This window comes from Dermacentor silvarum, chromosome 4, assembly GCF_013339745.2.
Source record: "Dermacentor silvarum isolate Dsil-2018 chromosome 4, BIME_Dsil_1.4, whole genome shotgun sequence".
NCBI lineage: Eukaryota > Metazoa > Arthropoda > Arachnida > Ixodida > Ixodidae > Dermacentor > Dermacentor silvarum.
Window position 1 is genome coordinate 65,665,118 of NC_051157.2, and position 72,089 is coordinate 65,737,206.

Sequence of the window (72,089 nt, forward strand, 5' to 3'; positions counted from 1 at the left end):
TCATAAGAGAAATGCAAGGAGGCTAACCAGGCTGAGCACGGTGGACCACCCCCCAATGAGGAGAAGGGAATTGAAAGATGAGAAAGAAGAGAGAAGTCCACACTTTGTATACTGGTACACACACAATCAAGGGTTCGTCGTTGAATCATTCACAAGCGGTCATAACGGACAAAGTAAGAGAGGTGCCGTACGCAGCAGTCGACAGGCTGTATTTTCTTTTTCTGAAATTTCTTTAGTTAGGTCTGCTTGAAATGTAGTGGTTATCGCAAGCACCTAACAAGCTAGAGTATCTGGGTTAGATGCATGACAACCTGTGCCAGTTGCTGCTTCACCGGCACCATATTCCTGCACAACGTTTCCAAAAGGTACCCAACTTCTCATACCACAGAGGTAGCTGCCGCAACTTTAGCGGTCGAGTTCATTCTTCTAATATTTTTGCCACGGATAAAAATTTATACTTTGAAACAGCGCTCTCGCTGAATTGTGACCTCTTCCATATTGACAGGAATGCATTGGGAATAATATGTCGCTAGTATTTCATTTAGATGTAGTATCGCTTACATGTCCCATGGTAATAATTTCCTTTCAAAGGCTATTTTCCAAAAAGCGTGGGACCATCACCAGGGTCGATCTACATAGGCTGGAAAACCAAAACCTGTAACACTTAAAAAAAAAGCTACGCGATAACGTTTTTTCGAGAATGTTTTAATCATTATACCGCCAAATAAAGTACCAATTCCGTTCGAGATTATTTTGCCCTACTAAAAGAGCAAACATTATTTTTTTTCTATTTTACAATGTTAGTTGGTCCTTGGTGACCCCAACCAACCAGTGCTCCTGGCAAAAGAGATGGCCGACCTTTACAAACATCTATGCAGCTATTATGTCGTGCGTAATGAGCGCGGCGGTACTGTCCGAGTTTGATTAATTTCTTTGCGTGTTTGTTTAAGACGTGCTGTGCGCTGCACTTCAGATTCGCCGGAGCTACCGCAATGATGTTTACTGGTAAAATATTTCAGTGCAGACTGTTCTTCATCGTGCGTGATCACGCTGCTGCATCCGGCCTCCTCTATTCTGCCGTGACGATGAATGTCGAGAGCTACGGAAAGAAACGTCGGGTTACGTTCATTCACTTTTCGTAACACAGGCTCTGAGCGCACAACAGACAGTAAAATTGATAGCATAATTCAAGTACGGCACTGCACAGTAGAGAAAGACACTACATAAACATCATCAGAGGCTATAAACCGCTTCACAGTCTGTGTTTGTGTTGTGTCTTTCTTAACTCTGAAGCGCCGTATTCAACGCAATTCCAACTATATCCCCAACGCAAGCTCTAATCAATATTGATAGTTCAAAATGCTTTCTAAATGATAATATTCTGCAACATTGCCTTGTTTGATAACTGTTGGATATGAATTCATGGTGTCTCCAGGAATTGTGAGTGCTTCAAGGATTCTGTCAAAAGGTATGGCATATACAGCTATACTGTGACGGTGTGTTGGTCATACTAATTTATTCCATCGAAACAATTTTTTTTCTTTGGTCGTGTATATCAGGTGCATAATTCCAGACGAATAAACGTAAAGTGGATTTTGAATCCTCTCTGACCGTTCTTCCCAACCCTTTCCCTCGCGTTCTTATAGGACGTACAAAAGCAATTGCGTCATTAACAGCATAACTATGTTCACTTAAGACACAGGCCACATATATAGTTAAATGCCACGCTTGCGCGCCACCTGAGAAGAGTTCGAGGCTCAGAGAAGAAAAAGTGCTGCCTGCGTTGCGCTCGAAATTGCGGACTCTAAAGAAATTCAAACATTCGCGGCAAGCAGCATACAATCTCGAAGTCACTTTCACTTCCGGGTGTGACCTCATACTTTTTTCTTCACTTTTTCTTGATAGAAGTTGCCCCCACAACACACAGATATGGTGATGGTTGCAACACACCATCACTTTGAAGACATGTGGGCTTTTATGTATGGAAGCTTCGTTACCAGTTTACATATAGCTTGCCATCAGCCTTCCAGATGAATGACCTAATGAAAATTATTATGTCATTCATCTGCAAGGCTGGTTCGGAAGCGATGGTTCAGTGGCCTGCGGAAATGCTAGTACTGGTGATTCCATCTACTGAACCATGACGTAATTTCTCACGACTGAAATATCTAGGTGGATTGAAACAATATTACTGGGCGCAGCGCGAGAGACAAAGGCTGAATTCCGCAGACATCAGTATTTAATGAACGCGCGAAAAACATGTGGACTGGCAGGAGCCTTGACTGGTGCAAAATAGAGCATCTGACATAGAAGCAAACTTACACGGCAGACGAGGTCACAGTCGCCGTCGCCAGAGGGCGAGAAAATGTCCCCAACAGTTGCACTAGAACAACTGCGCGAATATACACCGCACGAAAGGACGCACTTACGACGAACCTGAAAAATTAACTAAATTTATTGTAATTGTTGGCACCATACAAAAGCATGTATAAAGTGCAGTACGCTTGAGCCGATAAAAGTGGAATAAAGAGAGAAACACAAACATTATTGCGACGTTTCCTTCTTTTTTTTTCAGAATATACAGCACACAAGCTGAAAGATGTAATGCGAGGGCCAGTCAGCACGTACCAGTACATGCATATATACGAATGCAGCACATATACCAGTAAGTTCACGACCAGACAGCCCAGGGGTCGCACGTAGCGTTCGTATAACATCGTGCGAGCAGCTCTTTTGACAGCACTGATCTAGAACGTCGTGTTCTAATACCAAAACACTGTACATTCCATGACCGTATTGGACACCAATGGAAAGTCTAGTTGGATATGTAGTGCTATTTTATATACATATACTTCCTTTTTTTTCTCCCTGTCTTTATGCGTTATACGTTAGACATTATGGCTGATGTCCGTCCAAAAGTAAAAGTACAGTTCATGTGGCCATTGCTAAAAATTCGTTAACCAACTGCTGGAAAAAGATATGCGAGCATAACTTTTCAAACGGGTGTAATATGCCGTCAACGTTTTAAAATGCCTGGCCTAATTACAGGCAACTAACATTCTCAATTCAACCGCTCGAAAGAAAGAAAGAAACAGCTTCGCCAGAAATTGGGTTGTCATTAGGACATGTAGCACAAGGTTGCTGTCCTTATAATTGAGTTTCTGCTTCAATTTTATTGTACTGAAACATACCGTTCATTATTCGTACGATGCAGCGAACGGACAAGCATTTGTGGCATGCGGCTCTGTTTAAAATCTGACCGAAACCTTGTTATTTGCTTAAGGACATATTAACCATTGGAGGGTCGAATACGTAGCAACAAAGATAAACGATGACATGGACAGCTGTGCTTGCTTTTTTCTGTGCTTCTACGGATCTGGGGACGAATTCGCTAACGTTTTTGGTCGAAAGTGCTCTTTGCCATTGGTTGGCGACTGTCGCTAATCTTGTGTCTACAATCAGGATTGGCTGGATTTACTCTTACGAACAATGCTAGCGTAACAATGTTTTGTGATTGTGGGTGCTGGTTGCACTTGCACGGCAGAAAGAGTCCCACACTGTGAAGAAAAGCGTTCTGTTGCCTGCGCTTACATCACCGGAAGAGCTAGAGCTTGTTTCATTTATAGCTTATTAAATGACGCTCGTTCCTAAAAATAGAGATTAGCTCACGTGCTTGTGGTGCAGGGGTGATCAGACACGGCTAGCACGCGGTACGTCTCATACTCGAATCCTGACCGGCATTGAACACACGTTTCTTATATCCTGTGCCTAAGCCATCATGCACGTTTGGCTGAGCCTGCTTGAGGTAACCATGTATGTTATAGTTGCTTTTCGGTCTAGCCTTTTTGCGTACATCTCCTTAATTTTAACATTGTTCGATGCTATCTTTTCTTCTGCCTGATTTCTGCGTGTGTACCTCATGTGCTTAGAACATACGCAATGACACTAATAAAGCAAACACGAAAATGAAATCTTGAATGTCAAGCCGGTTACTGCCATATTAGTGTATGTGTGGCTGACGGGGAGAGGCGACCTACGTAAGTTCCCTACGAAGCACAGCAACGTGACTTCATTGGCGACCCTACTTCTGCTATGTGGTATTGATGTTTCGGCTCCGACTGTTTTTATAAAAACGTACACTTTGCACTGGTGTCCACAGCCCCTCCACAGGCCCTATGGGAAACTCTGGTTATATATGATAATGATTATCACTTATTGCAATCCCGTTTGCAAGTGGGGTGGGGAGAAATATTCACCTAGCCTGCTTGAGGTAAGCATGCATGCTATAGATGCTTTTTGTCCTAGCCTTTTGCGTACATCTCCTTAATTCTTAACCTTCCTTAAATCTTCTATATCTACCTTGTACCATTGTCCACGCCTGAAAAGGATTCGGTCCTATCAACAGCTTCCCTGCTTTTTCCCCAGTAATAATCTAAACGTATTTTCTTTATTTAGACTGCTGACTGGTTAATGCTTCCATCCACTTCAAATCCCAGTGCTTTTGGTAGGTGTACGTTACCTGCCAGTCTCCATTAGGAAGCGCGTAGTTGTCTCCGGATTTTTGCTGCAACAGAGACATGCCTCATCTTGCGAATATTTGCTCCGGTACTGTTTTCTCCTTAGACAACCAGCTCGAGTCTCAAATAGCAAGGCACTGGTCTTAGTGTTACTGTAAAGATTTTCCCTTGTAATTTCTTTCTTGCCTTTGTGGTAAATCTCCATGACCTTCTTGTTTCCATACTTTGGATCCGATTTACTGCTTCTGATTCGCTAAATTTCTTTTTGGTGGCTCTTGTATGTTTGCGTTTTCAATTACCATGTACAAGGTTGCCAACTTTCTTGACCACTTCCTCTAGTGTGTGTCCACGCTTCTGAAGTACACATATTTGTGCACTCTACCCACCCATTTATTGCCATGCATGTTCCTGAGTCTTTCTTCAAATGTAATCTTGTTCTGCGCTTCTCTGATTTCAGTCAAGGACAAACCCATGTCTCCTTGCACTTTCTCATTTGTGGTTTTACCGTGGGTCACCAAAGCCAACCGACCTGCCGATCTTTGGTTAAATTCCAACCTTCGACAAGGTATGAAATTTTTAAGCACAGAATGGCATTTGCAAACGTTAGCACTAGCACCACTCCCTTTCCAAACTCCACGCACCACTTCATATTTATTGTGCCCCCAAAGTGATCTACGTATCTTTCAATATTGCTCCATTCCACTTCCCCTTCATCTTTAGATTATCTTCGTGGGTGCTTCAGTAAGTCTTTTTTTTTCATTTAACTATATACCCAGGTGTGTTGCTTTACTATAGGTATGACTTGCTGTTAAATGAATACCACGTCCTTATTAATCCCTTAAAAATATCATAATTCCGGTTTGTCTTTGCTAAACTTAAAGCCTAGATTTGTCGCTGTGCTGCCACACATATTTGTAAGTCTGTAAATCTACTACATATTCCGCAAGTAGCACTATGCCATCCGCATACATCAACCCAGGGACTCTCTGTTGCACCCTTTGCCCATTAAAGACGTAGGATAAATTAAACCCTCCTTCTGTGTTTGTTTTTCAGCCGTTTTTCGGGATCTTGTTCCTTTTGGTTTATTACTAACTCTAGAGTGCACACCAACAGGTATCATTTGTAGCGAATCAAAATGACACAGTACATGTAGGTATTCTGACGCCATAGAGTAATTCGGCTTTATTTCTTCTCTCTTTCGACAACTTCTTCAACGTCAGAAGTCCGCTGGCCACAGTGAAGATCAACATTATGACGTGGTTTGAAAAACGCATAAAAATGTCAGATACAGCAGCGCTTGAATGTCATGCACAATCATTCAGATGGCATAAGAAATGCGTCATTTAGGCTGCTTTGCTGTGGATCATCGAAGAAACTCTACGGCTGATGGCCGAAATTTTATCCACTTCTTTGAAGCAACTGTTGGGCCGCCCAACGTAGATGCTCTCGCAAGGCAGGTGCTCAAATGCAAGTGTTTGCGGCATCTCAAGCAATTGAGGCTGCGTTAGGAGTCAGAACAATCTTCGAGATAGAAAATCAAATTCGCTCTAGTATTTTGACGTGTGGATGTACCATAGGCTCTGCTAGCCCAATTTCGAATGTGAAAAATCATAACACAGTGTTTTTAATAAATATTGAACCCTTAGACTAGCATGCTTGTTTCGAACGTGCTTGTCTTTGTGGAGTGCCAGTGAAGAATTCAGCAAAAGGATAGCTGGAATCTTAAAACATTTCTAAAAAAGACCGCGCAAGCTATATCAGGGACAAAGCTACTGTTGGTCACGTCAAACGTCTTGTGCCTGCTGCAGACGGTGTATCGGCGCTAGAGTGCAGAAATAGCATACCCAAATGCACAGGTTACATTTATTCACGCATTAGACAGCTTACGCTCCTAACTCATGTTAAAGTGGGCGTCTTACCCCCTCCACCTACTGGTTGCGGCCGAGGTTTCCCTGCGCTGCTTGAGCCCGCCGCCCTCGTAGATGGTTGGCGCTCCTGCGCTCGCCTGCCGAGAGCACAGCCGAGCGTAAACTTCTGCCGAGCGTAAAATTTCCCACTTCTTCTTAATATGGTGTGCACAGCTCTAAATGTGGAAGGCCTCACAAATTGCTGAACTTATTTTCGGAACTGACTATGCCAGCCAGCCTGGTTGTACTTGAGGCTACATTTCCAATTTTCATGGATGTTATCACTTTGCGACATCTAACGACAACCTGGCTATTGAAACAAGTAGAAAACAATAAATAGTTAATACCCGATGTGCCCTCTTGTTGTGACCGCAGTATTGTGAAAACAAAATGACAACATTGGCGAAATCCTAAATAGAATCGTAGCTCCCGAGAAAATGCTTCCAGTTAACGCGCGCCTTCCGGGTAGATGCCGCTAGTCTCTACATCTACTTACAGAGGGCGCCAGTCCTTCTATCGATCCAAAGTAATCCGCGGCGCAATGGCAGAAGTACGGCGAAACCAGTCGCGGAAAGTAGGCCACCGCGACCCAGCGGGCTCCATTGTGGTCTCTTTCGAAATGCCAACCGAGCAGCTGTGCTTGTGGTGTAGTGGTTATCACATCCGCCTAACACGCGGAAGGTCCCAGGTTCGATCCCTGGCAGGCACATGTTTTTTTTTTTTTTTTGCCCCACGAAAAAAAAAAAACCCTACATCAAAGTAGCAAATTACCTCAGAGGAGAAGCGAGATAGATATTACAAAAAAACTTATTGGGAAAGTTGGTGCTTAGGCTTGCTGGGCATTCTTGTTCTTTTTGTGCGTGGCTTAAACATAAAAAAGTGCGCTTCATTGTCTTTCCTTTGTCCTTTTTTCAGTTCTAAACCACGCGCCAAAGCAAGAATGAGAAGCGAGAGCTGCGCATGTGCTTCTCACCTGAGCTTGGGAATCTACCATTGACAACACTACAATGTTGTTTAAGTGCCCGGCTCCTGCGTCTATCCCATGAAACACGCAAGCAGCTGTTTGATGTCTAAAACATGTCTTGAGCGGATAACCTAAAAGTCTAGTAGCTGTCTTGAGCATGAAATATTGTAGCCTTGGACGACTAGAAATACTCCAGTAAAATTTGCAAACATTATGCTAAAAGTTGGCTAACGAACATCTTGACAAGGACAACTGAAGACTTTTCTTAGACATTCCCTCAAATTTTCGTTGTAGCGGTTGCAGTAACACCATGTGTGTCCACAGTAACAATTTATTCTAAACGAGGCACGGATCACACGAAAAAATATATATTGTCGGACAGAGCGATGCACAGGTACTTTTTGAGATGTGAATGATGTCAATGGTGTAACACAGCCTGATTGGTCGACTAGCACACTTTTCTTAGACCAATCAATTTAATGCTGCCTGTTACAATTATTTTGTTAATAAAAGAAGATCTGTATTGTGCGCCACTGTCATGGCTATGTGCTCTCATTGACTAAAACAAGGATGTCACTTCTGCGTGAAACACATCATTGTTGATAAAAGTTGCCCTGCTGGGTCTCCTGCAAACTGAACTAGTTTCCAGCAAGGAAAGTTTTGTCGGTGATGCTGTGACATCCTGGTTTCAGTTATAGGCGACAGGATATCATGACACCGGTATACAAAACAGAATGCTGTGTACAATGAATTCATAATAAATAAAGACTGAATCACATCTAGAAAAACACTCTGCGCACCACTCTATCCGCCAATATAATGCTTGCATATAGCATCACGCAGAAATAATGCCCAGTTCTTCGGCGTACCACACATTAGTGAATTCCTTGCATAAATCCGAATATGCCTTTATTTTTTGCACACATTGTACAGATGAGATATTCATGCAGTGCAGTGCATAAAGCATGATTGCAGGCTAAAATGCAGCAAGACATCTACATCACACCTCGTGACATAGTCAGATATTATTACCTAATAAATTAGAAAAGATGCAGAAAGTGACAAGAGTGACAGACAGCAGCGAAAGCAGTCATGCATGGATCTTGAAGATGATTGTTGCCGCAGCCAGAGCAGGCCAACGTTCGTACGAGTGCACTAGCCGCCGTCAAAAGCTTGCTGTAGCAGGTGGCCTGTGAAGGTTCTTGTAGACACAGGCAAGCAAAATCTGCACAGAAGAGAAAAGCAAGATTGGAAATGAGAATTTCAAACTTGGAACTTCAATTCGCAATATGTGCCAAGTAATAAGTTTGGCTCCCATTAAAAATAAATTTAAGCACTCTGTTCTCTTAAGGTACTGGGCTCTTAAGGTATGTATGTGATGAGGTTTAAATTTTCAGTATAGTTCTCGGCATACAGTTATGCCACCACCAGCTTCCAGCGCCCACTTGGAGACAAAATTCAAAGAGATGTTGTGCCAACACTAGTCAATGTGGAACGCCAAGTGCGCTTGCGCACAATTAAGCTTTTTTTTATTACTAAATGCTAAATGTAGTGAATGTAGTCACCAAACAAGGAAGCTTCGTTCTGGCCGCAGCTCCAAATTTACTTTGGGCAGGTCGATGAGGTGGAGAGGCCGGAAGCACGTACCATCTGCTACTCCATCTCACCTATATATGAGCTAAGGCACTATGAGCAATAAAAGTTACCCTAAAATAAAATGCTGCCTAAACTGTAAAAATGTGGGGGGAGGGGTAAGGGAATGGTGGATGACGGGATGTCACATTCGTGTGTTTACTGGAGATTGTCCGGTGTTCAACTGGATTGAAAAAGAAGAGTGCGTGCTAGTCTGGTTAAATACTTTAGACCAAACAGTTGTGATTTCGAAGGTCCATATACTATGCATTTGGTGCACATTAAAGAACCCCAGGTGGTCAAAGTTATTCCACAGTCCCCCACTATGACACGCCTCATAATCAGGTAGTCGTTTTGGCAGGTAAAACTCTAGAATGTCTTTTTCTGAATGTAGCATAATATGCCGTAATGTACTATCGACCGAAAAAGTTTACAGACCAAGGGAGCTGACAAAAAGCTGAATATCACCGCAGCTTCGAAACGCAGCCTGGTATTCCCATTTCCCGCCTCTACTGGTATATGCGAACAACATTGTGATGTACGGTTTTACTGACTACTTTTAAAGGCTGCTTAGATATTTAGCGTTTTCTGAGATCCCGTGGTCCGTAAACTTTTTTGGTCAATAGTACGATGTTGAGTAACAGGGACCGTTCTCACACATCAATACGGAACATTATGAGACATCTATGACCATAAGGTCCACACGTCCGAGCCTTCGTTATAGAAACATTGTAAGGGCGAAAGAAATAACATCAACAAATACAATTGGGTCGATAGCCACGGATACATATAAAAGAAAAAATGTTAAATAATATGAGCAGAGAAGGCCGCTTATGTACTAGGGGGTCACTATCGATCTTTCTCTAAGGCTCGTGTAAACGTTTTGCAGCTGATTTAAACACAGCACCACTATCGTCATAGTATTTTGGAATATAGCACGTATACATTGTACGCCATACACTTGTACCTTAAGCGCTGACAAACGCTCCTGCCATCCATCGGATCCACATGTAACTGTACCGGTTGCTCGTAAGTTGCCAACCACCTTCCTTCTCGAGCCTCTTAGACGGTCTCGGAAAACTTTCTTAGCAAGAAACATAATGCACTATGCATCTCACACGGCCGGCCATGAACCCGAGCCTGCTTGCATGCAGGTCTCTCTCTGCCTTATCCCGCCTGCAGCAAATGCACGACTATGGACTTTAGTGAGACTTTATGAGCAGGTTGAGAGCGTGGACAAGTCTGTGAATGTATGGGCCCTCTGTGTGTTTGATAACTGTGCGGAACGTATCTTTCACCCAACACCTCGAGTAGCGTGCCCGACTGCTACACGGGTCATGGTCTTCACATATTTAGCTGGACATCATTATGAGTACGACCAATGAAGGTCTGCTGCGTGCAAGGAGGAATGTATTAACTGTTTGTGCGGGCTTGCCCTCCAGCAACAAGAATGAGCCACAACATGTCTACAAAAAGATGTGAAAATGCGCTGTGGGATCCCGTTGTCTGTCAAGGAAGGATGTTATGGTGGGAGCTATGGGACTAAGCTGGGTTAAGAGAACCTCAGTACTCAACCGAAACATCTTTACACAAGGCAATTTGCATTGCGAGAGCCGAAGAACGTAGCTAGTTGTGAAACATTTTATTGCTTCAATATAAAGTAAAGGGCCAGAGAAACACATTTTGATACGAGAGAAAATATACTACACAATATAGAATGAAACTCAAGATAAAGGGAGTAAAGAAAGAAAGAAAATATTGTGGAGCATATACAAAACAATATCGAAGCCACTACCCCTGCCTATGCAACTTGGCATAATTGGCTTAAACCAAATAAATAGACGAATTTATTAACGCCAACAAGTTAGCTTTATTACAAAAAGAAAAAAAAATAGTAATGGTAAAACAAACACACACGAAGCAAGAAGTCAACAGTTGGTATGATGGCAGGGACTACCACAGCAGAAACTGCCAAGTGGCCGGAATACGAAGAGCACTGGCTGTTGTTTAGTACAACAGTAAATTGTGGTTATCATCTTGGCACGCAGCATTGGTGAAGAAAACAAGACAGAATAACACAGAAAAGCTTTGTTATTACTTCCAATTTGGTATTCTGGTATAGTTCATGTCTGGTTCATTTCAGTCCATCTTCTGAGCACCAGGTCCCGGGTTCGGTTCCGATGAGGCTGATTGCAAAAACTATCGCGTACCATGCTTTGGGTGCAGGTTAAAGAACCCCATGTGATCACAATTATTTCACAGCCCTCCCCTAAGGCGTCAATAACCCGCTGCGAATGTTCGGGACGTTAAACCCCATATTTTAACAAAATTCTAAATAGAAACTTGCAGGGGAAGCGATAACAACGTGGAAACCATCTTAACAGTGTAGACATCACATACGTAATAACGGGTCATATTATAAGCAAATAGGATTTCAAAAATCTAAAGCTATTCATTTGCATTTGCGTTTCCGCTAAAGGTGGGAATCTTATAATCTGGTTAATATTGCGTTACTGATGGGGATAATGAAATACGGTTAATTTATCCGGTGCATTTTCACACCCGCTTCCAAAGTGCATGATACGCGCCCCCTTCATTCAACAGCTAAATATGCAAAGTGCTGTTCAGGACTGCGGCCTCTCCGCTTATAGAGCATGGGCATAAGCAGCCGTTTTATCATTTTTTTTTATTCTTCTAGCCGACCGGAGCGATAATCTACTATCAGCTTCGGCACGTCCCACAGTGGCATGCTGCACGCTGGCAACTTCACAAATTGCAATCTACGTCGCGGGGGCTTAGAAGCGAGTCGAGACACTTGGTTTAAGAAACAGTGCTAATCCTCAAAATATACTTCAGCAAATTTTGCTTCTACTCTACAGCACGTTTTACAGAATGCCCTTAAAGCAGAATACCCGCAAACACTTTGGCACCACAAGGGCTTAATGGAACGCTAAAGGGGAATAACTAAGTATATAACGTGTTTTAAAGTTGCTCACTGCACATATGGCACTCACGAGAGTCACTCACTCTGATAGGATGAATGTTTTATCTGCAGTCAAGCATTTCGGACTTGTGACGCTGCGTCTCGTCATACAAAATTTTCTAAGTATTGTTAAATGTATGTGAAAAACAGCATTTCTCACCACTAACAAAATCGCTCTCTTTTATTTTCGTTTCAATAATAAAAGAATACATCAACTGGCTATCCACGATGTCACATCGCACCTCGAATAAATTACTCAGGAGAGGCCTTCCCGTTCATATTTGTCTCGTCTGCGTTCGCCCATCTCACCCCCCTCCCATTTCTGTCCGACAGTGAATCATGATTTCACCAGCACTCAATGAGTACCTGTGCAATATCTAATAGAAAACAATTTTTAAAAATTTCACCACCCATGCACCTAGCTCATACAGATGGTAAACCAGCGAAGCTGGATAATGTGTGGCCCCGGTATGAGCCACATGTGATTTCTTTCTTTCCTTCCTTCTTTCTATCTTTCTGGTCCCTGGCTCCTACCCGCCTATCCCTGGCTAATACCCGCATATCCAGTGCGGGTATGCACCACACTTGATTTTATTATCTTTAATCGTGACGTAACTGACGAGCATGTGATGTTATTGATGTCATGACCTATCAGTCATGTTAGTCACACATTCGTACCCTTCCACGCTGATTTTGGTATATACCAAGTAAACGAGACGCGAGTTTTTCATGGGTTTATTTCAGCTGGAGGGTTTTTGTGGTCGAACCACGGGTGTTTCAGCCTAGGCATTTAGAGCTTCGCTGTAAAAATTATAAGGTTTTACGTGCCAAAACCACGATCTGATTATGAGGCACGCCATAGTGCCCCGACTCCGGAGTAATTTGGACCACCCAGGTTTTTTTTACGTGCACCTGAATCTAAGTAAACGCGTGCTTTCGCATTTCGCCCCCATCAAAATGCGGCCGCCGTGGCCCGGATTTGATCCCACGAAATCATGCTTAGCAGCTCAAAAGCATAGCCTCCAAGCAACCACGGCGGGTTAGAAAACGGTAGAAAAATAAAAGGTAGTCAACGTCAAATAACATTTCGGTAAGTTCACTTTATCAGAGGTAGTGTCATTGCCAAGAACAAAACTGACCACACAAGCGGCCGGCATTTCACTGCAAAAAAAAAATGCACAATAGCTGTTAGAATCTTTCCTTTCAACTTGGAATCACCAAGTAAAAATTTCACTTTTTGACCACTCTAGCTTATCCAGCTGCGCTAGAGCGCATCGATCGATCTTCACGGAATGCGAGCGCTACAAACAATCCACCCTGCACACCCGCGTGGACAGTAATAAACGCGGCTGGAAGCGACGCGACCGGTCTGAAAAGTAGGTCGCCATCGACAGAGGGTGGATAGCGTAGCGGTCTTTATATGCACAGCGGCTCCCCAGTTGTGCTTGTGGTGTAGTGGTTATCACATCCGCCTAACACGCGGAAGGTCCCAGGTTCGATCCCTGGCAGGCACAGTTTTTTTTTCTCTTTAAAAAGTGTATGTTTTTTTAATTAAAAACAATGCGCAAGCCCTCTTCCAAGTCGTTGCAGTAACAAGGCCAACCAATAATGTGCAACAGCATTAATCTTCAAAGATTCGGTTAGCCTACCTAGTAACAGCAATTCGATAGATCATTAAAGAACAACTGCGTAAGTGGAACAGTATCCTTTATATGAGAATATATAACCTGACCGCAAATACTGACTGGCGCCATGCGGTTCAGCGTTAATGGTTCGGTTAAAATATATGTGTTCCAACAAATGTGCCTGTGGTGTAGTGAGAAGAGGATACATTCGAGGGATCGGTCTCCCGGAACTGGCTTTGCACTATCCCGTTAATATTCGCGAATGTTTGACGACGCTTCAGCTCTTGGGAGCCATTCAGGCTCTGGCATTTGAAACTGGTACACAGTTATAATTCTACTGATGCTTTCCTTGCCTTATGAGCTTCAGGTCTATGTCAGTGCTCTTATACGGTTCAATGAGACAAAAAAAAGAAGAAAAAAAGGTGATTGTTCTGCATGCATCTGTACATACCTTAAGAGAGATGTCAGCGTCGACGGCTTAATTTACCGCGAAGGTGGTGGACAGCTGTGCTTGTGGTGTAGTGGTTATCACATCCGCCTAACACGCGGAAGGTCCCAGGTTCGATCCCTGGCAGGCACATATTTGTTTTACTAATGCAGCCTTTTTTTTATTGCAGGCAAAATGACGCAAAGTATGTTTATGATTTCTCGGAGTGCCAACAACGCTCCTGTAATTTGGTTTGGGGGCACTCGCTAAAGAATCATTGGTGGTGCAAATTATATCCGAGCCATGCACTACGCATTTGTATTAGCCAATGGTATTTGTGTTGCGAATAAATCTCAGAAGTAAGGAAATAAATAATATATATATATATATATATATATATATATATATATATATATACATACATTTGCACTACCTGATTATTCCGGCGAAATGGCCCCACATATGCGTGAAGAAGCTTACCGTCTAGTGTGTTTATTTCACGACACTAAATCCCTGTACCACTATCAGAGTGCCGAAGGTGGTTACTAACTTCGTGACACTTCAGTGGTTCCGACATCAAGTAAGCTGCAAAAAAGGGTCATAAGCCACTGCTGTAGGTTTCAGTTGCTCTTGGGGCTCTTGAAGGAAACGAGTGTGTCCGTCCTTGCTTGTGGTGTAGTGGTAATCACATCCGCCTGAAACGTGGAAGGTTCCAGGTTAGATCCCCGGGATTTTCCGATTTGTTCGTCCAATTTTATTAATTAGAACCTCGAAGGCAGCTTCATTTGCTTTCTTTATGTAGAAATATCGATGATTCCCCCCCAACTGAATAATTCGAGATGTATCCCTTGCAGTCATACTACGTTTTGAGAGTTTTAATTTCAAAATGTTGCGTTATAACAGCACATAACAGCACCCGAACAGGCGGTGGAATGCAACAATGAGCTTTGAAACATCTACCAATCATAATCAGATAGCATATTGCCCTCACCAATGTTCGCAGACCTCGCGAAGCTTCAGAACTCTATTGAAATACGTGCCGCACAGCTGTGCTTGTGGTGTAGTGGTTATCACATCCGCTTTACACGCGGAAGGTCCCAGGTTCGATCCCTGGCAGGCACAAACATTCTTTTTGCATATTAATTTTTTAATCAGCTTTTTTTTTTCATCTTGCCGTACAGCATATTTGCATATGTTGTAGAAATTGTAGGAGGGCCCGTCTTCACTTACTGTCCATGAGCTAATGCATAAAACGGTTTGGTCTATTTGTAACCTTGGCCAATCTTAGAATTCTCTCTAGGATACGTAAAAAAAGCCTCGTAGTTTGGCATTTTAATTTTCAAATTCTAGCGTGTAACTACATTGAAACAGATGTTGCAATTGAACACTATCGCAATGTGATGTGTTGTCTTTCGCGGGACTATATGGCATTTAGAGAAATACTCGGAGGCCGGGGCACAACAACACCAAAGAGCATAACACGTACGGTCTATCAGTGGAATATCGAGTCATAACGGCACATCTTATCTTTCTTATCTCCATTATCCCTGTCCTGCGCTAGCTGACCTCATCCATTTTTCTTTTATTCCGGGGGTTTTACGAGCCAACACCATGATATTATGAGGCACGCCATAATGGGATTCTGCTGATTAATTTTGACCAGCTGTGTTACCTTAACGCGCACCCAATGCACTGGTACACGGGCGTTTTTGCATTTCGCCCTGATCGGAATGTTACTGTCATGGGCGGCATTTGATCCCGCGCCCTCAGGCTTAGCAGCGCTACGTCAAAGCCACTGCGCTGCCACGGCTGGTAGCTGACCTCATGCTAATGCGATCATTTAGATCATATGAAGACCACGTAACATCGCATAATGTCCCATCTAATGTAACCAGCTGGTCATCATTAGCCATGCTCAGTTCTTCAGATAGAAATGTCGAGAGAAAAGTTCTCAAGTTTCGAAAAACCTTGAGTCATAATGTAGAAACTGTCAAAGTGTGCCACAAACATAACGAGTAAATACTACTGTTACTATCGTAGGAAGAGGCCGAGAAAAGTGCGTTCATCTGAGAGTGGAAGATGGAGAACCATCTACTGAATAGAAGCGATGGAGATGAAGTCAACTATGCAAATATATCTTACATGAAAGAATAAAATCAAAAGCTCTGGAGAATAAAAAACGATACAACTAAAGTCTTATATATTTACTACAGAAATGTCATAGCCTAAATGGGCTTCACATTACCTTATACACCTTCTCACGCTGCTAACTAATTGTAATGGCAGCCATTTTCTTCAACCTCATGGCATCTATTTCTTTGGTGATATGCTGATCAATCTGGTGCAGGTCCTCAGAGTAATCTGGCAACAAGTGTAAATCATTTATGTCATATGATTTCAAGCAGCATGCTGGCGCGCACGGTGCCACAGCGGCGACCGTGTGACCGCAGCGAGCAGTCCAATAAAACGTTGCTTTATTTTAAACGCCGGTATTTGCGGCGTCAATTTTCCTTGCGGAGCGTATGAGCGAGTATGTAGCAGTGACTGTATCAGCATTCGTAAAGTGCAATTGAAGTACTCAAAATCTGCAGCGAAATGCATTACTGTTTCAGGCAATATGTTTATGCATTGTGCGAGGTGCAGTATATGGAACTTAGCTTCAACAGAAATGCATTTCACAACACATTTAGAGTCCGTATTTCCCTAAACTGTTTTTAAGCACAAAGTTTCTAACAAACGGTTGTGCATGAGAGCTGATGTTTATCCTGCATGCAGTTGCAAGAACAGTACTAATTAAAATCAATTTAGTGATAAGTTCATTATTTAATACTTGCGCAGGCACAGCAACAGATCTTTTTTGTTAATCGTGTTTGGCTAATATGAATGTGAGTGAGCTTAAAAGTTCTGCCTTTAAGAATAAACTTTAGCTGCCGTTAGTTGCTAGCCTTAGAGACTCTAGAAATTTGCGTTATTTTCGCGATACATGTATCTTGCATATTACAATACACGACACCTTATAAGAAGGTGTCGTCTATTGTAATATGGAAATACCTTATAAGAGGTATCTGAAACACAGACACTGATAGACGTCCTGCCGAATGTATCAAGATACAGGTACAAGATACCCCTATAGAGTATTTTAAGATAGTAGCTAAGGGACATGTATCTTCGATAATTTGCAGCCCTGACTGCGGTAGTATAGGTGGCTATACATATGCGTATAATTCTATTCATCATTATTGCACTTGTCTTCAGCGGCGTGACGCCGTGAGCACCGGTGTGCATGGTGATTTCAATATCCTCCTGTACCGCAGCCGCCGCAGGAAGAGAGGGTGGCGGGAGATGAGGAGCACTGTCCTTCCTGAGTGCTGTACATTGTAAAATAATGTCCACCCATAAAAGTGAATAAGGGTGCAAATCGGTCTATAACTCCAACCCTTAAACCCAAAACTATTAGAATGGTGTGAGATCATTCATAAAAGTGTGCAAATAATTTTACAGTGTACAAAAGCATATAATTAAGCCTCAAGATGCGCCGTCCTTTGGTGGACCACAAATCCACTCAGTAAGCACTTCACTTCCCAGCTCTACGTGTGCCTTGTTACCGCGTCGTGAAAGTATGGTTCAAAATTCACCTTCTTTAGTCAACCGAAAACAACTTGCGAAACTTCGATAGTACTGAAAGTAAATGTATAGATATGCGTAAGGCATTTTCACAGTAATCAGTCTGCTGACAATTCCTAGTTACGTGCAAGTGAGTTAAACTACACGTTTGACGTAGAGCAGCGTTGTAGCGCGAGGCCTGCTGAATCAGAACTTTAATCTACTAGTTTGATTGCATATTCATTGGAAAGTAACGTAGACGCCACACTCGCCACCGCCAACCGTTGCGTGAGAGCGTCGCCAGTTTTAGGGGCGAAGCTCCTTAGGGTGTGGGTCGTTCCCTCCTCTGTAGTAGTAGTAGTAGTAGTAGTAGTAGTAGTAGTAGTAGTAGTAGTAGCAGTAGTAGTAGTAGTAGTAGTATGTAGCCACCTGCAGTTTTATGAAGTGTTCACTAGATGGCGTTCCGGTTCCGGTTCCACTTCCGGTTCCACTTCCGGTTCCCGTTCCACTTTGCGCACGTTCGGTGCGAACGCGGGCAAAACGCCGACGGCGTCGACAACCGTTATGGGCGTGTGCTTGTGTCGTCGTCGTGTTTAGCACCCTTCAATCACGTATTAGAGAGATGTCGTCGGTGCTCGCAACGCCAGCAAAGGCATGTTTTCTTTTTGCTCCGTTCTTTTCTTTTCTTTTTTTTAACTGAAAGCCTTATATGTCGTTTTGAGGTGACCTTGAAAAAGTGGAGCCAAAATTCGTACAAAACATCAGCACAAAATATGTACAAAAAATTGATAACTCAATAAGATCATTACAAATAACATATCAATCCATAAGTAATTACATGTGCAATATAAATATCGGTGAATGATTATAATAGTCATTAAATTAATTATGATAATTAGCATGACAAAGCGGAATAACCGGTTGGAAACCCCGAAAAGTGGCTGAAAACCGAGAATCAATTATAGTAATGGGTAATGATGGTAATGATAATGATAAAATAGGGTAAATGGAGAGGTGAATGAGGTGAATTAAGAGTGAATTGATGGTAACTTAAAGGGGTTTAGTTGGGTGATAGGAGTCAAACGAAAGGTAATGATGACATAGATTGAGTTAAGATAATGAAGAGTACGTGAGTGAATTACGAGTGAATGAATGTGAACCAAGAGTGAAGAAAATTGGAAATTTTGAGTAATAGAGCAGTGTGATGGAAGTAAAACCGAGAGGGGGGATAGAGTGAATGAAGGTGAACCAAACAGTGATAGGGTGAATCAAGAATGAATCAAGTCTGGCTTAAGAGTGAATCAAGGGGTTATGGAGTGGGGAAGTGACTTGCAAAAATACATGAGATATTTGAGGGTCCAAGTGAGAGTGACTCAGCAAAAAAAAAAAGAGTGCTGAGTCATGGTTCGTGTGGGTGAATCATAGGAAGGAGGACTTGCAAAAAAAAAACATGATGACTTGCAAAAATGACTAAATTGTGGTTTCAGAGTGATGATGACTCAGCAAAAAAAGAAAGTGGCTGTCGTATCACTGAGTTAGCGGCGCTCGTGCTTTCGCCTTCAATTCGTCTTAGTTGTAGCATAATTAAGGTCCCCTAGTAATTTATTTCCTTTTTGTATGGTACTTCCAGCGGCATTCAGTTTTAGCTCTAGGAGCCAGCGAAACGTGCACTGGGAGGCACCACGTAGGAGAGATGTGAGATAGAGAGGAATACCGTGAGTGGAACAAAATAGCCCTGCGGAAGTAAGCTCTCGTCGAGACGTTTGGGCAGCACGCCAAAAGCATCGCACGGTGAGAGAGTACGCGTGCTCGTGCCTCTCTTGTTAAGTGGTCATGACGCTGTGGGCCGAGTCCAGGTTGAAGAGCAGCCAAAGTAAACTCAATATATTGTCGTGTTCGAGAGCTCGAGATGGTCAGAACCGCAAATAAAGAAAACAAAAAAACAAATGTGCAGATACAACTCGCATGTCGGAGTCTATCCGAAGCGAAGCTTCAGTGGAGCGGCGAAATAACTGCTTTACAACTAACGCCAATGCATACAATTTTGTTTACTTTCGTCCTATGCAACTTGTAATCTCATGCAATGGTTATGTTTATGCACCGCAAAGGTCACATCTTCTACATCTATTGTGTCATGCCGGTACTTATACATTTAAGGCTTCTACAACTCTTGTCTCACAGAGGCAGTCGTATATCCTTGAGTAGTACATACCTATTCTGGAGGATTAGGCACACACCTTATAGCACACACACACTTATAGGCACACACCTAGTGGCACATACCACATGTACATGCCAAATGGCTATATTATAGAAAGTTAAGTAAATAAAAGGAGCCGCGGAGTATAATGCGCCATTACTAAGATGTCGGCGCGCTTAAGGGGTACTGACACAACATTTTCGAGTCATCTTTTGTAGCTTTAAACGAAGATCCCAGTACGTTACCGGACCTTCAACAGCAGAGAAAATACTGTCAAGCCTCCAGAATGGCCTAAATAAATAATATCTCTTTACTTCAACTGTTTAAACTAGTCGACGTGTCTTTGATGCCTGGATGACGTTCGGCGCACACCTTGAGCGACTCTCAGCCATTCTTGGTATTTTTCGCAAGGCTGGCCTGCAACTCAACTCGAAAAAAATTTTACATTTTGGCCACCGTCAGATAACTGTGCTTGGACATCTCGTTGACGCTTCTGGAATCCGACCTGACCCGGGTAAAATTCGCGCGGTCAAGGACTTTCCTGTGCCTCACTCAGCAAAATATGTCCGCAGCTTCGAAGGCCTTTGCTCTTACTTCCGCCGCTTTGTTAAAGATTTTGCCACCATAGCACGGCATCTCACAGACCTCCTCAAAAAAAGGTCTACCTTTCGCATGGGCCTCCTTCCCAGCTGCCGCCTTCTCTCGTCTCCCTACATTACTCACCACCCCACCTATCCTTGGCCACTTAGATGCTTCAGCCCCTACACAAGTGCGCACCGATGCAAGTGGCCACGGAATTGGCGCTGTCGCGGCGCAAGTTCAACGTGGTCATGACCATGGTATTGCGTACGCTAGCCGCCTTTCGTCACCTTCTTAGCGAAACTATTCCATTACTGAAAGAGAATGTCTGCTGGCTCTTGTCTGGGCGGTTGAGAAATTCCGTCGCTACCTATATGAACGGTCATTTTGTATTGTTACCAACCATTAAGCTCTCTGCTGGCTTTCTCCCTAAAAGACCCCACAGGGAGGCTTGGCCGATGGGCTTTGCGGCTGCAGGAGCAATCCTATTCGGTGGTCAACAAATCTGGGCGCCAGCCCACCAACGCCGACTGCTTGTCCCGTTACCCCGTAGACACGCCCGATGACGACGACACGGACGTTTTCGCCTGCGTTCTCTCCATCTCCCAACTTTTGGACATGGCCAATGAGCAACGCAGTGACGCTACCTTGCAGACCCTCATTGAGCGAGTTGAATCTGCGCCTACTGACCCTTCCATATATACTGTGGTTCGTCCTTCAGGACGGCGTTTTGTACCACCGTAATTTTCACATCGGCGGTCCTTCCCTTCTCTGTGTCGTCCCTCGACATCACCGCTCAGCCGTTCTCTGTGAGTTTCATGACACACCATTTGCGGGCCGTCTTGGTGTCACTCGCACCTACGACCGTGTCCGCCGTCGCTTCTGTTGGCCCAACCTTTTCGCTCTGTACGGCGACGCGTTGCTGCGTGCGAGCCCTGTCAGCATCGGCAAAAACCAACGACGCTCCCTGCCGGGCATCTTCCACCCCTCGACATCCCAATTGAGCCCTTCTTTCGAGTGGGTTTCGATCTCGGTTCTTTCCGCAAGTCCAGGTCCGGCAACAGGTGGATCACTGTGGCTACTGATTACGCGACACGCTAGGCCATTACCGGAGCGCTTCCGACCAGCTGTGCAACTGACGTCACGGATTTCCTCCTCTGCGACATCATTTTAGTGCACGGTGCTCCACGACAGCTACTCACGGGCCGTGGTCGTACCTTCCTCTCACAAGTCATCACCGAGATCTTGCAGTCTTGCTCTACCAAGCACAAGCTCACTACCTCATACCATCCTCAGACCAATGGCCTGACTGAGTGATTGAACAGGACCATCACTGGCATGCTCTCTAGGTACCATTGGCCAGACCACAGTGAATGGGACATTGCACTAACCTACGTCGCATTTATTTTATTTATTTTTTCTTCACGCCACGAAACTACCGGTCATTCGCCGTTTTACCTGTAGTTCGGTCGTGACCATGCATTGCCTTAGGACGCTTCACTTTCCTCTGCTAGTGCCTCGAGCAGCGAGTATGCCCGCGACGCCATTGCCCATGCTGACCACGCGAGGCAACTTGACCGTACTCGTCTATTGACATCCCAAGAAAATCAAAAACGCGTTTACAGTCAGCGGCACCATGACGTACACTTTTCACCAGGTTCCCTTGTGCTACTCAGGTTCCCTTCCCGTCAAGTGGGGCTCTCGGAAAAACGCCTTCCTTGTTACAAGAGCCCTTATCGTGTCCTGCGTCAAGTGACCGATGACACCTATGAGATCGTCCCCGTCAGCTCTACCATGTCATCTGGCATAACCTCACCTGACGTCGTTCGCGTCACACGGATAAAGCCTTACGACGCTCTTCCTGACGGTCCCGTTTTACTCACCGTGACGGTGCTTTTTCCGCTGGGGTCGTGTTACGGTGAGGCGAAGAAAAGAACAAGGGTGGTTCTGAAGACGACGAAACATCGACACAGCCTGGCTGGGCTCTCTTCCGTCTCCGCGAACATTCTCTATCTGTAAATGCATCTTGTAAATATACCCGTAACAATACAATAGCTTCTCTACAGACAGTTTCGTTTTCATTTCTACTATGTAGTGACGTCATGATGCAGTAGATGACTTTCGCTCCAGCTCACTCATAATCCGATGTGCTGCTACATTGGACCTCACAACGAGTAGCATCACACGAGGTGACCGAGAGAGCCGGAGGGAGTGTCAAAACATTGCAATGTACTACTCTCATGTGATCACATACTGTGTCCTAACGTCACAACACAGCGTCCTGCTGCGAAACGAAACTGATACTGGCTGCTGAAAAGCTAATACGTTAAATTATTTATGGCACTCAACAGCTTCTGACTATATGTAAAAGATTACAGATAACATCTACGACGACGACAAGTTGAAAATGGCTAAAGAAAATTTTTGTTATTTTGTTTGTTGGTTCGTTTGCTCGTTAGTTCATTCGTTCATTCGTTTGATAAGGAACCGCGGTATTCTCGCCGAGCTCGAGTTATGACGACGAAGACGACGCGACGTGCGTTGAAGATAATTTGTGCAGTTGAGAAAATTTAGGCACGGTTGTGACATGCGTACCTATGAAAGTCACATATTGCACTGAATGTGTTTTCCGGCCGCCGGCCGCGTGTACTGCGTGAGATGCGGTAACGACAGGGCTGTGCTGCATGAGTTCAGCGCGCCATTCGCTCATGTCCCACAAGCGTGAAGTCGCGACAGCAATATATACAAATCAAAAGAACGAGAAACACGGCCTATAGAGCAAAAACGCCAAGGGGATTCCCCCACAGGCCGTTTGCAGGACTGCCTAGCGTGTCCATTTTGCGCTGGTGCCAAGTTCTGTGGGCAGAGGGCGCTGGCTTTCCAAATGATCCGCTATAAACCGCTGCGCGCTGCAAGGAACGTGGTCTGAGAGGGCACAACCGGTTGGAAAACGAGGCCACCACTTCGGAGCGCCGTCAGCAATTGTTGTCATCGAAACGACACCGACAGCTGTGCTTGTGGTGTAGTGGTTATCACATCCGCCTAACACGCGGAAGGTCCCAGGTTCGATCCCTGGCAGGCACAAGTTTTTTATTTTTTTTAACAAAGACTACTTGGTACTTTTTGTAGACCATGAAATCAGCGTATTAAGTTCATCACTGATAGTTAAGCCGAAAGAGAGAGAAGGGATAAGCAAAAGGCTTCGACTATGCTGAGCTCGGTTGGTTATCCTGCACGAAGGAAGGGGCAAAATTGCACTAAGAAACGTGCGAAAAGTTCGGTCATCACTTGCTAACTAGAGTGGTTCTCTAGAAAATTCAAAATATGCCTGAATCCGCTTCTCCGATGATTTTGCATGAACAAAGCTTGTTCTCTGCAAGCGCTACGAGCTTTAAAAGAATCATAAAGCAGTGCAGGAATCCCTGCTAAGAAGTACAGAACCTATAAAGCATTTCCTTCATTGATATCTCAAAGGAGATAATTTGTCTTGCTCAGTAACAAGAAGGCATCTCTCTTATTTTCTTGTATTCTGACTTTTACCCCTTTTAACGCGTTGTTCGAGAGCGTTGTTCCACCATGCCAAACGAAATTAAAGTATTTGATTTCGGTATAACTTTCACAACGCTGATGACAAGAGAGAGAGAAAAAAAAAAGGTAAAGGAAAGACAGGGAGGTAAACCAGAGGTTATCTCCGGTTGGCTACCCTGTACCGGGGGAGGGGTAAAGGGATGCGAAAGGAGAGAGAGAGAGAAAAAAATAAAGCTTTTCAGCTTTGTCAGCAGCTGCATCGTCAGGTCCACTATTCCTGGCACTTCGCCTGTTGGGCTGATAGTTCCGTGTCGTTAAGCCAAATGTAAAGTGCCAGTGTTGTTTACGCATATCACTAAACCGCATTTGGCTTATTTGTAACCTTTAATGCCCGCAACCGAGCTTGGCTTGGCAACCTGATTTTGAGTTCCAAAAACGAAAGAACTTACGGCACCCGTAAATGTTGTTGAACTTTGAATTAAGTTTTAATTTATATTTATATAACGACGTGCCAATGATTACGCACGCGATGTCACTGATGAAGCAACGATGTGGCCAAGTACAACCAGCGATAGGTCGAAGTAATAAATGTTGTGGCCAAATTTCAATATAGAAGAACGATATAGTTTAGGCACGTAATTAACAGAGAAGGGAAGCTATATAAGGCAAGGCGCGAGAAGTCAAGATCAATTGACCCTGGTGGGCTAAAGAACACAAACGCGCTCTGTTGGAGGCGTCGATGATAATATAATGTAAGGTTTAAGCACTAAGACCTTAAGAAGGGAGCTGTGAGAAAGATGAAGTGTAAGACCAAGATTGGAACAGCGACCCCGTAACAACATATAGGTCGTCGCTTGCATATGCAGAAAAAGAAGAGCACTTAATGTGAGCGATATTACAGGGATTACCAGTGACCGAGGATAACGGCACGGATAAAGCCGTTTGTTTGTCCTCAGCCCGTCTGCGAAAAACATCAGCAACAGGAAGGGTATCGCGTCCTCCTGAACTTCCGATCGGCTGAGGTCTATGCCGTAATACGCAATGCCGCAGCCTTCAAACTCGCGGGCAGCGCGGGCGCTCCGTTGCCAAACAGCCGCACACGGGGCGGGTGCTTTGAAGCGATGGCAGCACCAGATACTGCTTTTCGTAGCCACGCCAGATTGGCCAGCGCGTTCGGCCCGGGACTGATAAGGATCGTCGCCTTCCTGGCATCGATTTAACCCAGTGTTGGCAGTGTCTGCGTCCGCGCCACGTGAACCGTCAAGGCGATCGCGATAAGCCGCAGGTTTTTCTCTCTCTCTCTCTCTCTCTCTCTCTACCTATTTTTATTCTAGATCTCTTAAGTATTTTGGCTTCAGAAATGATGGCGTTCCGTACACACGGACGCAATTCAGAAGGATCGGCGTCACAGGTCACCGGGAACGGGCTAAGGTGAAACCGGCCGCTGCCAAGGTGTCGGCGATGACGAAGTGCTTTGCAAACATGAGCCCGCTTTGCATGTTTTGAAGGAAAGTAACCACCGGCGACGTCGCCGCCTCGCCTACACCTTGCGCAAAGTCCTTTAGCCGGAGGGCTAGCAAGACGTTCGCGTTTCAGCTGTATACACCTGCGACCACCACTGCTGACTTCGCTTTCGAGTAAAACCCGATATATTCCGATTTTCGTACCCCGAACCAGACTTATGAAAATCGAGATAAGCTCGATTTCTCCCCGAAGTTCGCCCTTTCGTGAAGGATAATAATAAATGAAGGTGTTACAAAACTTATCAACGCTGGACAGTTTTTGCGAGCAAGTGGCCACGAATATATATTATTAATAATATAAATATATAAGTATGGTTTATGCCATGTTTTTGTCTAACAGCTTAAGCGAAAATAGCTTAAGCGTTTTTAGTGGCCGCGTTTAGGTGAATACGACCGTAGCCCATTGTATCGTATTTCCCGCAGGTCGCATACATGTAAAGGTTGGTGATGCACTGAAAAGTTCATTAACTCAGCGCTGACGTTGATCTACATTGCTAACGGTAGCTGTGACGTTGAGAAGATGTTTACCCAACTACGTTACGGTTAAATAAAGGTGACTGGTTCGACTACAGTTGGTATTCCAATAATTGTGTTGCAGCAGACAAGGACTAAAGGCGCCATATGTCTAGGATGGATACAGAAATGTTTCCAACGTACATGATAATGTTCGCCAACAATTATAAGACCGCGTAATATAATGGAAAGCACCATACCTCAAGCGAAGCATGCTCGTGTGCACTTCTTTTTGTACTTTGTTCCTTTCTTAAAAAAAAATCGGAGAACAAGATGAAGGAGGGATTGCCATACCCGCCTCTATTTGATGTTTTTGTTAATGTTCTTTTTCTTTGGAATATATTATTAAATGCCTGTCAAGGACGGATATGAATAGATGAGTTCGACGCATGCTTTTCGAGCACCTCTATTTGCCATTACATGATCATGTATAATAGCTAGTTTGTTTAAATAGAAAGATTGTGTCCTAAGAGAGGTTATTACTTGTTTTAATTGCTTATAAAATTTGCAAGAACAATCGCGAGCTATGGGCTACCAAACAACAAAACCCTCGATTTCTCACCGGTGTTCTTGCCAGACAAGAATTAAAGCCGATTTCTGCCCGGTTCCACTCTTTAAAAAATATCACCCGATTTTGACCTCTCGAATTTCCAAAAAGTATAAAACCCGATAATGAAGGAGGAGCCTAAACTTATGCTACGTGGGCACGCCTCATGATGACCCCCAAAACGGAACAAAATACATTTTTGTCTTTACTGCCTTGGTCAACAATATACAGAAACTTCACAATGTAGGTATGTAACTCATTCACATCCAGGTTATATATGGTTAGAATTTGTTCAATTTTAACAACACGCCACATATAGTGACTCAGTAAAGTGTTTCAGAATGGGTCGTCAGCACACCCATTATTGGCTCAGTGCATAGCCTCCTATAATATAGGAGGCTATGCTCAGTGGCTGCTGAGCAAAAGGTCGCGGTTTCATTCTGGCCGCGGATGCTGCATTCCGATGGGGGCGAAATGCCAAAACGTTCGTGTACCATGCATTGGGGGCACGCTAGAGAACACCTAGGTGGTCAAAATGAATCCGGAGTCCCTCAGTACGGCGTGCCTCATAATGAAATCGTGGTTTTGGCACGTAAAACCTCGGAATTTATTTATTATTTAATTTTATTTCATTTGGGTCCTAATCACCTCATCAGGGGGCACGGTACTTTCAATGAAGGTGTTCTCGTACACACTGTGCATCCTCATCTGGGCCTGTGTACCTGCATTCGTGTTTCCCGCAGCCACAAAAGCACCGTCACGTGCGTGCACGGACGGGGTCATATCGTACGCCCGAGGCGGGTTTTATATTGATAGGAAACTTAATTCATAAGGGTATCGTGGCAGTTTCTTTATAGTTCGAGCAGAGCGAAAGGCGTATACGTGAGAACATATGCAAGCCACCACGCCTGGGGACGTCAATTGTTTATATTTGCCCGATCAGTACAACGCTGCGCAGTATGAGAGAACGTCACTGCAGTCGTTACAAGGAAATCAGTGGAAGTGCACTCAAGGAGAGAACAAGAAAAGGAACGGTGAAGACGGCTGCAAGTTAAAATGAACATGCAGAAACTCGCCCAATAAACGCATACCTTAGGCAGACACCGTTCATCTATATTGAATGAGGTCCCTAATCACAAGAACCTCACATATATATAGTAAACGTACCATACTTCTTCTTCTTTCTGGGGTTTTACGTGCCAAAATCAGTTCTTATTATGAGGCGTGAGCGTAACATAGTAACATAATGAACGATAAGGGTGGCCACTGAGCTGTTTCTTGGCCGACCTCGAATTTCCCCGATTCTGGTAGGAGACACCGTATGTTTTCTGTTTAGGTGGCTGCGGCCATGGCTAGCAGCGCAACAGGCTGCGACCGCCCGAAGAAAACCATTTGCTTCGTTGAATACATACCTTCGTAACATCGCCCGTACTTACAGTTTTTCATTATCGCTTTAGCTGTACCACGGTCGTGGCTGTACAATAATTCCCTTGAAGTTCGTACCTTCATCGTGCCGGTTAAATAGTTTGTACATTGTATTATATGTGCACGAAATCATGTGCCCTTATCGTAATCTTTTGTGCATATTTGTCAATAAACATTTCTTTCAAAGAGAGTTGTGCATGTAAGCCAACAGCTATACCTACCCACAGTCGGACTCGACTACAGTCGGGCAGTGGTCCGACGTGGACGGGCCTGCTGTCATGCGCTGCCGCACGAAATCTTCGTAGTGTGTGGAGGTCTATATGCTATGGTGGAGCGCTCGAGAAGGACAGTCCTCTTCTCCCGCCGCACCCTCTCCCTCTGTGGCGGATGCAAGGGGCTACTCGGGCACCGTTAGAGATGCACTAGTGAACGATTCTGTTCACTACGGAATTGCGCAATGCCGCAACGAACGCTACCTAAATATCCCCAATGCAACAAATACTTGCCTCGAAGCACCTCATTCCTTTAACAAAGCGAATAGCTCTCTAAAAGTGGTCGGCTATTCACCTACATTATTAATAATCTACGCTACCTTGTGGACAATTTTTGTCACCATATTTGTGTCTCGTTGTTCCTGCGCTCTAGTTTTCTTTAGCAACCACTGCGGCATGTGTGATTTGTACTCTGTGGTGGTGGACTGGCGCAGATAACTGGCCGGGATGGTATATAGACCTAAAGAGGAAGCATTACAGGCGCTGGCGGGAACAAAATGTACGGAATGCTTCCACTGCAGTTGAGCTCCGCCTCTGAGATGTAATACGCGAGGCCTCCTCGTTCCTTTGTGCTTTTTGTAATAGACCGTGAGCGTTCACTCTAAAAAAAATTATCTGGCGCTTGTTCAGACGAACCACTTTAGCTTACCAAATGCTTTATGAAACCTAACCCAGATTCGGGCATTTCCGTATGGGTCCACCGGCATTCTTCGCGACACTTTTTGCATACCTTTTCGTGGTCATTTATGGGCATGCATAAATGGCCTGCAATCGCCTTGTCCGTACAGTTGACCGCGTGCCCTGCGGACAGTGAAAACCACGACCGAGACGTCCTGCGCAATGTACGTATCTTAGTTTCGTTGTCCTTTAAAGCGATGCTTTCGTTTCCTCTTCCTTCGACTCTTCCGCAGCTGCTGCTGCTGCTCTTGCCGTCTTGCACGCCGCGTCGGGGGATGGTTGAGAACGTGTACATGGCAGGGGCGTGGGAGAGCTGTCTATGACACCTTGCGCACGAATTTAGGTGGCGTCGCAACAATGCCCTCTCGACCTCCCTGGTTGTTGCCACCATGCCCTCTGGAAGGCTGTGAGCCCCCGCATGAGCCCTCGCAAAAGTATTGCAGAATCTGCAGCGGTTGCCATTGTATACTCACGCGCAACAGCCCAGAGGGGAGATAGAATGGTAGGCAGAGACAGATAATGGCGTAAACCGAACGCCACGACCGAAAGGGGGAATAACGACTCTTCGCTCGTGGATCCATAGAAGGATACGGGAAGAGAAAGGCGTTGTTAGAAAGCAAACTGGGGTGTATTTGATAAAATAAACGCTACTTCTATAAGACATCGTGACACTTGCGAACAAACTGTATAATAATATAACATAATCAATCATGTTATTTAACGTGCCCAGAAACAAACCTAAGGTCTGAGCGCTGGCGCACGCATACATTAAAAACCAAAACCAAAAACACTGCAGGGGAATATCATCAAAAATTAAATGAATAAAAATAAAAATTGTGAAAAGAAGATAGCACCTACAACAAAGTGCGAAGTAAATACAAAAGAAAAAGGAGGAGAAGGGCACTTGAACAATGCGTGAAAATGTAACACAAGAAGGCAAAGCTCGGAAAAGAACGATGACAACGACTTATGAAAGATATCAATATCATGAAAGTAAGCATTATAAAGACTCTGTATTCTGTGGACGGTTGAGTGTTCGTGATGACAGGCAGGAACATGGAAAGGTCTCCGTTCTTTGGTGATCTTGCTGGGAATACGAAACATGATACAGCTGAGGAGTTCGGGACACGTGAAGTTACCGTGAAGCAAGGAAGGAAGGAAAGAGTGGAGAAGGAAAGGCAGGGAGGTTAACCAGTTCAGGACAACCGGTTTGCTACCCTACACATGGGAGCGGGGTGAGGGGGAATGAAAGATGGGGAAGTTACCGTGAAGGAGCTTGAAAAGAAGCAGAAGGTCAGCGCGATTCACGTCGGTAGCGAAGTAAGAGCAATGACATCAATTCAACATTGATAGTACAAGGTCCAATGTCCAGGTTTGCAAAGCGGTGATTATATATGCTTAAAATTTTTTTTCTGGACCTTGTACTAGCACTGTTGGATTGTTGTCATTGCCCTTACTTCGCTACCGACGTAATCACGCTGACCTTCTGTTCTTCTGTTTCTCTTCAAACTCCTTCACGGTAACCTCACTAATAATAATAATAATAATAATAATAATAATAATAATAATAATAATAATAATAATAATAATAATAATAATAATAATAATAATAATAATAATAACTCAAGGCACGTTTCTGCTATTTCTGAAAAATAAACACCTTGCAAGTTTGTCCATGCCGGAAACTGACGCAGGGCGTGCAGACGCAAAGCCGCATTAAAGCACCGCGGCGTCAAAACGAGAATACGCAGGTGGTTGTCAAGCATCATCAACACTTTAGCCACGTTGTCCCTACCCTGCAACAATGGGAGGATGCGCCGCGTGACAGAATCCCGGGTGGCCAGCGGGCGCTGGTCCGTCGGGCACAGGACGTGGCAGCAGCTATTTCTCCTAAGGCTTCAATAAAAAGATTTCTCTCTCTCTCTCTCTCAACCACGATGCGATGCGCCGTGTGACGGGTTGACAGTGCTAACGCTCTCGCAGGCTACGCACAATGGCACACACCAACGCCTCGAGTAAGTACGTCTCGCTGTGCGCCCTGAGTATAACCACACAGCGCCCGTGGTACTACGTAGACGAACGCCAAATGGTGCGCGCAAGGTATAACATTTCACACCACATCATGACTGTCGTATGCCGTCAAAATCACCGCCAAATACCGTCAATGAGCAGAACCGGCACACAAAGCTTCACTTACATCGATTCCCACTGTGCTTGGGGTCTGCATATTTGCTTTCTTTTGATTTGTGTATGAGTGTTCTCAGCGTTTCCGGGCTTTTTTGGCAGGGCTCCACGCCGTTTCCATCTCTCTGCATAGACGCACCCCCTCTCTTCGAATGCAATTTTTTTTTACCCGTGTAAGCTGAGCGAGGTCGACCTTGTGTGCAAGGCACACAGACACAGGCACACATATCATCTCCTCATGGGCGCAAACTGCTGTGCAACTTGGCCTTTCCTCCCCCTGTTCTATGGCTGCGCTTTACAGCGCGTAACGCAAACCATATTACAGCTGAGAGAAACGTGGCCCACAAAAAACCGACACGAGGCGATTATGGCCTGGCACGGCGTCAAGTTCGTTCACGACGAGATCAGCCTCGCTCCGATAGACATCACTGGATCGCAATATCAGTTTCAAGACAGCCAAGGAAATATAGACAAGAACAGAGATCCCAAATAGTGATTGTGAAATGTCTGGCGCTGCCTGATGCAGCCAAAAACCACGCCGATCTTGAATGGACGAGCCAAGGTCCCTTGAAGAGCGGCGGTTCTGGGAATCGGGAGTTTGTTGGCACCGCGTCGATCTCGATGCCACGTACGTTATGAAACCAGTGCGCGTTTCCACTGTGGGGCACGCGCGATGGTTTGACAGAGAAAAGTAATACTGGGCTGTGTACCGGGCCACCATCTCCAGGCAGTATGAAGGGAAGGATACTTTTCGCTCGATATTTTGGCGAGGGCTTGGGAAGGAAGAGAAGCCATTCGCATAAATAATTAAGCGGCTGAAACGGTTAAAATCTAAATAAGAGTTCATTTTCAGGCCACGGACCTTTGTTTATATATATATATATATATATATATATATATATATATATATATATATATATATATAAGTAAAAGAAATACAGGGAGGTTAGCCAGAGGATATCTGTTCGGGAGCGGACTCTGAAGGATGAGAAAAATAAAGCAAGAATGAACAAGATAACTATCTGTTTGTTTGTGTCTCAGTGGACCTTTGTCAATGTCCCACTGAGACGTACAATGTCACACAGTGCGCCGTACCAATTTGTCGCACAATACGGTATCTCCTTAATAACGCAGCAGCGCCTTGATACCGTGTGTCCCCAGCCAACGTTAGCCAAGCTGCTGAACGAAAAAAAAAAAGAAGACGATTTAAAAATCATTGTGCAAGATACAATTTTAAAACCTACGGTGTTTGGTTGCCACTGGTCTGGCGACTGAACGCTGCAGGTCTTACGATTGTATCTTGCACCATGTTCTTTCATAATCTTTTTTAACAGCGGAGGTGTTTAAGCTCTTGGTTAGGCCACGTAGTGCGAGCTAAAAACTGCGCCTGGCGATGACGTCACAGCGCATTGCCTAGCAACGCCTCCCACAGCTGGTGCGAGGCGTCGTTAGGCGATGCACGTGACGTCATCGCTCAGCGAGGTTTCCACCCTCTCCCAGGTTACCCTCGCCACAGCGCGAGGCGCAGCCGACGTATCCGGCGTTCGTCGGTGTGCCCCGGCTGTAGCCGGCGTCGAGATGCGACATGGTGCATTTCGCGCCGGCCTCTTCACCCAGAATGAACCGCATCCACGTTTCGTCGAGCAAGATGGGCTGGTGGATAGCCGTGATTATGGAGGGCGCAAAAACCGACCCCTCTATAGTCCAACGTGTGCGCCGCGCCGTGCCGCCTAGATGCATGCACATTTTGTACGAAATTAGGAGTTTCAGGATGATACGAAACTGCGAACTCGCTGCATGTGCCGCCACCAGTATCCATCAGCCCATCTTGCTCGACGAGGTGCGGATGCCGTCCATTCTGGGTGACGAGGCCGGCGCGAAATGCAGCATGTCGCATCTCGACGCCGGCTGCAGCCGGGGCTCGCCGACGAACGCCGGATACGTCGGCCACGCCTCGCGGTGCGCTTTCGCTGGCGTGGCGTCCCTGTGCCGAGCGCGCTCACGCGTTACTTACATCGGACTATAAAGTGGCCTTTACAGGACTGCGCGCCGACCCCGATACTCGGGGTCCTCTAAGTTTGGCGTAGAATCAGCCAAACCAAACCAAGTTAAGCAAAGTTAAACCTATAGGGAAGGGCCACCAGCTTCACAGTTTTCCCAGTCTTCGCACCACTTAGTGTGAACTTGCCCCTATTCTTTTGCGATAGCAATTATATGGACACTCCAAGCGGATTTATCGTCGCCATAGCCGTGAAGTTCCGTATAGAGCCCCACGGCGACGAAATCGTCGCCGCGCGCCGTATGCTGTATGTGCGACTGAAAGCGCGCGAGGGACGCGCGCTTTCACGGGGAGCAAACGCACGGCGGAGAGCAAACGTGACTCCTTCCGTCGCGCGAATTTCGTTGAACAGTCTGGCTAACGATAGCTGGGGCACCCTATATAGCAGCTCGCGGTGATGTCCGTGTAGGCCAGTGTCCAAGAATTTTGCTTTCTGTGAGCGGGCGATTGTCCAGCTAGTCTAGTGTGGATGAGAGCGGTGCTCTTCAGGGCTGGGCCCGACCAGCCGACTGCCATGCCCCTCTCTTTTCCCTCTCGCATAACACACACACACACACACACACACACACCTGTATCTACGCACTGCCCACTCTCTCACCCCTCTCCTATATTTTGAGGATTTACTGAGCTTACTATTTTACTTTGTGTGTATGCGTGTGTGTGTGCGTGCGTGCGTGCGTGCGTGCGTGGTGCGTGCGTGCGTGCGTGCGTGCGTGCGTGCGTGCGTGCGTGTTCGTTGCTTGGCCGATGAAGGTCTCGAAACAAAATTGCAAGAGCAAGCGAAACTTCACTGCAGGTCGCCTTCGTGCAGTTGATCACCTGACCAATTAGCATGGCGCAAGCATAGCCCGATGAATTAAACACAATTTATACTTATCGAAATAATAAAAGGAAAACGGACAAATACACACAATTTCAACAAAAACAATACAAACATTCAACAAACAAACAAACATTTTCAATGGCTGTTCTGTATAGCCGCATAACTCGCCGATTTTGGTCCCGTCGTAGAAGTCTTAGGTCAACGGTAACTTATCAATTGCCGTCTGGCCATGACGGATAACTTTCCCACGACGGCTGCCCTATAGTATTGCTCGGTGATGCGCTCCGACTTCACAAAGCTACAATGAAATGTAGCAGGAATGCGGAGGTCATTAGCAGGGTGTCTCACCCGCAGTCAGAACTTAACAGCCGACGTGACCTTTCGGTGTGAAATATATCGTTTAGGGTTCTTGCTTCGCCAATATACGCTGTCTGACAGTTGGAACAGTTTATATTGTAGACGACCCCTTGAGCGCTCTCTTGGTGCACAGTCCTTGGGCTCAAGGAGTAGTCTACAAATACAACTGTTCCGGCTGTCAAGCAGCGTACATTAGCGAAGCAAGAAACCTAAACGAAATAATCGCACAACGCAAAAACGATGTGAGAACCTTCTCTCGACTGCGCCACAGGGCCCCTTGCCGAACATTCAAAAGATGCGGATCTCGACGTAGCTTTACAAGAAACCAAAATTCTAACGACATAGACTAACCAACCAAAACGACGGTTATTGGGTTAATGGTACATTCAAAACACCAAGAACGACACAAACAGTTTTAAAGGAAACTTCTACGCGGTCTACATTCATGGTTTACGCACAGCGAGAAAAAAGTGTGATTAAGCTGACCAGGAACAAACTGTCAAGGCGTCTCCGACTCTTCCCCAAGCCTACCACTTTCGCTTCACTTCATTAGTCACTGACGCAAGGAAAGTGAAGATTCCCATTGAAGCTCAACACCCCCACTATCATCCAGCATCCCGCCGTCTTCTTCTCCTTGTGCTCCGTGTTTTGACGCTGAATTTCCAACCGTTAACAAGTACCACCTGACCCAAGCAACCACTTTCCTATCCAGAAGTGCGCTTAAAAGATGCATCCCGCCATCTCTGTGTCACTACCTCCTGAAGGAAGCACCAACTTGGTTCCGAAAAGTCGGGAACAACAAGTTCGTTTTGTGGTTGGAACAATTATAAGTGCTAACCAGACCGTTCCACTCGCAAGGAGGGGGCGTAATTCAGATAGAGAGTTCCCTGACCAGGCGCGATCGGCGCTCGACACACATTCGGCGTATATGGCGTGAATGTGTCAGAACGTATAGTCAACGCCTGTGCTCGGGGGGGGGGGGGGGGGGCGGCATGTCCCCCCTGGGACACCTAGAGCTGGCGGGGGCTCCCCCCCCCCCCCCCCCCGCCTCCCTTCATAGTGTTCCCGTATATGCTCCAAGACATGTTGTGTTAACTCAGCTTCTCGTTGGTGTCGGAAGCACCAAACTACGCCACTATAATAATCGTCAGCTGCACGAACCTGTGGACTACACTTTTCATTGGCAACATCACGCGGCAACAGTGCTGAACCTATGGGTACTGCGCTAAACCAGAACGCAGCTTGGCATGCCGGTGCAAGCGTGTTTATGCATAATATAAACAAATAAACAACAATACATTATCCAAATGCTGGTTCTCGCAAATGCGGCAACATGGGCGTGTTGGTAAAGTGGCACGGTGATTTTAGTGATTCGGTTGTGACTGACTCTCACTCACAAGCTTCACAACATTAAAGCTTCATTTTCGTAGCAACAGTTTCCGCTACTGCCTCCTGCTATCTTATATTGCCGCGTGGGAAAGGTTGCGCGCATAAATTAATGCCGCAGGATGAGATGCTACAGTGTTGAACTCGATCAAGAGAACAGTGCATTTACTCTTTTTTTTTTTTATTTGGTCATTCCTCTTTAAAATTATTGAAGTCACTTTCTTTCTGTTTTTTATTGTCTTTTTCTTCGCGAGTGAGAAGTAACGGACACCGACATAAATGAGAGAGAATTTGATGACAATATTGCAGGTCTTTCACCTCAGGGCTGTCAGAGGTGGAATGAAATTCGCGACCGGTGGCCATACGCTCATTATGTTCTAGCGCGACAAGTACTTAATATTTCCCCATATCACGGACACAAACAATATCGCGGTTGTTTCAAGTATAACGGGAAATTTTCTGCTCAGCCGCCTAAAGTTACGAGGAACAGCACTCTATTCGCATCATATACTGAATTTATACTTTAAACTGGCAATGTAGGTTGGTCATCCCCTTGTCCAAGCTGTTCAACGAAGTGAGCAGAAAGAACGTGTGTCTCGGCTCACGTAGGCTGAGCGCTATTTATTGAAAAAGAACTTGTGTATCTCAAATAAAACTTCGTATTTCGGTGAGTTAATGCGTACATAATCGAGCCGACAGGTTCATGCAGTGAAGCAAAAGTGCTTGAAAAAAAACAAAAAAAAAAACAAAAAACAAAGTGTTATTTTGGAAAGTGTGTTGGACAGACTGAAACTGTTTTGTGGTACTGTTTTGCACAGAGGCCAATCCGCAGGCATGCCTGAGAGGCGTTGCTTTGAAAATGGTAAAGCACTTAATTAACAAAGTTTGTGCAAGGTGAAGCATTGAACGAGCGAGTCAAAGGCAACGACACTCTGAGAGTGCACGGTACCTAAAGAACCGCACCACATTCTGCGCCTAAATGCAGCCTAAGTGCATTAGGATTTCAAGAACGTGGGTTTGTTTGCATGTCCCTTTCACGGTTGAAAGCACACTGAAAAAAAAAAAAGCCTGAATGCTCTTTTATTATTACTATTGACGTGCACGTTAAAGACGTGGAGGTGGTCGACGCTAGTCGAGAGCATTCCTCATTGTATTTTTCGTGGCCCAAGATGTAAGTTGTAGTAAGGTGCATTCATTACAATTAGTGCACGTACGTGTGTTGTCATGGGCATCAATAAAGTAATTGCGTCACAAAGTGAAAGAGAACAACCAAAACTACCAGTCTCTGGATCTTCAACGTTCTTTTAATTCAGCATGATGACATGATTCAATATAAAAATAAATCAACATTCATTCTCTCGTGGTTCAATACAATACAAAGCCAATCAAATAGGCAAACACGATTTATGTACAGATTAAAAAGGTGTAAGGCAACAAGGAAAATAAATAGGTAGGGATAAAAATGTTTGATGAGAGCGAGTACGCATAGGAAGACGAACTCGATTGTGGAGTAAAACCTTCTATCAGTGATTGGAACGCGCTTGCGAGTCTGCGTTATACTGTACACAGCCTCGAAATAGGCTCGCTAGAGACTCAAGTGCGCTTCAGAATAAAAATGGCAATCAAAATACAAACATTCCTATACAAAGCTGCTCAAATTGAGCATTCGAGGTATGTCCATACACGTTGCGGTCGACGACCGTGGACAAAATATCACATGGAGCGCAGGCGGCATAATCAGGGCACGGCTCAATGCGCGAGGACGACGTGGCCAGTACGAAAGCGGTCTCGCATTATACTGCCGATTGCTCTCCGAGCAAGCATAGTTTATATTTTACAAGCTTTTGTCATCATAAGAGTGTTGGAGGTGCTGGTCCCGACGCGCGCTAAGGAACAGCGTGTGCACCCTCATCAGCGAGTCACATCGAAAGACATTTGCTTTCGTCACGGCTGCTTTTTAACCTTTTTTTTTAAACCAGGCTTCCGTCGTTGAAGTAACGCGAACTTAACGAGCAAAATTTACACGCTTTCATTACTTTAATTCGTGCAATCTAAAATCCATCGCACTGTGTCATCATTCTTGCCGTTAGGACTAGTATTAGCACGAAGACGGCGGACAGGGAGGGTAAATGATTCGCCCATTGGAAACACGAGGTAACGTCGTTCCTTGATACGGCGCCTCGCCGTTTCCCCGTAGGACGGATATGCGGCGTTTCGCTGCTGCTCGACCTCGCATTGTTTTCGCGAGCGGCAGATTGACTTGCGAGGCGAAGACGATGGTCTGTGACCGCTCGACCTTTCAGAAATCCCGTAAGCGCCGATACCAATCTCCCCACCGTCGGCAGGGTCTCACTCACGACCTTATTCAATGGGGCCCTGCACGTTCCCCGTTGTCGTCGAGACCGTGTCTTCCGGAGTCGTAAGTACTATTCTCTTTCTTTTTTTCTCCTGGGAACCATGAGTCAACTAACTGTTGTACGCCGCAGAAGGACAGTCAGCTTGACTTTTACGCAAATGGCGCCTATGACAAGAGGACGTATTGGTAGAAAGCGTCGGCGAGGGGGGCAGAGGGGAAGGGGTGGTGAGGGGCGCGAGAGTAAAATCCTGCGTGTCTGGGCCGACGAAGCGACGATAGTGGCAATGAAAACAAATAACGGGAGGCCGTCTTCGAAGCGAGACCGAAATGGGAACGCGGATCGCGCTCGCGTAAATGAAAGAAAGAGAGGGAAAAAAGAATCGGCAAACGAAAATAAGAAAAAAAAAAATAACAACTAAAAAGCCTCGTCAACGCTTGTGCCTGGCACGTCGTATGTGCAATACAAGCGCTTCAGCCGCCGCCGCCTGCTTTCGCCGCCTGTCGCGTTATCTTGCGAATTGTAGTCGTAGTACATAAAGTCCTGGAGTATGTATGCGTGCATGCACGGGACAACCTTCGGTGTGAAGACGAACGATCCCATCGATGTAGATGCGTCTGTGCAATTTCAGGCGTGTGCGGAGATTTCGTCATCTTCCCACAGTCTCTGTCCTCCATGGGTGGAGGTGTATGCTTGCTTGAGCGTCGCTCCTTCTGACACCACCGAACGCCCGGTACATGCGTTAACACACTCCGTACCTTGATCTGTCCGAGAAAACGCTCACGACAGCCAACAAATGGACAAGTGTTGCGAGCTGTGATGCTCGCAGATTGCACGGTCACTTGAACATCCCAGGAAAGACAGTCGGTTGCCTTGTGCGGTCGGCAATGGTCCCTGCTGAAGTGATTCGAGTATAGCTTGACTGGGCACTAACAATCCTTGACTAGCTTTTTGTAGCTGTTGCGGTAGAACCGGTAGAACATGACGAAGAAGAAAATGCACTCGCTGATGCATAGCCAGCTGAAGAAGACGGGGAAGCCGCATCGCACGAATAGAGGCGAGATGGCGTGCGCCACGAGACCAACGAACTGGATGAGCTGTATCTGGGTGATGTAGCGCTTCCACCAGAGGTACTTCTGCACCGAGGGGCCTAGCAGGGAAAGGAAGTAGTAGCCGTACATGATGACGTGCACACAACTGTTGACGGCCCCCGTCAGCATGTTGTTTCCGCCGCAGGCGTACTTCAGCACGAGCCACACGGTGCACACAACCATGGCGTGGTGGGCGACGTGCAGCACAGTAACGTGGCTCTGCTTTTTGGTGAGCACGAAGAAGACGGTGTCCAGCAAGTCAGCGATCTTGAGCAACAGGTACCACCAGACGAGGTGTGTCAGCGCCACAGCTTTCGGGTTGTCAGAGTAGTCCACCGGTTGGCAGGCCCAGTTGTAGCCACCACCGAAGTACGTGTGCCGAAAGAACTGGACGGCGAAGTAGGCGCTTGCGATGACGTTGGCCAGGTTGTACGCCATAATCAGGGGCTTGAGGTTGTAGGGCTTACGGTCGCGCATCCAGTGTGGGCCCACCGTAGTCACGAACGAGACGTACACGGCCACGACGCTGATCACGGTGATCGGGCTGTCGACCATGGGCCAACCCTGGACCCGGGGGTCGGCGAGGGAGGACAGGTATCGGAATCCTTCTTCCAGCAGGGCCATGGCTGCAGCACGTTGCGGTTGTGGCGGCTCGCGGTTTGGTCGATCGACGTGTATATAGTGGCACGGTGCGCCTGTGTGCCCGTCTTGGTGGAGCGCGGAGCCAACACTGACGATTTCCGAACGAGATCGACGCCATTTAGACGGTCGGTCGCGGCCGGCTCACTGACGTCAGGTGAATTCGAGCCCTGGCACGTGCTCGCGTACACGTCGTAGTGTCGCGCAGTCTCCATGGCCAATGGGGCGCGGCGTCGGACACAGCCGAGAACGCTGATTGGTCGGTGACGTCATTGACGTCATCATTATCGCCCGTACAGCACGCGGGGTGTTCCGAGGTGCATGCTCGAGCACCCCGCGCGTGCCCCTTCACACCACCGCCCGGCGCGGTCGGAAGAAGTTGCGCGTGCGTGCGCTGCGGCGCGCGGCGTGGCGAGGATGTGGTTGACAGGAGGGGGGGGGGGGGCGGCAGGTGGCCAGACACGCGTACCTTTCCGCTATCGAACGTCGCGGCAGTCGCGCTGGGACGCTCCCGATTGGCGGGCGAGACGTAGTGATGTCACGAAACCGGCTTGACACGACGGTAGGAGGAGAATGAGAAGGGTAGAGAGCGGGTTCTTTACGGCGTCCGTCGCCGGCGCGTCAGACGGCAAACGAGTCAGCGTCTGGGAAACACCGCTAGCCAGCGTTGTGGGGATCGCGCGAGGAGGTCGCTGCTGTTGCGTCGGTCGGGGTTTGTTTACCCTGTGTTACACCTCACACGCGGCCACGCGCGTGCCTCGACTTTGTCGTCGCGTGCGCACTCTTCGGTCAGCGCAGGCGGTTGCACAAGAGGAAAAGACCACTGCTTTCGCCGAAAGGCCTACGTTACGCGCGTTCGCGAGCGCGAACAGCGGGAATTTCATAGGCGGCTGGGTTGCTGGCACACGTCCGCCGGGTGGCCGTTCCGCTGACACACGGGGGTCGCTGTTGCTGTTTTTATTTTTTCGAGATAATTTTACAGCAATCGCGGGCATCTTGCGTTCATTTATTCTGGTGAATCTTGTGGGATTCTCTCCTCGCTGGGAAACGCCTTGCTTTGAGCTACAGCGCCTGTTAGCCAGAACGGTGTTATCTGTTGCAGCGTGAGTAGGAAAATGATGTTTGAGCCGCCAGTAATTTGTTTACTTGTTGCGGATAAACACTTTTTCCATAATGACTAATCGGCCTTTTCACTTACTGGGAGTTTCCAGCTGTGATCCTGGAAGTGAATAAGAAAATAACGGCGAGACAGTCTGTGTAAAATGTTGGAAAATATCTGCGGGCCTATAGCGCTACCAGATTGTGGAGCATATGACACAGCTCTAATGGTTCCAAAACAGTCAATACAGGAAGCAGAAGACATTGCTCAATGGGAGCTGCAGATTAAGTTAAGCATTGTTTGGAACTAGCAAACTTGCTTTAAGTTCTATAAATACGAAGTATATAGTATTCGGCTCTAGCCGAAAGGACATTCCTAACACATGTAACCTGTATCTTGGAGACACACAGAAATAAAAATAAAAACAAGCAGCCATAATTGTTTAGCAATTACTCTCGAATCATCACTACACTGGGCTCCGCATATCGAACAAGTAACTAAAAATTTTGTTTTTGGTTGTTATACTTTATTTATTGTGTGCTAACATTTACATCCTCAAACATTGCGTCTTACTTATTGCGGCATTTTTATTGCCTATGAACATACTGCATCTAATGATGGGTTTCGCCTAAGCTTTGCACATTGACCTTTTGATAATGATGTATAACATTTGTCGGTGCGAAAATTTGGAATGACATACTCAATTTCATCGAAAAATTTTCAAATATCGCAACATCCTTAAACGATCACTTTAAAACACGCATGTAGAACCAACTACTTTTTATTTGGAATTGGATTTATGTTGACTTTTATACTATTAATAAATACTAGCCACGTAGGCTAAGGATTCAGATAATACTTTCAACGCTATACTGTATACACTATATGCTGGAATAGAGTTGGATGGTGGATAATTCATTGGTTGGTTTGATTTTTTTCATGACTCATACTCACTATGACCAAGTTTCAGATGAGCTACAAGGACGTTTAGTCAAATCTAAAAAGAAATACCGATAAAGTGGTTTTTCTTCTTATCGTCTACTTCATTCAGGGTTGCCTTACAAATGAAAACAGAAGAATAAAGAAACCTCAACGTTAGGTTTGAGAATAGTGACTCTACTGGTCACGTAGCTGGAACGCCCACAAGGGACGACCCCGAAGGATCCTTATGTGAAAAAAGATAATAAACATTAAAATATAGATATAAAAGTTCAACCACCAGCTCTCTACGGTGACAAGGGCTCTTCATTTTATTTCCGGTTGTTAAAGAATTGCCTAATCCATTTTTTTAAATCTCTGGTTTCATGGCGAAAATATACAGGCACTTCCAAACGTTACGCAGTGTCTGTTATCGTGGCCCAGCTATCGAAGTAACACCACTGTAATCTAGAATATCCTGGATATCTGCTTTAGAGGCACTGAATATATTTCTCTAATCACTGAACTCAGTTGAACGACTCAAACTGTTCACGGAAAATCCACAACGGACGTTTGGGGGACAGCCAGATTACGGATATTCCAGAGGAACTTTACCGAGTCAAGCTTCAAACGCTGGTAAATTGTGCTCCCTTGCGAGCGCATATTGCAGGCCATCTTAGTTTTAAACCAATAGACACGATAACGTAATCAGCCGCGCGAGCTTTGAGGCAATTATATCCCAAATACTTAGGCCAAGTTTTCATCCTTCGAGCACGATGTTATTATTTTTTCAAGGCTGAGGGAATGGAAAGAGGAGGCCACAGGCATCCTGTCTCGCGAATGTACTTGACAGTCATAGCATTCGTAGAGTTGCACTGTTTCTATGCAGAACCTAATTATCTCTATCTGAATTAATGAAAACCATACTTTATTGTAGCGTGGTAATATATATTTTAAAGTTGACTCAGCGGGAAAACAATGGGAGAAGCATATCTCATATTTGAAGATAGTTAATTACAGCAGAAGAGACCTTCGGAAATTGTAAAAAAAAATGCTTTTTTTTTCTCTCTTTCAGAGTATGCGATAATTATAACTCCAGGCACAGCTCACTGTTGGATGTCACAGAGAGAAACCAATTATACACGATTGTCGGAGGTGTTATCTGTACACTCGGCTGGCAGAGAACGAGGAATCAGTGATCTTAAGCGAAGAGTAACTTCCTAAAAATTTTTTAAAACTCTTCTTATACGTTTCTTTCTTTCCCGCATAACAAACGTTTCGCATAAAAGGAAAAGCTTTCGTTCTTGTAGTTTATGTTCTCCCGTTTTAATAAGCGCTGATCACATGTAGGCAACGTCTCGCATATTGAACTACATGACTTCGCAACACCGGATTAAAAAGACATATTGTCTCACCAACATGTTGACAAATGCAACTGCTTTTCTCGATAGAAGCGTTCCACCTGGAATTATAGTCGTTCACCTGATGCGATCATTTTCGGGCCGTCAGTCGTGCCTGTGAATTCGACCGTGGCTTAATCTTGCTACATGGCAAGTGATACGTAATGTAACTCGGCTCTGTACCCGTGTGCAACAATGTTGCCCTGACACAATATGCGCATAATGCCCCCGTCACGGAAACTTGCAATTCGACAGCGCCGACATGAACCCAGATTGAACGTTACTGGCCTGCTACTCCGATTGAGGGTTTGCTTATAGCAACACCCAGAGAAATGGTCACACTGTGGTGGAAACCTTTAGAGCTAAAAGTAAATCAGTTCAGAATTAGAAGCTATAGCTTCAAGATTTTGTTTTAATTCATTTGGCAGAAAATCGCTAATTACTAGCGGAGACAATGAAGGCCAATGTTTTTGGTATTCAATTTCGCGCACTAAGCGCAGCGCCGGTCTTCGTCAGTGTATTGCTACAGATTTCATAGTATTATCACGTGTTTGGCCCGCTCATGTGTGAATAAAGTTCCCTGAACTCACTGGGATGATGCTATAGTTATTTATTTATTTTAACCTTTTGGGCAATAAAGCAACAATTGCCGCGAAGTTGGGAAAATCATTTTCACTCATTTATTGTCTGGCCCATTGAACAACACTAATGTATACAGTGTGTCCCAACTACCATGCACCAAGCTTTAAAAATATGCAAATGCCACGTAGCTGGACAGAACCAAGGGAATGTTGTTTGCCGTCGCTTGAAGATGATCTTTTGCATTCCGCCTAATTGCATAATTAGTCTCAATATTTTAATCAACTTCTCAAATATTATAATTAGATGAAAAGTGTCAATGAGAAAATTGTAGAGCAACATCAAAACTCCCGATACAACTTTCTGTTGCTCAATACGCACAACGTAAAAGTTTTTTGCGAACGTGAAAGAAGCCCGCGAATACACGCACAGTGACTCGAGCAGCCAGTCGCACGGCAATCTTGCGTGTATTTCTTGCAATATAGCATCCACTCCTCCCTTGTCATACACAAGATATCAACGGCGGATATTATTCGGGGTCCTTGCAGGCTCTCAGAGGTTCAATCTTCGTGCATCATAAGGTGGCTGTGTTGCGGCCAAAAGCGAGCACCGAAGCCTGTTTGTGTGCGATAGAGTTTTCCTTCAACTTCCAGGAACCAGTTAAGTGTTTCGGCAACCATTTTTTCCATGGTATTGCCCAAATGGGACGTTAAGGAAATAAGGCGCCTGTTCGTTGCTACCGTAGCTGGCTTGACTGGTTGGGGGATGGGAATGACCGGGGGACTCTTTTAGCTTTCTGGCACCAATTTCAGTTACCCATACTTCATTTGTATAAGGTCGAGAAGGCCTGACATTCTTTCATCTGGGAGCTGGCGGAGTCTCGTATATTCCAAACCGTCAGGTCCGGGTACTCTTATGCAATTCACTTTCGTTAATGCATACCGCGGCTCAGCCGTAGGGAGTTGCGGTTATATACAAGCATATGAGTTGTGTCAGTATTCTGCCTGGCCGTTGGCCGTTGACCCGGTGGTCGTTGCAGTCGGAAAGGCGAGGGGGAAGAAAACTGGGTACAGAGTTGAGTGGAGAAATCTCGCTCTGGTATTCCCTGGTTGCGGGCAGTGCCTGCACCCTGAAAACCCCGCCAAAACCCTCCTGAGCACAGGAAAAAGTGACGCTGAAAACTCGAAACTCGCGTGCCAAAACAACGGCATGATTTCGAGGCACGCCGTAGTTTGGGACTCGGGAATATTTTAAACCACTTGGCATTCTCTAACGTGGCCGCGCAATTCACGGTACACGAGTGGTTTTTTTTTTTTTTCATTTCGACCCCTTCGAATCTGCCCGCCGCGGCCGGGAATCAAGCCCGAGACCTCGTGCTTAGCAGCGCACGCCATAAGCCACCGCGGCGGCTTAAATTACTAATATACTAACATATGCACTGACACACCCCGTGATTGCTAAAGTAATGACCATCCTGCTTCCGTGTTTATATATCGCCGCCAGAGACTACGCAACAAACAAACGCTTTCAAGTGCACCATTTTAGAAGCTTTCGGCTAATCACTTGCATTGAAAATTATATTCGATCGTTCGTGCACACGTTTTTGTGAGTATAACCTCTTTCTTTTTGTCTGGGAGCCATTATACCCAAACAAACGCGGTCGGGCGGAAAGTGCGATAGAGAATATAACAGTTCGTCATTAACGCTGTTGACAGACCGCTAACACCAGGTTTAAATATAGGAAGTATGCACTATATATATATAAAGAAAACCGAGAATCACATCACTGTGATAGTTGGCAAGCTCCATATAGCTTGCCGATAATAAGATACAATAAAGAAAGAAAAAAATAAAAGAAGAAGAAGAAGCAAGAAAGAAACAGCCGCTGGTGATGCAAATTGCGGGGCTGTGTCGAGTCGGCGTCCATCGTCATATCTGTTTATATAATCCTCACGCGTCGCACTTAGGCCGCATTAAATTTCACGCCCACTTCGTCCTCGAACACGTGTACCGTTCACGCTATTTGTGGCGCCACATCGATGTGGTGTCTCTAAAGAACATGGCTATGCTAAACGAACCAGAGGGTAAGAGATTCATCAAACCTTTGCAAGTAAAGGAGAACGAAAGGGGTTGAGTGTTATGCGCGCGCGTACGAATGACGCGCTTTCTCTTGAAGAGCTGCCAAATATTACACCACTGCGAGCACGGTCCTGTCTTCTTTAACGTTTGTTCATGCCTTTTTCTTCGGTGTATCTAAAGTTGTCACACCACCTTCCCCGGCTTCCTGCTGAAATTCGCGTCGCAAACGGAAAAGAGACGCGACACGGGGATAACGACCGTCTGGTTTGATGGTCGCCACAGATACTGACGCGAACGCGATGCTATCTGTTTGCGCGATTGGCACCGAAATACTTCGATAGCCGCACTTTGGGAACAAACCTATCGCGAGGTCTACAAGTAGACAGTAAAGCCTTGTGGAAAGCTAGGAGCCCGTGTGGCGTCGTGTTGTTGAGGTCACGGATTTATTGCCGGCCGCTGCGACCGTATGCCGATGAGGACAGTATACAAAAACGGTCGTGTATCGCGCGTTGGGTGCACGTTACAGAACCCCTCGTGGTCAAAATTATTCCGGAGCCCCTTCCCCACAACCGCGTGCCTCATCATCAAATCTCGGTTCGTGCACGTAAGACCCCTGAATTTACTTTTTTGATTGAAACCTCGGATACTTCAGTGTAAGCTTCGTGGTGCTTGTCGTTTTACGGATAGCATAGCACGCGCAAACTTACGAAATGAACATGACGCAAGGTGTTGGAATGTAAAAATTTCAGTGAGATTTGATATAGTCAGCTTTCAAAGCAAGACCACAGAAAAATAAGGGGCGGGGGGGGGGGGGGGGGGACGGTGAGGTTAGGCTGGCTGGGTCGGTGTCTGGGTTGGTATATTCTGACCGATAAAGTAGTGCCAGTGATCCCATCTATTCTCTGTGTAATGCAACAATAAACCATGACATAAAATCTGTTCATATAATGTCATATCATACATATTTCTTAACCACACTTACCTACTTATGAAATAGTGCATGGTATTCAACGCCTTCTTGAATTGTTTTTACGGGTCACCAAATACGAAAATAACTGGAGTTTAAGAGTAAATTACTCTTCTACACTACCACTGCGTCTGATAGGACCTAGTTAAATTTTTATCCGTAAATATAGACTACATTCTGTTCTACAGGAGCCATAGACTGAACTTAGCAAGTTCTAAAAGCTTTTACTGCCGCCACGATGGCAAAAATACGATGAGGTACTCTTAAATCCATGATGTCACACTGACGCACCGGTGTTGATGATTCGACGCGAAATTCAAGAAATAGAACCTTGACCTCAATTTTCTCTTCTGATAGTCAAGGGAGTCAAGAAAAATGGAATTTATAAAGAATACTTTATCATTCTAAACTGATGCGATGTTTCTCTTTAGGTTACCTTCAAATAACTGATATTTGGGCTACCTTACTTTTTGGGCCCCTGCAGTGGCCCAAAAATAAACTCTGCAGTGGCCCAAAAAATAATGTTATCCATGGGTATGTGCCCATTATTGGCTAGACACCCACAATTGGTATGTGTCACTGTGATACAGGGGGTATAAAATGCTTAAATGTACTTAGGCACACGTTTAAATGTACTTAGTGATACGTGGTGAAGGAGCACGAAGTGATTCTTTGGTAGAACACTTGTACCATTGTCTCCATTTCTCGCTTTGCTTCCCTGCGATTCTGGGATCTGTCGCTCCCTACCTGCGGCAGTGCGGCCTCCTGCCGCTCCTTCGTTGCCGCAACCAGGACCTTCCTGGTGCGCAGCAGTCAAGTCGGACAACGGCCAGGGAACGTGGAATCGCTTCAAGCGATACAGACAGCGAGGCCACTTATAGTCATGCTGAGAGAGCTACTACTCCTCGGATGATTACTTCAATCTCGTCATGAGTAGAACCGCAAAAATTAGACTACTGGAGGCGTCGTCTTCGGCAGGTGTTTCTACCATGAAGAGTGCACCGTAGCGCTGGCCGCACACATTGCTCTTCATGTCCGTGGACCCGACGACCAATTTGCGGCTCCTAAACAGGCAGGTCCTCTCCTCGTTGCTCGAGAAAATCGTGAGAATCAACTCGTGCAAAAAGGTCCTAGCAGTTGACGTGTTACACCGTAGCGCCCTACAAGGCCTACGTAATGTAACTGAGATCGACAATGTAAAGGTGCGATCAATGATCCCTACAGGCGGTGCAGGTACTGCTGGCGTCATTTATGAAGTCGACATTGCCATCCCGAATGACGACTTGCCAATAGTAATCAAACCAACGACAGCGGGCACTTTCATTACGAAGAGTTCTAGACTTGGAAACGCACGCTGTGTTTCAAAGAGACCCCCTTCCTTCCCACGTCAAAGCAGGACATGTCCACCTTCCAGCACGACCATTCATACCGAAGCCCCCCTAGTGCTTCAATTGTTGCAAGATAGGCCCCGTAAAGGGTGTCTGTATGAACAATGTCGTGTGCCCGCGGTGCTCTGACTCTGAGCCCCATTCAGTAGACGCTTGCCGCACAGATATTTTACACTGCCCTAATTACAGAGGTGCTCACGAGGTTTCATCAAAAGATTGCCCGCGGGTGCGGAAGGAATTCGCGCTCCTCAAACAAATGGTGCGGGAGAATTCAACGCATCGAGAAGCTGCTTCCACTACTCGGCGACCTCGGCACCCACAACGAAGACGTTAACGAAAAACCTCAGCTGCAGATAGTGAGTGACACGCCATGTTCCTTCAGAGGGGTTGCCGCATAAACGCACAAAACCACCAAGACGGATACGAGAAAAACAAACCAAGTGGAAAGACTCGCCTGTCCCGAAGAATGGGCTGAGCTACCGAGGGCACAACGCGCTTATGAGTTAGCCCAAAACGAACCGGCCTCGACAGCTGCAGCAACTATTGAGGGGCCGTTAGCTGATGACCTCCAGTCATCACCATTTTGCGGTCTCATCATGAATGCCATTCTCGTTATACTGAACAACATGAAAACGTCGTCTGCGTAAAGCACGCTACAGGTGATAGCACTTTGAGTCCAGTACTTGCAGACCCTCTCTTGTTTGAAATCACGGCTCGTCAGAAGCCGTGAAGTCACGCTTGTGGGACTTTCGAAAGTTGGTTTTCGTGAATCAGTTCCACATTATCATCATCTGCGAGCCCCTATCAGCTAAGATCAGATTTTAACACGAAAGTGTTTTATGCCGGGGTCCACCAAGACTTCACTGACGTATTTCCGTCACGGAAATACGTCAGCTTACAATGTACACGAACATAATACAAAGAAAGAAACCAGAAGAAAAAGTTCCACAAACATGGAAAATTTGGAAATCGAACCCACGACCTCTCGGGTCCGCGACGATAGATCGCCGAGCGTTTAACCCATTGCGCCACAAACGCATTTGCAGAGAGCTACACAGACGCGCCTTATATATCTAACACTCCTCCGTGTACCCGCGCTCTTGCTCGGGGCGGTGCCGCCGCCTACGAGCAGAAAAGAGAAGTACTGCATTATGACACTAACGCGCACCGACAGTGAACGCTTCGGTGGTCTCAGCACTACGACGCCTCGATGCCAGCATTCGAAGGGACGCTGGCATCAAGAAGCACTACCAACGCCCGTCTTGCACCTAGGTGGCGTTCACCGTACTCAGCACAGCGGAGCGTGGCCTCCGCAATTAGCTCTGAAAATGTTTCTGAAGTTGATCGCGGAGGCTGCAATTACGACGTGCTGTACGCGCTGATTTGACTCGGTGACGATTCAGTTACGTGCTTTGTCTTGCGCGTTGTATTAGTGTGTCAGTTACGTGCTTCGTCTTTCGCGTTGTGCTAGCGTGTGCAGCGTAGTGCAGCTTCCATATGCACGACGGTTGCTCATGGTCATCGACGTTGGTAGTCGTGATGGAGGAGACGTGCCACCAGGCGTCAGCGTGGGTGCATCAACGCCTAAGGGCGCTTTAGCCACAAAACACCAATAGACATTATATATCAATGTGCAATAAACATTACACTACTTCTGTGAAGACACGTTTCACTTTCGTGTTCTATACCGATTCCTATATAAGAGGGATCAACCACATTTTTTCGGGAATGAGTGCTTCATGTCCGCCACACACGGAAAATTATGCAATATTATCGTTTTCATAAGATAGGATCTTACGTGTGTCCATCATCCAGTGCCGCCTGACCATGAACACCAGAACGTGCGCCAGACAGTGAAGAAACGCAAGCTCACTTTCACAGTAGTTGGAGCCTACATATCACCCTCATGTCGGCTGGACTGCGAGCGGTTACGGCGAATCACGACAGTGACACCTCAGCCTCGAGTGATGAGTGGCAATTATAATGGCCACCACTATCTCTGGAAAAGCTTTAGGACGAACTCGAGGAGTAGAAGATTAGTCTCATTTGACCTCGAACCAGAGCAGCGTTTGTTAATTGATGGAAGCGCCCCATTTCTACGTGGAACTATCTACAGTAGCTGGCTGGACCTCACCTTTGTTTCCCGCTCCTTCACCGGAAAGGTTAGGTGGTTTTTGAATATTGAAACGTGGGAAAGTAACCACCTCCCCACTTATCTTAGGATTGAAGGGCTGACGGACTCCAAGTTACCCGGTGTCATCCAGTGTATCGACTGGCCGACAATCAAATTATTTGTTGAAGACGGTTGTGATGGCTTATCCTCTACCCTAGAGGACACCATAAAAGGTGCCCTAGACGCTGCCACTCATTCGCTCTTGAGAAAGTCTGCACGCACCGACTAGGACATTGAGCTAGAGAAGCGTGGTAGCATTCGCCGCCGTGTAGAGTGAAGATATAGGGGTACAAATCCGTACATGACTTGAGGATGGGCAGACGAACTCAAAAGAAAATTCAGCGTCGTATGGACAAACATGCATCGCAAAGATGGATATCGTTCTGTGAGTCTTCCGATCCAAGAAAACATCTGCCTCCCGTATGGAAAATTGTCCTTGTTCACCGTGGAATCCCTCAGCAGCGACACCCTTTCAAGTATTTGGCCCTTCACCAGCAATGCAGAGATTCACGTCGCTGACAATTTCTACAGGAGGATTGCTGGCGAAACTAGTCCCGCTGGAACATCGATGCTCGACCACTCACAGATTCCACGTGACCCCCCCCCCCCCCCCCCCCATGAACAGGTATTTCTCTATGGACGAACTCGGAGCTGCACTTGCCGAGGTTCATCATTGCCAGGCTCCGACGGTATAACCTACCGTGCCCTATGTAATCTTGGTGAAGAGGCTCAGATGGAGCTCCTGCTCTTGTTCAGCAGCTCCTAGCAGACAGGCACGGATCCCCAGGAATGGAAGACCAGTCGCCTAATTCCACTGCTCAAGCCTGGCAAGTCGCCTGTAGACATTGCACCATACTGACCGAATGCGCTTGCCAGCTGCATCGGAAAACTGATGGAGAGGACGCTTCTACCACGATTAAAGTGCTACCTCGAACATTACGAGGTATATCCGGACGCAATGGCCGGTTTCAGGGGTGGTCGTTCTTCCATAGACAACGTTGTCGCCTTGGTGACGTGCGTCGAGCACCATAAGTCTTGCAAACGATTATCTGCTGCCCTGCTTCTGGATGTTCAGGAGCATTTGATCGTAACTCGCGAAACGATATTTAACACGTTAGAAGCAGTAGGGCTCGGCGGCAAGGTCTATTTCTGGATTAGTAGTCACCTACAAACGAGATACTTGTTCATATTTACCAAGCATGTCTCGAAATCCAGGCATTATACAGTAACCGTGGGGTCGCTCAAGGTGGAGTTTGAGCCCAACGCTTTTCAATACAACACTCATGGGACTCGCCGACCTCCTATGCACCGTTCGGCTCGCCATCTATGCCGAAGACATTTGTGTTTGGACGTCGGGTGTCACGCGACTTCAGCTTCGCGCGCGGCTTCAGAAAGCAGCCCCTTTAACACCATCCTATTTTCGGGAACAAGGACTTCAAATATCATGTGAGAAGTGTGCAGTCGTGGCATTTTCCAGGAAACCAGTGTCTCCATACGTGATATCCGTCGACGGACAGCTGATCTTGTAGAGCACAAGTCGCAGATTTTTGGGGGTGGTTATTGACAGAAATCGCGCCAGGATCCCTCATGTGAATTATGTACAAAAAATGTGGTTGATCCCTCGTATATAGGAATCGGTATAGAACACGAAAGTGAAACGTGTCTTCACAGAAGTAGTGTAATGTTTATTGCACATTGATATATAATGTCTATTGGTGTTTTGTGGCTAAAGCGCCCTTAGGCGTTGATGCACCCACGCTGACGCCTGGTGGCACGTCTCCTCCATCACGACTACCAACGTCGATGACCATGAGCAACCGTCGTGCATATGGAAGCTGCACTACGCTGCACACGCTAGCACAACGCGAAAGACGAAGCACGTAACTGACACACTAATACAACGCGCAAGACAAAGCACGTAACTGAATCGTCACCGAGTCAAATCAGCGCGTACAGCGCGTCGTAATTGCAGCCTCCGCGATCAACTTCAGAAACATTTTCAGAGCTAATTGCGGAGGCCACGCTCCGCTGTGCTGAGTACGGTGAACGCCACCTAGGTGCAAGACGGGCGTTGGTAGTGCTTCTTGATGCCAGCGTCCCTTCGAATGCTGGCATCGAGGCGTCGTAGTGCTGAGACCACCGAAGCGTTCACTGTCGGTGCGCGTTAGTGTCATAATGCAGTACTTCTCTTTTCTGCTCGTAGGCGGCGGCACCGCCCCGAGCAAGAGCGCGGGTACACGGAGGAGTGTTAGATATATAAGGCGCGTCTGTGTAGCTCTCTGCAAATGCGTTTGTGGCGCAATGGGTTAAACGCTCGGCGATCTATCGTCGCGGACCCGAGAGGTCGTGGGTTCGATTTCCAAATTTTCCATGTTTGTGGAACTTTTTCTTCTGGTTTCTTTCTTTGTATTATGTTCGTGTACATTGTAAGCTGACGTATTTCCGTGACGGAAATACGTCAGTGAAGTCTTGGTGGACCCCGGCATAAAACACTTTCGTGTTAAAAAAAAAACGCCTGACGGGAATTCGCCATATATTTACGTTCATAGCAGGAAATACCTGCAAAGTGTTAATACACTCTATGCTGCAACTGTACAGGGTCATCTTCCTTGGAGTCCTGCGATACAGCCAATCGGTCATCTTCAACACCTGCAGAACAAACCGTAATGCAATCCAGGGCATCCAAGCCCAGGCCCTCAGGGTATGCAGTGGTCTAGCGTGGAACGTGTCAACGACAGAAGGTATTGCAGTGGCTCAAGATTACACTATCAAAACGCACATTACCATTGAAGCAATGTGTGTAAAAACATAAAACACTTTGCCCGGACCGCTAACCACAACCTCGGAAGTCTCCCAGTACAAAGGCCCCTCACGACATTTAGTGCAACTGTCTTCGCGCACCGTGCCTCTCTTACGTCAGGGTATGCACCTGCAACAAGGCATTCGATTCATCCATGGTGTGTGAGCCATACTCAAGTAAACCTCAGAATCCCTCGACTTGAGAAGAAGTCGGACTTACCGTCTTCTGCACTCACGCAACTTAGTTTACTCCTCTTGTACTAGAAATACAGCGACTGCACACAAGTGATGCAAAACTAGCGGTAAATTGACTATCCATAGCATCGATAGCTTTTTTGAAACTATCGAGAGTGTAAAAATACTATCGATTGTATTATCGATACTACTATCGATAGTGCTACCATCTATAGTGCAGTCGGTGCGTCCTTGTATGTACATACGTATGTACATTCCTGAGCAGACTTGTTTAGAGCGCTGGAGTGGTATGCTGCGGAACAAATCATAGTGCGCAACTGCTGTGTCAAGGGCCACGTGCTCGTTCCTTGCTTTTATGTCTTGTAAAATAATTCTTGGTAATAATTGTAAATAATTCTTCCCTTCGGTTGTGTAAGGCTCAGAAGGTATGTCAAAGCCTGATTGTCCGTGAAAAGCTTGAACCGACGGCCCTCCAAATAACTCCTGAAGTATCGTAACGCTAGCACTACTGCTAGGGCCTCCTTTTCCGTGGTGGTGTAATTTACTTCCGCTTTTGAAAAGGTGTAGGAGTAATAGCCAATGACCTTTAACTGGTGGCTTCTGTCTTGGCTGGAATCTCGTTGGTATAACACTGCTCCTGTGCCATAATTGGACGCGTCAGTGCAGAGTTCGAAGGGTTTGCCGAAATCAGGTAATATCAAGATTGGATCTGAAGATATTGCGCGCACCAGTTCTTCATATGCACGGTCGCACTCGTCGCTCCACACAAAGGGAACTTCCTTTTGAGTGAGCCTTGTAAGACACCTGGATATCGCCGCAAAGTCTTTAATGAACGCCCGAAAATGTCCTGCCAATCCCAAGAATACACGCAGGGAGTGAACATCGTAGGGCTTACGCATTTCCTTGATTCGTTGGATGGACTGTTCCTTTGTCGTCTTCGTGAAGCCGTCCAGGACTCTGCCAAGGAACACCACCTTTCTCTGAAAGAATTCACTTTTCTTCTTGTTTATTTTAAGTTGTGATTTGCTCAACACTTCTAGTATTTGAGAGACGTGGGAACAGTGCTCTTCCTCGGTACGGGAGTAAATAATGATGTCATCGACATAAACATTGCAGAAATCTCCGATGAAATCTTTAAGTACCCCGTTCACCATGCGCTGAAACCAAGCACCCGAGTTCTTCCTACCGAATGGCAGACGGTTGTATTCATATATATCAAATGGTGTTATAAATGCCGTGTACTTCTTTGATTTTTCCTGGAGAGGTACCTGCCAGTAACCTTTGCACAAATCGATTCGTGAGAACCATTGGCATCCTACAGTATCATTAATGATGTCGTCAATCAAAGGCATAGGGAATGGATACAGTTCTGTTTGGGTGTTGATTTTCCGATAATCAGTACAAAGTCGCAGTGAACCATCTTCTTTGGGAACAATAGTTATAGGAGACGCAAAAGGTGACGTTGAGGGCCTTATTATTCCAGCGTTCAGAATTTGTTGCAGCTCTTGTTTCAGCCATACTTTCTTTTCATGAGAAATCCTGTAGGCTCTCTTCCGTACAATAGTCGTACCGCGGAGTTCAAAAGGCACTTCGGGTACAGAAGCTGCAGGTGGATGTGTATCGAGGCATATAAGTTCGGGAAAAATTGTCCATATATCATTAGCGCATTTGGCAGTCCTCATCTGTGGCGGTGTCTGGACATTTGAAACCAGGGAGTCTAAAGTCACTTCATCTTTCCAAGAAATGTTCATTCGTAGCTTCTTCATGTCGGGTCTTGACAGTATAAACAAGAATTCGACATCACGCATAACCAGCGCTTCTACTGTGAAGTCCTCCCCAGCCAAATGTATACTGACTCTTGTCCAAGTGTGCAGTGTTCGAGGTGATCCATCGTAGCTCTTAACCGTTACCATTTTACCTTGTCGCACGTCATCTGCGTTTACCATGGTTTGATTAATCAGACTTACTGAAGCTCCTGTGTCGACTAGGGCACTTACTTCTTTTCCGTTAATAAGCAGTGCCGTTTGTAAAACGTTTGATCGAATCAAGTAGACAGCCTCGTTTTGGTTACACGGGTGGGGCTGTGCACCCACGTTTATTCGCTTTTTGTCTCCTTGACGTCTCGGTTGCTAGGGAAATAGTCAGAAGCTGCGCTTCTGGTAGATGCTGTCATTGCTGTCGCTGTATTATCCGGATGAACCCTGGCTGGATGAATCCAATTGTGCTGCGCAACGGGCCCAGGGGCTTCATGGTAAACGTCCTTAAGACACCCCAGTAGGTCTTCAACTGTCTTAGGCGACCTTATTTGCACTTGCCTTTGGCATTCCTTTGTCATACCGTGGATGACTAACGGTACAATAGACGACTCAGGCAAAGTAGGATCTGCTAACAGCAACAGCCGTCTCTTCTCGTAGAAATAGTCAATTAGTGAACTTGAGCGTTGTTTGAAAAATATAGCTTTGTACCATCGGTCGACCGGGTTCTGATCAAAAGCCGAGATAAAACTTGCTCTCCAGTGATCCCAGGCGTCGTCCGGATGGTCTGTTATGCGGAGCTCATACCATTTCTTGGCATTGTGTACAAGAAATAGTCTCATATTTTGCACTTTATCCTGTGACGTCAACCAGCAGTTCTTTTCACAAGCATATTCAAAGAACTTCAACCAAGTGGTTGCCGACGCTGTCGTCCCATCGAACATGTCCGGCTTCACTAATTCAGCTTTGGGACCATTGTTAGCGCGCAGAGTCTCTGTTAGCATAGCAAGCAATTGTCCATGTTGCTCAATTTGAGACGCCTGCACTTTCAACATCCGCTCCATAAGCATAGCAATGTCCTGGCTATTATCATTTTGAAAGGGCTTGTTACTTGATAACTGTCTGAAGTGCTTTTCGTAGTCGGACATTTTGATATTAATCTTCCACGTACCTCGGCTGACGAGATCTGCCTCGGTGACTTTAGCCTTACTTGCGATGAACTGGAGCAGGCTCGGTGACGTCGCTGTCTCTTGGACTTCGACTTGTTCTTCATCTTCGGCTTGGTATGACGTGACGTACGGTTGTCCCGCTGTAGTAGTACCAACTCGTACTTCTATCCACATCCTGTCGGCTGCGCCAAATGTAAAATAAAGGATCCGAGACTGATCAACCGTTTACTGATTTCATTCAATCCTCTTCTTCTTCTTCTCTCTCTTCACTTTCTCTTCTTCTTTTCACCAGGACGTTACATGTCTATGCAGTTTAGATTCAGTTCAAGCACTCACCCTGAAACCCAGCAAGCATACGTGGTGAAGTAATACTTCCACTTGAATTCATCTCAGAAGCAGGCACGCCAAACCGTGCGTGCCGGGTCTCTGTTGCCAGCACGACAAGGACATTTGCGACACTGACACTTTATCCAGCAACTGTACGTAGGGAGATCTACAGAGCTCGGGAACGGGTACACTGTGATAATGAAGAGTCCTGTCATAGTTACCACCACCACCATATACCACGCATTCGGGGAACCAAGTTTATGCTGCAATGAGTTCGCGAGGTTGATTTCATACTATCGATAGTACTATCGAAATTACTATCAATAGCCCTATCGATGTTTTTTTTACCATAGATAAATCAATAGTGACTAATATCGATAGTACTATCGATAGTTCTGCATCACCACTGCACACACTTGTATACCGATGGCTCAACTACATCAACCAGTTCCGATTGCACTGTAGTTATACCAACAAGGGGAATAACCCAACGGTTCAAGACTTCCCATATCACTACGTCTACAGCTGCAGAGCTCGTGGCTCTCCACGGTGCGCTTCATGCGATTAATACAGAGTCCAAGAAAGTGGGCAGTCTTCTGCGACTCAAGGCCTGTCTTACAGTGTATGCAGCTGTATTCTCTGCTATGGAACGCACGATCAACTGACGTGCAAAATCGTGGAACATCAATTGAGAGAAAGAGGCCATGGTATCTCTTTTCAGTGGATACTAGGCAGGTCTTTGCAGTATCATTGGAAATGATGACTCAGATAAGGCAGCTCGGACGTCAAAGCAAGAAGACCGCGGCCTCTCCATTCCTCTTTTGGTCAACCGGGGGGGAGGGGTCGCAGCGGAATGCCTAGAAAAGGAGACCAGTGTGGCAGGCTTCTAGAACAGAACTACCCATACCCTGCTTGCGCATCGAGAACGCCCTGTCCATTTTAATTTTTCTCCTCTTTCGCATCCGGCACCAAGGCGCCGGCTGAGAGCGCCGACCTTAACGTCACCGCGTTGAGGCGTCGGTGGGCGCTACACTTTCTCAAGGACAGACACAGCGAGACAGGTTCGGATTCTAGCACGCCCATGCACTCTCGTTAGCTGAGTAGAATACCGCACATACAAGGTGCACCAGACTGCACGGACTCAACCCTTCGCTGCGACTCGGACCTCCGGCCGGAGTGCACCGACGCGAAGCGTCTCTTCTGTGACGGTAGTGGTTGGGCGTTGCCTTCACGAAAGCTTATTCTGAACTAATTGGAATGGCTGACAGTCAGTGTCTACGGCTGCGAGAACACTGACCACCTATTGTGTCACTGTCCTCGATTCGAAGCACAAAGCAATCTATGTCCAACATATTCAGGAAACTAGATGAACGTCCTCTTAGTGAACATACAATACTAGAACAGCATCTCTACCGATCATTGGTTCAGAAGGCAGTGAAGGCACTTTTGTGCTTTCTAAGAACGTCTAGCTTGTACGAGCTCCTTTGAGTCCTTAATGCTGCCCGTGAACGTCTCTCTTCCCCTCTTTATCTCTCCTTTATATTCCCCTCCTCCCTGCCCCTGGCGCAGGGTATCCAACTGGACTGGACTGGACTAGAAAAAAGAGGGCAGGAATGTTAAACAGTCGAGAGTCAGGTTGGACTCTTGACTGATTAACATTCCTGCTCTCTTTTTTATCTTTCTCTGCGAACACCTCTCCTCCACAACGAAGCAGAGGAAGAGGAGGAAAAGAAGGACAGGAAGAAAAGAAACATCAGACAAGCATTAAACATCGCCTTCGTCTTTGTGACATCGCTGTGTCAACGTATCACCGCATGCATCCAAATGAATTATTTACGAGTTCGCATAGTTTGGGAACAGCGTAGTGCATAAGCTTAAGCCTTACGTGACTATAATGTTGTGGTCACGGGGTCAATAAACATAAACATTGCATGAGATTACACTTTTCTTAGGATTCAATAAAGACAATATAGATGTACGAGTATATAGCATCTACATAAGTGACCACTGCACAAAACCTTCGCTTCACGCACGTAAATTTAGGCGCGTGCGCTGATTTCGCGATGATTATTATTATTTTCATTTCGCTATAACTACATAAAACCGCTTAATAGGTAAGGAAAATACGAGATAAATACTGTTAGCGAAAGGAAAGTGGCGCGAATCAACATTACCTGGGTGAATGAGGTTTGTCCTTGGAGGCTTCGGGTAGGGCTAGCCCTGGCACTTGCTATCCCTTGGGCCCGGGTATTTATAAATGGCAACCCTCGAACGTGTCATGTTTCTACGGAGGACACTCATAACCTTGCATGGTTGTGCCCCGGTACTCCGGATATTAGGTACAAGAGGATCCGGGTGGCTCATCTAAAACCGAAGCTTTCTGGAGATTGTACCCATTGGATCATCATGATCATCATCATCATCATCAGCCTATAGTAATGTTCACTGCAGGGCGAAGGCCTCTCCCTGCGATCTCCAAGTACCCCTGTCTTGCGCTAGCTTATTCCAACTTGCGCCTGCAAAATTTACTAACTTCGTTACCCCACCTAGTTTTCTGCCGTCCGTTATTGCGCTTACATTCTCTTGGTATCCCTTCTATAACTCTAATGATGAACCGGTTATCCATCCTACGCATTACATGTCCTGCCCAGCTCCATTTCTTCCTCTTAATGTGAACTAGAATATCGGCTATGCCCGTTTGCTCACCGATCCACACCGCTCTATTCCTGTCTTTTATTGTTAGGCCTAAGATTGTTCTTTCCATCGCTCTTTGTGTAGTCCTTAACTGGTTCTCGAGCTTCTTTGTTAACCTCCAAGTTTTCTGCCCCATATGTTAGCACCGGGAGATTGCAGTGATTGTACACTTTTCTTTTCAATGACAGTGGTAAGTTCCCAATCAGGATTTGGCAATGCCTGCCGTATTCACTCCAACCCAATTTTATTCTTCTGTAAATTTCCTTCTCGTGATCAGGGTCCCCTGTGACTAATTAACCTAGATAACGTACTCCTTTATAGACTCTAGAAGCTGACTGGCAATCCTGAATTCTTGTTCCCTTGCCAGGCTATTGAACATTATCTTTGTCTTCTGCATATTAATCTTCAACCCCACTCTTTCATTTTCTCGATTAAGGTCCTCAATCATTTGCTGTAATTCGTCCCCATTGTTGCCGAATAGGACAATGTCATCTCCAAACTGAAGGTTGCTGAGATATTCGCCGTAGATCCTCACTCCTAAGCCTTCCCAGTCTAAGAGCTTGAATACTTCTTCTAAGCATGCAGTGAATAGCTTTGAAGAGATTGTGTCTCCTTGCCTGACCCCTTTTATGATAGGTAACTTCCTAATTTTATTGGGGAGAACCATATGGTTGCTGTGTAATCCTTGTAGATATTTGCCGAGATATTCACGTATGCCTCCTGTACTCCTTGATTACGCAATGCCTCTATGAGTGCTGGTATCTGTACCGAATCAAATGCTTTTGCATAATTTATGAAAGCCATAAAGAAAGGTTGATTGTACTCCGGAGATTTATCTATTACCTGATTGATGACATGGATGTGATCCATCGTAGAATATCCCTTCCCGTAGCCAGCCTGTTCTCTTGGTTGGCTGAAGTCAAGTACTGCCCGGATTCTATTGGAAATTATCTTGGCGAATATTTTGTACAATACTGAAAGCAAGCCAATGGGTCTATAATTCTTCAATTCTTTAACGTCACCTTTCTTATAGATTAGTATAATGTTGGTGTTATTCCAACATAACAAAATAACAAAATAAGTATGTTTGTGCCAAATGCCACAGGTGATTTTTTATTATTCTGATTTTGATTCTCTTAACATTAAAATAAAACACCCGGTATATTCACGAAGCTATGCGTTCTCAACTGTATATAGAGCAGTGCTGTATGTACAGCGAACTTCCTTAATTCTTAAAGAGTGCACGGAAACGCGAAAACAGCAATACATGCTCTTTTCGGGAAAATTTGTCAAGTGTGGGAGTAGACGCGTTAAGCTATTTCGTATATACAAATGGAAGCAAACGTTATGCAAGCAAGGAAAATAACAATTTCAACTAAATAACTCTCCCTACCACAAAAAAAAAAGAAGTGTGTGCCTGCCAGGGATCGAACCTGGGACCTTCCGCGTGTTAGGCGGATGTGATAACCACTACACCACAAGCACAACTGCCTGACAAAGCGGCGAGGAGGCTGTTGATGGATCAGTTCTTCGAAGTTGGCCTGCTTCCGCGATCGGTTGCACCGCTTCGGGCAGGGTTGGTTGCGGCACGCTAGAGAATTGACCGCTACGCGAGAAGGCGTGGGTTGGCTTGCGCGCAGCTCCAACAAATTGGTTTTTCTTTATTATCGTCATTTAGAAGCACTCGGCGCTTCGTTGATTTGGAGCCATTTGGTAAAAAAAAAATTGCAAGCCTCTCACCAAGGCGCCCATCGAATACCTAACAGTTTACCCTGAACGCGCAATTTTTGTGGGACACACGCGCACTTTATTTAGCGGGAAGCTATAGAAACAGCAGAGACTGAAAAAAAAAAAAACGCATTGTGTTTAGATAGCCATGGCTTCTTTGAGCGTAATTGCTGTTGGCGATTCTGCCACTTCCAGGAACATGTTTGAAAAAATTTGCTCGAATCGTAACCAGCCGAACTTGGAGGCCACGAGAGTGGCACATACAGGTTATATGCGCCACCCCATTATTCGGCACATTTTTAAACACGTTTCCGCAAAAAGAGTATATTTTTCGTAAAACTTAACAAAACATTTGTAAAATACTAGAACGAGCCCACATTCGTACACTATAGGAAAAATTGGAGAGAGTTGGCAGGTATGCATATGTATCAAGACCGCAACCTGTTACTTTTTCTCTGTTTAACCTCACTCATGTGTGAGGCTCAGTATAAAGTGCTGGGTTTCTGCGATTCCTCTCTTCTTTTTCCACTGTACTGCACAATGCAACCGCTATCGTTTCTTTTTTCTACAGTGAAGCTGCTATAAAAGAGCCCAAGAAAGTATACGCTAACTTTCAAGTTTTTCTGAAAAACATCTATATCACTCACGAAGTTCATCACTTGAGGAAATGTGGGAAGTACTAGGGGCAATATGCTGGCAAACATGAAGTCTAGGGGTCAGTGTGTGTGTATGTGTGTGTGTAAACTTTATTTAAAGAGGTCCGGAGGCTCGACTTAAGCCGTGGCGGGCCGCTCCCACGTTGGCACTCTCAGGCCAAGCCCTTCATCGACATCACGGGCCCTCTGGACAGCCCTTAGTTGGTCTTGAAGCAATGGGCTTTGTATTCTTTTTTGCCATCGAGTCCATTCTTCCAGGAGGCTGGGAAGAGTTGCGGGGCACCCCGCGAGCATACGTTTGATTTCAATGATGCCATGACAATCATTACATTCCATCCTAATCTCCCTCTCTGGATATATTTTGTTAATGTGGTACGGCGTGGGGTATGTACCCGTTTGCAATAAGCGCAGCGAGACTGCCTGAGCCCTGTTTAGCTTTGAGTGTGGCAATGGCAATTGCCTGCGTCCTAGATAGTAGTGCTTAGTTATTTCATTATATATGGGTCAGTTACTAGTAAAAATAAAAATTGCTAAACCTTCGTTTCCGGCCAGTTTAGAGGCGTTTAATATGAGGCGCTTAAAAAGTTTCCCCGCGTCTCCGGGATGACCGAAAATGGCCGAGATCTCGTATTTCAATCAAATGGGGGCCCCACTATATATGGCTGACGTGTACCGAAGCTGTGAAGTGTTTAGGTTAATTACGTATTTCGAAAATAATTACTGAACACTGCATCTTCCCCCAATTTTTACGCTTTATACAAGGCATGGACTTGCTTTTTTCCGGCCTTCTCGGTCAAATATGCAAGGTACGGTACGTGTATTTCGTTGAAATAGGAAACATGCGAGCGACGAAATATATATTTTTAAACTGGTGTATACTGTGGCGTAATGTATAAAACCTGTGGAAACAGAAGGAGACAGAAAGAACGTCAACCTTGCATAGCACATAATCGGGAGTTCTGGTGCTTAAAAAAGAAGACTGCAAAGGACCCACTGTAGAAAATACGTGCTTTAGCAGTGTACTACTTGCGCCACATTATGTCGGATTAACATAGTTGGGCGAATTGGGGAACCGGCTCTTGGCTTTAGTTGAAGCGTTGCAAATAATTACTGAACCCTCGGTTCTTCTCTTTCATGTGTCATACGAAATTCGGAATTCTTTTCCCTGATGTCCTCGGTGAACTAAACAAGGCACGTTGTTTATATTTGCTGAAAATAAGGCTAACCTTATGTAGGCCAAACTCAAGTTGTGTCGGTTTATTGCGGTCTTTGCAATAAATTATGTATGCAAGTGCTCTGGAGCGTTATAGGGGTGTTTTACTAGCAGCGCAATATATGGACCGCTGCCCTGGCGTAATTACAAATTCCCCCAAAATTAATCTTACTAGTACTGGGCTGACCACTATGACAAATGGGCGTGCGAAGTTAAATACAGCTTTCGCAAAACATTTATTAAGAAAACGTTCGAAAGTTTCACGCGGCCGTACGTTTCCCAATAACCAGAAAACACGCTGTGATACACCAAAGTTTATATTCAGTAGGTAATTGGGAGCATACTAAAGGGCCCCTGACCAGGTTTGACCGTTTTAAGCACACAAGCGCAGCGTGTACATCCCGCGCTGGGAATCGTGTCGTCAAAGTATTACAATGCGGCGCGCCCGCGAAAACAGCTGAAATTTCAAACCAAACGCCGCATGCCTATAGCACTGCACGGGCCGATTTTGTCAGCCCGGGCCCGGCCCGTGCCCGTTTTTATGTTGGGCTGCTCGCCAAAAGTTTTATGACAAAACTTTTGGCGGGCAAAACTTATGGTCGAGCTGTTGGGCAGCTCGACCAAGACGCACATAATAAAACGCACAGCTCGACCAAAAGTTTTATGACAAAACCCGGGCCCGGCCTGGGCCCGGAAAATAATCTACGTTACCAGCCCGGCCCGGCCCGCCACCCCTTTACCTTAGGCCCGAGCCCGGACCGAGCCCGGTTCGAAACCCGCCCGAACCCGGTCCGAGACCGAAAAAGACATGTTTTTCAGGGTCGAGACGAGCGAGGATAACTCGTTGCATGTTACATCACACCACCAGAAAGTCCGAGCCCGGCCCGGGCCCGCGTCAAAAAGAAGATGCCGTGCCCGAGCCCGTCCCGGCCCGTGGACCTGTCAACGTGCAACCTCGACGCGAGCGAAGAAAACTGAACAAAAAAAACTAAAATAATAAATAAAGTGAGCAAGTATAAGCTTGGCGCGGGCGTGTAAGTTGCTGCATGCACACTCGGCAGGTCGCGCTAATTGTTAAATGTCGCGCGCTCTCTTTTTTCGAGAGCTGGCAGCAGCTTCGGCGGTGCGAAGGACGAGCAATGTGAAAGACGCGGCATTTCAGTAGCAGCAGTTGCCCCGCCACTCGAGATGCCGTATATGCCTCAGTGTGAACGAGCCATAACAGTGGAAGCCTGAGAGAAAGCCCAGACCTCCACTGTTTTATGAAACGCCAGGCATGGCCTATGTTAGCGGGACCATCAATTACACGTTGTCACCCGTAAAAAGTTGGTTCGAGCAACCTGTGCCTAGCTGGTGGACGTTGCTCTGCGTGTCTGTAATCAGGGCTGATCGGTCACGTATGCGCCTAATGTGAGCGCGTGCCAGCTGCCGTAATCTGGAGCTTCTCCCGGGTTTCGAAAGCTTCGTAGAGCCTGATACTGCCTCTAAGCGGAGCGCATGTAGCTTGAGAGACGCTTCCGATATAGCTTCATTTCTTAATAACATGCTATTCGCAATATACAAAAAGCCAATACCTAAAGAGTTGCGTTATTTGCATATTACGGCGGGCGTCAGCCCAGTACCACATTGATGCCGATGAATGTGCCGCCTCACGCCACCATGCACGGAAAGCAGCCATGCGAGAATAAGAGCGAACAATGCCAGCCCTCAGTCGTACTGGAGACCAAACCCAAAACAACCCGAATGGAAAATTGGCGCGAAAAGGGAAGGAAAGCAGTACACGAAAATAAAAAGAAATACAGATTAAAAGAAACTGAAGAAGTCACAGGACGGGTGCTCGAAACTTTGAGGAAGGAAAACGTATGACGCTCGAAACAATCATCGCTCATCCAAAACGTACACGTTTCCAATCTGTCGTCACTTTCTCTCATTTTTCTTATTGTTTTCGCTCTCCCTGAACAAGGCCCTTCCTCATGGACTACGCAAGTTTGACCATCAAAGAAGAGGAGCTACTGATCCGTCGCTGATTGAAATGCGACGACCTCTTCCCGTGCTGACGACACATACGTGCACAAGATGATAAAGACGGAGAAGTACAGCAGGCCAAAGTACGCCGGCGCATCATAACGGACGCACGTGGCGTAATTGGCGTGCTCCTTGGATGGCATGGCATGTACATTGAAGGGGCATCAGGTATAGGAAAATCAATGTGGTTGGAATGCGGTAAAAAGAAGAAAAATCGGAGTCTATTTACAGTAAGCGTTAATGCACTCGCAGAATCGATAGGGCTGTTTGTACCCAGACAAACAATTTGCGTCTTACACGTTCCCGCGGCCGTACAACACAAATAAAAAAAAGTGCCGGACTTTGTTCTCGAAGTCTATACGTACGTTACGTACGTATTGACGTGACCGCCATCTGCGTGCGGGGCTTGCCGTCCTGACAAGGAACTAGTGGAGTGTCCACGAGCTAGTATAAGCAGGTTTTATGATAAGCAAACGAGAATTGAGAGGAACGTTTCCGGATATATCTGGACCTGAAATCACGATGAACGCAGAGCCTGAGCACCTCAAAGGCATTTTAGCGACGTTATTTTAAAGTGTCAAGTTATTGAGCCTGGCTTTGAAGTAGGCCGGCAGTGACATTAATTCGGTTCCCTATTTTGGGAGCAGCGGGGCAGTAGTCTTCAGCAAATATGAGCCCTTCTTGGGAGCCATTTCGATTGGATAAATGTAAGGTATAAGTTGTCAGATATCGGATATACTTAGAAGCAAGAGTACATTAAGGCACGCATAGGAGACAGTTTAGTTACACAAATACAAAGGAAAGGTGAAGAAATTAAAGAAATACATAGGTCACAATATTTACATAATCGCCCTTACCTTAATGTTGCAACCGAGAGAGTACAACTTTATTAGCCTACCTTCCAGTCTCTAAAAGTTGTTTAACAAATGACTTTGGTATCTTATTATGACGTAGCTAGATTGTATAAAACGAAAGATACCCTAATGCATCTGTTATGGGCTTAGTGCTTCTGTCAGGCCTAATGGTTAGAAAATGTGCAAATAAGCTCGCCCTCGCCGCATCGCAGGATCATGCCATGGGCAGCCAGGAATGCAACGTTGGACAACTTCATCTGCTTGACACCGTAAACACTGCAATGACATGTTGCACAGCTTCATCTATACTTGACCGCATGAGCACCGCAGACAATCGGCGAGACCAAACTCGCCCACGCTTCCCTTCTAGAGACCAATCGCGCACAAAACGCGTTTCACATAGGTTGTTTATACTATCAGGCCCTCGACTGCGGCAATTCATCACCACCTATGTAAGCCTGGGAGTCTGCAATACAGGGCGTAGAGAGAGCGGAGTATGCAATGCAGGAGAATGTACAGCGCCCAAATGGCAGCGTAACAATGTTTACGGAAGAGATGTCGTGACTCTTCCTAATCTCAGATCCTCTAAGCGTATGTATAGGAAGAGAAAACGTTACGCCAGTTCATGCGTGGAGTCAACCAAGAGCACTTCGGTGGCCCGATACGCTACCCACCCAATACACTTGCAGAGTTGCTCGCGGAAACCACGTCGATGGAAAAGGCTCTGCAGCAGTTCACCAAACAGTATAACTGCGACAGTCTGCCTTCTACTATCACTATTGGCGTGCCCTTGGACAACGCCATGCGGGAGCTCGTCGGTATTGCTGTTCGGGAAGAACTCGAAGAGCTCCACGTATCCCTCGTCTTGGTATACCGCGACGTTCTGTGACTTAGATCGTTCCTGATGAAATCAGGTTGGCTTAAGAACGTATTGAAACACCACATTACGAGCGGTGTTAAAATGTTGTGAGGTTTAACGTCCCAAAGCTGCACAATGGTTTATGAGGGACGGCTTATGTGTAGAGTTTCGGATTAATTTTGACCACATGCTGTTCTTTAACGTGCACCTTAATTAAAGCACACAAGCGTTTTTGCATTTCCTTCTCATTGAAATGTGACCGCCGCGGCCTGGAATCGAATCCGTGACTTCGTGCTCGACGTACATATGCAGCATAAGAACCATGAGCCACAACCCTTTGTGGTTGCTTAGTGGCTATGGTGTTGGGCTGCTAAGCACGAGGTCAAGGGATCAGATCCCGGCCACGGCGGCCGCATTTTGATGGGGGCGACATGCGAAAACATCAGTGCACTTAGATTAAGGTGTACGTTAAAGAACCCCAGGTGGTCCAAATTATTCCGAAGTCCCCCTCTACGGCGTGCCTCATAAACAGATCGTGGTTTTGGCTCGTAAAACTCCATAATTAAAATTTTTTAATCATGAGCCACCACGGCGGGTACAGCACCAGGTGTGGCCGGCGTCACTTGCACCGACGCACGCGTAAGCTGCGCGAAATTCTTCGTAATCGGACTCGCACTCTGTGTGTGCCGTTGACCAATCATGACCACTCAGGCCAATCATGGCAGACGCACGACCCCATGAGATTGACATTTGGCGCACTCCTGATCGAAGGTCCTTGTGCATCCACTGTAGTAAAACAGACCACCTGCAGAGGGCACATCCTTACCATCGAGCGGGACTCCTTGGTTTTCCGCACTGATGCGCCCGGCCCACGCAGTGACGAACCTCCGCCGCCGATTAAAGCCTATCTCGCCGATGTCGAGACCTGCTTTACTTTGGGTTTTCGCGAACATCGACTGCTGCAGGCTGCCAAATAGGTCGACCAGCCCGCTCTTAGGAACGAACGTCGCTCGCCCAGCCCTGCCACTTGGGGAAACTGAGTTCAGCGACCTGCGGAGATTAGGCCGCTGACATTCAGAACAATGTATATTCCCCATTACGACGTTAAGGAATAACGTCATTCAGACGCAGGAACAGAAGCCGCAATCAAGTGCCAGTATCTTAATATAGTAATGGTCGGTACCGATAGTCACACATGACCCCGCATTCTCGGTGCTTATCGACATGGATGCAAACACGTTCGTTAGGAGCAATAACTTCGCGCCTGTACTGGAAAAAAATGTTTCGACACAATGGGCTAGAACCCAGCTACGTTTTGTGGAACGGCACCTCATAGCTCACATGGGCCGGTGTACAGCAAGAGCCAAAATTTGGAGTGTCACTTATATCGGCGACTTTCTTATTCTACCAGCTCCTTCAGGCGAACGGTGATATCAGTGACTTTCTAGCTTGACGTTCTCTGTACGATAGTAATGACAACAGCCGTGACATCGCAGTTCGCATAGCGGACCATCACATTACGCTGTCTCCCAAGAGCTGTTTGTTGATTATCGTCCGATGCAATGCTACAGTGTCACTGAAAACACTGCAGAGGCAAATATTCTCCCATTCGCATAGCCAGAGGACTTCATCTGCGAAATAAAGGCTCAGTCGTTCATATCACAAATTTCGGCAACTTGTATCAGCTTCCATCTCGTAGGACCATAATCGCTGTTCCTCGCTAAATCACCGATGTCACCAATGTAGGCGTATTAGAAACCATGGGAGACTTGAACGAATGCTTAAAAACTAAAATAATCACGATTTTAATAACGTGTTGTTGTTGGTGGTGGTGATGTTGCAGCAGGCACGTATATATGCTGCCACAGCCTGGTATATATGTATAGCCGGAAATTGTGCGGCCTGAGCCTCCTATGAGTTGAGATCAGAAGCGTGTCAGCAGGTGTTGATGAGCCCCGTGTCTCGCAGGAAAGCAATCAGCAGTCGGTGCACTCTCTTCCTGATTGCCACGGGCCCTCCGGGAAAAACGACGTCTTCAAAGGTTCTGTGCGTAAGACCACTCTTTTGCAGGCTGTCGACCATCGCTTTATTTTTCTGTATTGAAATGCGGGCATAGCGTCATGAAATGTTCTGTGCCGCCGATATCACCGGAGAAAAGGCACAGAGCGGGAAAGCGCTACGTCCAGTCTTGCATAACCAAGCCTTAATAAAGCGTTATTAAATGCCTATGCATATCATGAGAGTGGCTTGTTGGGCTAGTCGGTACATGGTTATACTTGGAGAATGCCAGCAAACTTGGAAGTAGAAAAAATCGAGAAGAAGACTTGGGGGACGTCGTTTTCATGTATGAAGTTCAGTTGTTAGTCCAGCCACCTTCCTGTCACTTTGTCTATGTCTTCTTCTCGATTTTTTCTACTTCCAAGTTTGCTGGCATTCTCCAAGTATAGCCTATGCATATGCTGTAGGCACCGGGAGACCCCAACTTCGCATAGTTGTTCCCAGCTCGACGTCGACTTCATAGACCAGTGCAGTGGTGCGGCATCTCGAACACAGTTGTTGCGTATGCAATGCGTAACGTCAGGCATTCATGGCTTCCGTCCAAATCCCTGGCTTGTTTGCACTCAATTTCCGTAGTGAATGCGTTTTAATAGCGCCTTTGGGTGCGTTACTTGCCTGTGCGCATCGCTGACGGCGGTGCCTAGTAGAAAGTGCGTAATTTGCTGGAACGGAATCGGTGGTGACGTTTGTCACTGTTAAGGTGAAACTATGAGCAACTGGCGAGACAATGCGCGCGCCTTGTCTCGCCGTTGTAGCGAAACATGGTGCCGTGGCTCAGTTATCGCAAATTCTACGCTTTCTGCTATGACACCACCTATGCGGTGCGCATTTTTATTCATTCTGAACGAGAGTGCCAAGTAATGACCCAAATGTAGTACGACGAAATGGTTTCTGTGTGCCAGATATGAGATCGAGAACGGTTTAGTCGACGGTGATATGTGTACCTGGCACTACCGCTTGCGCCCCGATGTATGTGATATTCACTGTCATTTTCAATTCGCAGCAAAGGACACACGCGGCTGTTGCGGCTGCTGCTGCTGCTGGTGCGGCTTGGGCTGTGATTGCGGCTGTTGTAGCGGCTGCTGGTGGCGGTGTTGTTTTGCGTGGTGTTGGTGGTGGTGTAGGCTGTTAACAGAATGTATCGAAGAAACAGGTCCGCGATTGGCTCCTAATATAAGACGTGACAAAGACGTGAGAACAGCGAGTTTCCGAAGGCTCTCGGTTTTGACGCCTTTCGTCAGGTCATGCTTTAGGAGCCAATTGTTGACCTCTGCTGTTCCGATACATTCGTTTTGTAGAAGATGGTTATATGTGAACCGAATGCTAGTACCAGCAAATGGGTATAACGCCAGTAAGCGCCTCTCTGGTCTGCGTAGCACAAAAAAAAATTCCTGCGTAAATTCTGATTATGTGTAGGCTTATAGGTATCTCTAAAGCACACTGAGTTATTCGTGGAATTCTTCGATTTAGCGCTTTTGTTTATTTAGCCATTCGTTATGCGCCACTCTGTGTGTGCCGAGTCTTGGCCCATCGTGCAGAATGGGCAAGTGCCACTGTGACACAAGAGGTACAGAATCCTTACTTGTATAGAGCTACGCGTAGTACTTCTCTCTTGATGCAGCTGTCATCACCATTCTTCCAACGACAAACATAATCAGGTGGCGCGACTTCGAGCCACTTTGATGCGTGAAATAGTGGCCCGCGAAATGTGGCGACGAATAGCGGCTAAAACTGTGCAGTTGTCGCCACACTCCCTAATCTGTAAACAGGTCACGTCTCAACGCTGCTAGAACCAGCTGGTTCTACAACCAAGCTGCTAGAACCAGCGGGTACCATGCATGGCACTTGCGGCGGGAACGAATCCGAAAAAAAAAACATGTCCCATGTCATGCGTCTGTTCGCGTTTTGTGAAAAGAAAAGAATTATTAGGTGTCGAGTAACGACATTCGTATTGTCGCGCCTTTACGCCTTAATAATAATGTTCAGTTTCGAAAGAGGCCAACTCACGCCACGCCATTGAGCATCGCCTGACAAAGGATGCCGTAAACACGGCCGTTTGTTTGGTATTCTCGGAATGCCTTGTCACTTTTTGCGAGACATTCACGTGGTGAATTCACATGTACCCGCGATAACCATAGAGAGGGATGTACAGGTCCAGATGCGTAGAGGTAAAGAAACGAGTGTCACGTCAGCTGTTGTCTTGTTTTCTCGTCACCTTTCGAGATGCTGACGCCAGCAACAGTTGTAATTTCGTTTGTCTTTTCCGCTTCTACATCTCTCGTACAACGAATTCGACTGCGTATGATGGCTGCAAACATGGAACGGGCTTCCAACGGTTTTGCATTGCGGCTGCCCGTTAAATGTCTTTTCGTTTTTCCAGTTCTGTATAGGTCACTTGATAGCGTAAGCATAAATTTGATCTACTGCACTGAAGAGCAATACGTAAATAGCCTTTTTCGAAAGACAACTACAGCTCGGCAATACCATTTTGGCCACGTAAGCACTTCTCTACAGAACTCGTGACAAAGGATACAAGGTTCGAAGTATTAAAGCTTATCTTCTATAGCGCGAGCTTCAGTTCGGACGTCAATCGTTGAGTTTCGCGTCCTGAATTAATCTCCTTGACGTAAATCGAAACGGACCTCCGGAGCAATTTTTATTCTGTTTCTAGTTTTTATTAGCCGCCTACCACGCACACACTGCGTGCTCATCCTTTGTCGCCACATATCCCTGGCTTCGTGATCGGTTTATTGCACCGGAGTCGAGATATCGAGCCCCCGTACGCATCGTAACTTTGCATACGTAGCGTATGCTTAAGACTCGCACAACGCCCATGTCCTTTAGTCAGCGCACACAATTCGCGATGCATACTGAGAGTATGTGCTAAGTCGCTGTATGTGCACAGCGCCCGCTAGAGTATAAGCTACCAGTGTACGGATCGGACAAACTCCGTATGCGTGAGAGGCTCATTAGACGCTTTAGGTGTGTATGCTGCTAAAAAGCACACTCCTCAAGAGCCTGCTATTATAACGATTGTCAACGCAAAAAAAAATGAAAGCATTGAAAACAAAGAAAATAATCCACATTAGCGTTAATTTCCACCAAAGCTAGCACGCTGCATTTGTGGCGTATAAATGGACCTCCATATTTTTAAATGTTATATACAGGGTGTCCCAGATAACTTTAGCCAAGTCTTAAAAAATGCAGATGCGACGTAGCTGGACAAGGTAACGTTGTTTGTCGTCGTTTGGAGATACTCAGCCTATTTTCTTAAGACTAATTACCTAATTAGTCTTAATAAGTATTCAACTTCTGAAATATTACAATTAGATGAAAAGT

The 72,089-nt window shown here is 46.0% G+C and overlaps 1 protein-coding gene and 6 non-coding genes across 7 annotated transcripts; 5 read left to right on the forward strand and 2 right to left on the reverse strand.

The window, feature by feature from the left end:
• Nucleotides 1-7,060: 7,060 nt before the first annotated feature.
• Trnav-aac (transfer RNA valine (anticodon AAC)) lies at nt 7,061-7,133 on the forward strand. The gene has a single exon. It is a non-coding gene; the product is annotated as a tRNA-Val (tRNA).
• A 6,311-nt stretch (nt 7,134-13,444) lies between these two features.
• On the forward strand, nt 13,445-13,517 carry Trnav-aac (transfer RNA valine (anticodon AAC)). Its single transcript has one exon. It is a non-coding gene; the product is annotated as a tRNA-Val (tRNA).
• A 618-nt stretch (nt 13,518-14,135) lies between these two features.
• Nucleotides 14,136-14,208, forward strand: Trnav-aac (transfer RNA valine (anticodon AAC)). The gene has a single exon. It is a non-coding gene; the product is annotated as a tRNA-Val (tRNA).
• An 896-nt stretch (nt 14,209-15,104) lies between these two features.
• On the forward strand, nt 15,105-15,177 carry Trnav-uac (transfer RNA valine (anticodon UAC)). The gene has a single exon. It is a non-coding gene; the product is annotated as a tRNA-Val (tRNA).
• An 8,271-nt stretch (nt 15,178-23,448) lies between these two features.
• On the forward strand, nt 23,449-23,521 carry Trnav-aac (transfer RNA valine (anticodon AAC)). The gene has a single exon. It is a non-coding gene; the product is annotated as a tRNA-Val (tRNA).
• A 13,493-nt stretch (nt 23,522-37,014) lies between these two features.
• LOC119450176 (elongation of very long chain fatty acids protein AAEL008004) lies at nt 37,015-40,139 on the reverse strand. The gene has a single exon (XM_037713553.2). The coding sequence runs from the start codon at nt 39,799-39,801 to the stop codon at nt 39,016-39,018; it is 786 nt and encodes a 261-aa protein (XP_037569481.1). The 5' UTR covers nt 39,802-40,139; the 3' UTR covers nt 37,015-39,015.
• A 20,630-nt stretch (nt 40,140-60,769) lies between these two features.
• Trnav-aac (transfer RNA valine (anticodon AAC)) lies at nt 60,770-60,842 on the reverse strand. The gene has a single exon. It is a non-coding gene; the product is annotated as a tRNA-Val (tRNA).
• Between the last annotated feature and the right edge of the window lie 11,247 nt (nt 60,843-72,089).

Coding starts and splice junctions, on each gene's coding strand:
- LOC119450176 (XM_037713553.2), bottom strand. CDS start 39,801: ATGGCCCTGCTGGAAGAAGGATTCCGATACCTGTCCTCCCTCGCCGAC.